Source organism: Rana temporaria, chromosome 11 (assembly GCF_905171775.1).
Source record: "Rana temporaria chromosome 11, aRanTem1.1, whole genome shotgun sequence".
In the NCBI taxonomy this organism is placed as follows: domain Eukaryota; kingdom Metazoa; phylum Chordata; class Amphibia; order Anura; family Ranidae; genus Rana; species Rana temporaria.
The window spans coordinates 27,345,163-27,409,149 of record NC_053499.1 but is presented as its reverse complement, the minus strand read 5'-3'; the positions used below and the strand labels follow the sequence as shown (position 1 = coordinate 27,409,149).

The following is a 63,987-nucleotide window of genomic DNA, read 5'->3' as shown; positions in this document are numbered from 1 at the left end:
AAATAGCTAAAATAAATTAAAGAAAACCTGTAGCAAGAGAATTATTGCTGAAAATTTCAGTTCTCTGTCCTTAATATTTTGCATCACAGATATGAAATAAGCATGCAGAATTGTGAAGAAAATAGGTAACTACAGTTTTAGCTTTGTTTATAAAGCAGATAAAATAATTTGTTTATAAAGCAGATAAAACAATTTATTATAGTGAGGCATACCAAGCCAATTTTGTAGTCGTTGGTGGGAGGAACCACAGAGCACAGCAAAGGACCTAGTTAGCTAGATTCAGAGAGAGTTAGGCCAGCGTATCAGTAGATACGCCGACCTAACTCGGAATCTGCGCCGTCCTAAGTTTAAGTGTATGCTCAAACTGAGATACACTTAAACCTAGCTAAGATACGACGGCCTGCGCCGTCGTATCTTAGGGTGCAATTTTTCCTTTGGCTGCTAGGTGGCGCTTCCGTTGAGTTTGGCGTAGAATATGTAAATGCCTAGATACGCCGATTTACGAACGTACGTGCGCCTGTCGCATGTAAAGATACGCTGTTTACGTAAGGCATTTTCCGGCGTAAAGTTATTCCATCAAATAGCTGGCCTAGTCAATGTGACAGTATTGGTATGATATCCCCGTCAACGTTCCCTTCTTCCCATAACGAAAATCACCCCAATATTCCACGAGAAGGAATATCCCTGGAGTCGCCCAGAAAGCCACACATGCCAAGCTTACTGCTGGAACAACACAGAGTTTAATGTTATAACACACACAGCTTATATGTCATTTCCAAAACTGTTACAATGACAAATCTCCGCCCCCCTCTTACACAGTGGGGGGTCTTCAATACAGCTCCTTTGAAATAAAGATATTTCTTTGAACTAATCAGTATCTAGCCGGTTCGGCACCGCATATAGAGAGATAATTACCACAATGAAGCAATCAGCATAATTAACACAAGCCACTTAAACACAGATCTCCTTCACACAACACAATAGATCAATTAACCTTTAGAAATAGTGAGGGGACATTAGCACTTCAATAACCGGATGGTAATCACAATGTCAAGCAGGGAGAATTAAACTGAGACATATAGGCAAATGTATCACAGTCAATGTTAAGTATGGCCGTCGTTCCCGCGTCGAAATTTGAAAATTTTACGTCGTTTGCTGAAGTCGTACGTGAATGGGGCTGGACGTAATTTACGTTCACGTCGAAACCAATACGTCCTTGCGGCGTACTTTGGAGCAATGCACACTGGGATATATACACGGACGGCGCATGCCGTCAATCACGTCGGGTCACAAGTAATATACATAAAACATGTAAAAAAATGTAAAGTACAACATAGTGTATAGAGTGTAGTGGTCAGATGTATATTATGTACAACATATCCTATAGAGGGCAATGGTCTGAGGTATGTAACCTATAACATTGGCGGGAGGGAGAGAGAGAGAGGACCGGGACACAGAAGACGCGTTGGAGCCATGGAGGAGGCGGGAGGGAGAGAGAGGACTGGGACACAGAAGGCGTGGCAGAGCCGCGGAGGTGGCGAGAGGGAGACAGAGAGAGGTCGGGACACAGAAGGCGCGGAGGAGGCTGGGAGGAAGTCAAGGACTGGCACCTAGAAGGCGGGGGTCGGTGGCACAGGAACCTGTTCACGGTCTACCTGTCACTTGCAGGCGGTCGATAGGTGGACCGCGATCGAAGGGTTGCCGACCCCCGATCTAAATGATTCAGAGAAGGATTGGGAGAAAGTGCTGTGGTCAGATGAGACCAAAATTGAGCTCTTTGGCATTAACTTGACTTGAGGGAAAAAAAATTCTGACTATGACCATAAGAACACCATCTCTACAGTCAAGCATGGAGGTGGAAACATTATGCTTTGGGGCTGTGTCTCTGCTAAAGGTACAGGCCTACTTTGAGGGGCCAATGGACAGGGCCATGTTTAGTAAAGTCTTGGATGAGAACCTCCTTCCTTCCAGCCAGAACACTGAAGATGGGTCATGGATGAGTTTTTCAGTATGACAATGACCCAAAACATACCTGCCAAGGCAACAAAGGAGTGGCTCGAGAAGAAGCACTTTAAGCTCATGGCACAGTGGCCTAGCCAGTCTTCAGACCTTAATCCTATAGAAAATGTATGGAGGGAGCTGAAACTTTGAGTTGCCCAGTGACAGCCAAGAAACCTTTTTTCTTTTATCAAGAAACCTTAAGGATTTAAAATAGATCTGTAAAGAAGAATGAACCAAAATCCCTCCTGAGATGTGTGCAAACCTGGTAACCAACTGCAAGAAACATCTTACCTCTGTGCTTGCCAACAAGGGTTTTTCCACCAAGTACTAAGTCATGTTTTGCTTGGGGATCAAATACTTCTTTTACTCACGGAACTGCAACTCAATTTATAACATGAATATCATGTGTTTTTTCTAGATTTTTGGTTGATATTCTGTCTCTAGCATTTAAAATACACCTATGATAAAAATTATAGCCCCGTCTCTTCTTCAGGGGATCGCATACCGTATTTATCGGCGTATACCGCGCACTTTTTTGCCCTGAAAATCAGGGCACAATCGTGGGTGCGCAATATACGCCGATGCCGGCATATACCGAGCGCAGTACACTCAGGTATAGTCGGGCAGGCTCGGCTCCTCTTGCGGTCACGTCCTGTGCATCCTGTATGTCCTTTACGCGAGAGGAGCCAAGCCTGCCCGACTATACCCGAGTCTTGCCTGTCGTCCATCGCGTCCTGCCCGTCGTCCATCGGCGGCCTCGTCCGGTCCGGCGTCCTTCTGCGGCCATCGTGGTGTCCTCCCCACTCGATCCCCGCTTCCCGCGCTGTGTTTGAACCACTGCGCCGGCATATACCGAGCGCAGTGGTTCAAACACAGCGCGGGAAGCGGGGATCGAGTGGGGAGGACACCACGATGGCCGCAGAAGGACGCCGGACCGGACGAGGCCGCCGATGGACGACGGGCAGGACGCGATGGACGACAGGCAAGACACCGACGAGGGGCATCCAAACTGTAAGAATTTTTTTTTTTCAGGAATTTTCCTTCAAGTTCGGGGGTGTGCGCTATACGCCGGGGCGCGTTATAGCCAGATAAAATTATTTTCCCCACTGTAGTGTGTAGAGTTCAAAAGCCAGGAGTATGTAATGTACTGTCCTTTACACTAATGTTCACTTGTGAGGAACAAGGGCAGATACATTGGTGCCAGTTAGAGGAACAATGACAGGTACAATTAAGCAGGTACTCACCTGAAAATAAAATGACATGTTGCCCACTCTTCTTCTGCCTAATGACATTGCTGTTGGAAATTAATAAGCACATGTCCAGAGGAAGAAGTACCCAGGTGTGCCTGAGCCAGGGTACTAGCATCAAGTGCCTGGGCCTAACATGACTCTGCTGGCAATGCAGGGAAGGTAATATGGATCAAGAAGGATTCTGTGGCTGCCTATCCACCCATGTGGCTTCTATTCACAAGGATATGTAAAGGCACTGCTTTCTGAAAATCAGTCTTGTTTGGATCTACCCCTAGTCTACGCTTTTAGGCACAGTTTGATGTGTTTGGCCAGTAACTCTGCCATTGTGTTACCCCTATACTTCACGGTTGGACTATGCATCCATCTACTAATCATCTTCTTCCTTTTTTGCAACAGGGACAGCCTGGCAGTCCATTGGTTTGCCCTTCCAACGATCCCACAGCCTTCTTTATCTATGGAATTGCCAGCAGGGGTGTTGGCTGCAGAGGAAATGCCAAACCTGGATTGTACACAAAAATCTCCTTATTCAATGAATGGATACAGAGCACCATGCAGGCAGGTCAGTGTGACAGCAAGAGCTATAAATTGTAAAAACCAGACGCTAAAATACCTTTTCCCTAACAGACTTTAAAATGACACTAAAAGATATTTATTTTCCAAAATAACCTATACATTAATTCATGGCCCTGCAATATCTTTTTCCTTAAATAGTTTATTACGATTTGCACATTACAAGCCCATTACCTTGTCCACAACCATAGGCGTGCGCACAGGGTGTGCCAGGTGTGCGTGGGCACACCCTATTCACACCCTGTGCTGCACAGATTTCCCCTGCTGCTTGGCTGCTGAAGAAAGGGACTGGGCAATCAAGCGTGAGACATCAGGGGTCGGTTTAGACCCCTGATATTTCACCAAAGCCCCCACCAATGGGGATCGTAAAAGAGTGTTAAAAAAAATAATTGTAAAAATAAATTATTACAAAAAGAAAAATTGTAAAAAGTAAAAAATAAAAATTGTAAAAAAGTAAACATGAAATTGTAAAAAAAAATGATTGCAAATTGTAAAAAGTTAAAAATGTTTTAAAAATAAATTATTGCAATTTTTTTTTTTAAAAAGTTGTAAAAAGTAATAATAAAAAAGTAAATAAAAATAAACTAACACTAATCTCTGCCCTACTGACACCGTCCGCTGCTCTGACACCAACCTCTGCTCTACTGACATTGTCTGCTGCTCTACTGACGCTAGTCATTACACTACTGCTATATATACAAAATATACACACACACAGATATGTGCTTGAGCTGTGGGGTGCACACCCTAATGCAATCGGCTGCGCACACCTATGTCCACAACCATATGAGGTGCTACCTCACCGACAACAACCTTCTCGATCCCCTACAGTCTGACTTCTGCCCACAACATTTCACTAAAACTGCCCTACTAAAATTCACTAATGATCTACTAACTTCTAAAACCAATGGCCAGTACTCCATCCTCATACTCTGAGGCCCCGTACACACGTCCGAGGAACTCGACGGGCAAAACACATCGTTTTGCTCGTCGAGTTCCTTGTGAAGCCGCCGAGGATCTCGGCGGGCCGAAATTTCCCATTGAACAACTAGGAAATAGAGAACATGTTCTCTATTTGGCCCGACGAGATACTCGTCGGTTTCCTCGGGCCGAAAGTGTACACACGGCCGGGTTTCTCGGCAGAATACGGCTCCGATCGAGTTTCTGGCTGAATTCTGCCGAGAAACTCGGTCGTGTGTACGGGGCCTCAGACCTTTCTGCTACCTTTGACACAGTTGACCACTCACTCCTCAATAAAATCCACTCCCTTGGCCTACGTGCTCTTTCCTGGTTCTCCCCTTACCTATCTCAACACCATCTCCTCCATTCCTCTTTCTGTTGGGTACCCCAAGGCCCTGTTCTTGGGCCCCTCCTATTCTCTCTCTACCCTGGGCCAGTTGATAACGTCCCATGGCTTCCAATACCACCTCTATGCTGACGACACCCAGATCTATCTTTCTACTCCCCAACTCACCACTTCAATCTCCTTACATTTCACAAATTTACTGAGAGACATATCATTTTGGGTGTCACACCACTTCCTCAAACTCAATCTTTCTAAATATGAGCTTGTAAGGTAGCAAGGTCCCGGGTCTCCAGAAGCCTGTTGGGTTAACAAACGCTTTAAATCAGGGACTGAAATGCTCCAGGAAAGCTCTTTTCATGCTGAGCTAATCCAAATGATCACAGGTGAATGTCAAATGGCTTTGTGTCCCATTGAGATGGTGATTAGCTACACCTGATATTTCTTTTTTTTTCTTACATGTTGGCGTTATCTTTCACTTGGTTGTTATAAGTTGTAAATACAGCTGGATGAAACAAAAAACGTGTCTGTCTTCATTTCAGGCTGCAAGGCAACAACATTTATTTATTTTTTTAAAGGGGGCAGTTCTATTCTCTACCCACTGTATAACGTTATTCACAGAGTTAAAAAAATATGTCACATCGGTTGTGCTTTCAACCAAACTGTCAAACCATTCAATGGCTGGTGTCATAACTTATGACATGCACAGGACCATGGCAGTTGAGGATTAAACAGAGGCTAATGGCCCGTACACACGATCCGAAAATCAGATGAATAATACCGCTTTCGACGCGATCGTACAATAATCGGATCATTAGTAGAGCTTTCGAGAGCCAATCACAATAGTTCATCCGATATTATCCGATTGGACAAACACGAAAAATTTTCTCGTACGATACCAGATCGTACGATTTTTGTTTAACCGTTTTTGCCGACCAGCCGCCGTCATTGTACTATAGGTTGTCACATTCTCGTGAACTGTCGTAGCTGTACATCGGGATAGGAATAGCAGGCGCCTGCTGCACTGCCGGGTGCTCATGCGTGTGGCCAGCTGTCGCGATGACCGCCGGCCACACGCGATCACGGCACGAGAGCCAGAACAGGGACTAGTGTGTGTGTAAACACACAAATCCCTGTTCTGTGAGGAGAGGAGAGACAGATCGTGTGTTCCTACTAGCTAGGAACAACGAATTGTCATCTCCTCTAGGCAGTCCCATCCCCCTACAGTTAGAACACACAAGGTAACGCAGTTAACCCCTTGATCGCCTCCTAGTGTTATCCCCTTTCCTGCCAGTGACATTTACACAGTAATCAGTGCATTTTTATAGCTGTATAATTGTCAATGGTCCCAAAAATTTGTCAAAAGTGTCTGATCTGTCTGCTATAATGGCGCAGTCCCGATTAAAAATCCCTGATCACCTCCATTACTAGTAAAACAAAATATATATAATAATAAAAATGCCATTTATCTTTCCCCTATTTTGTAGACGCTACAACTTTTGGGCAAACCAATCAATAAACGCTTATTGCAATTTTTTTATTACCAAAAATGTGTAGAAGAATATATATTGGCTTGAACTGAGGAAAATAAAAATATTTTTATTTTTTTAAATTGCAGATATTTATTATAGCAAAAAGTACAAAATATTGTGGTTTTTCTAAATTGATGTTTTTCACCGCAGAGGTGATCAAATGATACCAAGAGAAAGCTCTATTTGTGGGGAAAAAAGGACATCAATTTTGTTTGGGTACAGTGTCGCACGACCGAGCCATGTCGTTCAAAGCGACGCAGTGCCGTATCGCAAAAAAATGCCTGGTCATTGAGCAGTCAAATCTGAAGTGGTAATCAGTACAGTTGTCGTCCTAAGATACAATACAAATACACTACAACACATGACATCACTTCCGTTTTTTTTATTCTGTCGTATGAGAATTTTTGTTACTTTTTAGTAAACTCATCAGATTCGATATACATCTAGCATGCAAAAAAAAAAAAAGCCAGATCTGTCGTCCAATTTTCATATCGAGTGTAGGTGGAATTGGGCGTGAGCCATGCAAATGAGGCGTGACCCCATGCAAATGATGGGCAGAGCGCCAGACAGATACGTATAACGAACTGCGCATGCGCCGGGATGTGGTCGCATCCCCGTGCGCATGCTCACAACCACGTCGAAACAAGTTCCTAAACTACGCTGGATCACTGCCTACAGAGTGAACGTAACCTACGCCCAGCCAGACACACGTCCAACGTAAACAACGTAAAATACGCCGGCTTGAGTTCCCTGGTGCAGACCTTTGCATGTCTGCTGCTGGGTTACATCTCCTTTATGGGGCTTAACTTTACGCCGAACGTACAACTTACGCGCACATCGCGTAGCCTGCGTCGGGCGCACGTACGTTCGTGAATCGCCGTATTTTCCTCATTTGCATATTTGAATGGCAAATCAATGGGAGCGCCACATGCGTCCAGCCTAAATGTGTGCCCATGCTACGCCGGCGTAGGCAAGTTACGTCGGTGGGATTAAGCCTATTTTTAGGCGCATCTTGGTTTGTGGGTCCGGCGCACAGATACGACGGCGCACATTTGCATTTACGTGGCGTATCTTGAGATACGTTGGCGCAAGTGCTTTGTGAATCTGGGCCTACATTTTAGTTTTTTTCTCTTTTTCGGTTGTACTGGATTGTATATTTAGCACTACAATAAACTTTATTACTGATTTAAAAAACAAAAAAAAGCTTTGTCAATTAGGCCTACTGAATATTGTCTTGGGTCAGACAGTTGATAATGTAGATATAGGGGTCCGGGCTGGTGCAAGGATTTTTGACACCCTAGGTGACACCCCTATTTCCACCCCCTTTGCCCTGCCCATGTGACAGAAGGCACCGCTATACAGGAAGCATTGGCTCTGCTTCCTCTAGTGCTGCAACCCTAAACACACTACAGGTCGGACTGAGTTAGTTACATACTGCATCCTGCAGAGCATGCAGACATGGAGGGAAACCAGCGGCCAGGTGCCCCCAGGCAGCAGTGCGCCCTAGGCGGCTTCCTAGTTTGCCTAGTGATAGCACTGGCCCTGATAGGGGTATCTTACAATTAGACTACTTCACAGCAAAATCATGATACTACGTGCCGTTTTTTATTCCAGTAAGTCTATTTCTAATTCCTTGAATCTGGTTTGGGAATTTAGGGCCAGATTCACAGAGGAAATACGCCGGAGTATCTGCTGATACTCCGGCGTATTTTCAAATTTGCCGCGTCGTATCTTTATTTGTAATTCACAAAAAAGATACGACGGCTTTTGGCTAAAATCCGACAGGCGTACGGCTTCGTACGCCTTCGGATCCTAGGTGTAATTTTCCGGCGGCCGCTGGTTGGAGTTTGCGTCGTTTTCCAGCGTCGAGTATGCAAATTAGCTGATTACGGCGATCCACGAAGATCCGCACGTTCGTCGCAATCTCTTACGTCGTCGCTAGTCGGTTTTTCCCGTCGCAAACTTAGGCCTGCTTTTTCATGGCTTACATTTAGAACAGCCATGTTAAAGTATGGCCGTCGTTCCCGCGTCAAATTTCAATTTTTTTTTTTCCGTAAGACGTCCGGGAATACGAAACGACGTAACGCACGATGCCGTTCAAAAAATACTTTGGGGCGCCGTAATTTCGCGCAAAGCACGTCGGGAAATTTTCACACGGAGCATGCGCAGAACGTTCGTCGCAGGAACGCGCCTAATTTAAATGGTACACGCCCCATTTGAATTAGGTGGGCTTGCTCCGGACGGCTTTACGTTACACCGCCGTAAGTTTACACGCAAGTGCTTGGTGAATCAGGCACTTGCGCTGAAAACTTGCGGCGGTGTAACGTAAAGACGATACGTTACGCCGCCGCAGATATCTGTGAATCTGGCCCTTAAAGCTGAAATCTATCCATACCATTGGTCTCCTCTCTTGTACTGAAATTGCTTTCTCTGATTTATGCCGGACCTGTGATGTCACTAGTTCAGACCAAAGATCGCTGGAAAACAAGGTAAGTACGTTTTTTTTATTTTTTTTATTTAATGGTGCAGAGCTTGCGTTGGGTGCTGGTCGGTAGAGTTGGGCTCTAAATAAAATAAAGCCCTCGGTTAATCTCTTTCTGTGGGTCCTAAAAAAAATGATTTTCTAACCGTCAGATTCCATGTCATGTGGCACTGGTTTATGATTTTATGGGACAGGTTACTAAAATGATTTCATGTCAATTAAAGAGTCAACAGAAATGGGCCACTTTCGGAATGATGTTGCTGAAGAAAGTCCATCGATCAGTACAGAGGATCAGCCTGATCAGATATCCAACTCCCAAGAACAGTCAGGTACAAGCTTACTTACTTTTCCTTTGAAATTATATTATTTGCTTATTTAAAGAATTCTCATTTTGTACATTACATAAATTCAGAAACCCATAGACAACTAGAATCAGAACTAATTCAGATTTTTTTTAGCTGATGACAGACTATTACAAGATGGATTCTAATTGGTTCTCATATGCTATCACATTTAAGTCAGTTGGACTTTCTTTACCTCTCATCCCACCTATATGTGGATACATTGGGCTAGATTCAGAGAGAATTTACGCCAGCGTATCTATTGATACGCCGCGTTAATTCAAATCTGCGCCGGCGTATCTTCTTTCTGTATTCAGAAAGCAAGATACGCCAAAATTTGCCTAAGATCCGACTGCCGTAAGTCTCTTACGCCGTCGTATCTTAGTTGCATATTTACGCTGGCCGCTAGGTGGCGCTTCCGTCTATTTCAGTGTAGAATATGCAAATGAGCTGGATACGCCGATTCAGGAACGTACGTGCGCCCGGCGAAATTTTTTACGTCGTTTGCGTAAGGCTTTTCCGGCGTAACGTTGCTCCTGCTATATGAGGAGCAACCAATGTTAAAGCGGGAGTTCACCCATTTATTAAATTTTTTTTTTCTTCCCCTAGATTCCTGCTCGTTCGGTCTAGGGGAATCGGCTATTTGTATTAAAATATGAGCAGTACTTACCCGTTTTCGAGCTGCATCTTCTTCCGTCGCTTCCGGGTATGGGTCTTCGGGAGCGGGCGTTCCTTCTTGATTGACAGGCTTCCGAGAGGCTTCCGACGGTCGCATCCATCGCGTCAGTCGTAGCCGAAAGAAGCCGAACGTCGGTGCGGCTCTATACTGCGCCTGCGCACCGACGTTCGGCTTCTTTCGGAAAATCGTGACGCGATGGATGCGACCGTCGGAAGCCTCTCGGAAGACTGTCAATCAAGAAGGAACGCCCATTCCCGCAGCCCATACCCGGAAGCGACGGAGAGGATGCATCTCGTAAACGGGTAAGTACGGATCATATTTTAAAACAAATAGCCGATTCCCCTAGAGAAAATGAGCAGGAATCTAAGGGGAAAAAGTGCCCTCTAAGGGTGAACCCCCGCTTTAAGTATGGACGTCGGGCCAGCGTCGAATTTTGCGTCGTTTGCGTAAGTCGTTCGCGAATAGGGCTTTGCGTAAATTATGTCCACGTCGGAAGCATTGACGATTTGTGGCGGAATTTTGAGCAGGCGCACTGGGATTCTTTCACGAACAGCGCATGCGCCGTTTGTTAAAGACGTCATTTACGTGGGGTCATGTTTTATTTACATAAAACACGCCCACCTCTTGCAAATTTGAATTCGGCGCACTTACGCGGGCTGATTTACGCTACGCCGCCGCAACTTACGAAGCAAGTGCTTTGTGAATACTGCACTTGCCCGTCTAAGTTGCGGCGACGTAGCGTAAATAACATATGCTACGCCCGCACAAACTTAAGATGGGCTACGTGAATCTAGCCCTGTGTGTGTGTGTATATTTCATGATCAGTCATAACTTTATGACCACCCACCTAATATTGAGTAGGCACCCCTTCTGCTGCCAAAAAAGCATGGATGCCAATGGACCTCTGAAGGTATGCTGTGTAGGGTGACCACGTGTCCCGGATTGTGCTGTAATGAATCGCAGCACAGTGATTGGACACAAGAGGTGGGATTTATGATTTCTCCAATCACAAGCAGGGGGCGGGATTGTGCTCCTCCAGGCATTCCCGGCCAGGACAAGTAATGTTAGTGAGTAAAGCGGTGATGTGGTGGCCCATTTTTGGGGGCATCAGATTGGGGGTCCCTGTGTCAGTATTATTCCAGGACACTGTATTGTCCTGGAATGAATGTGCCCGGGACAGACCTGCAAAAAGACTCTCATGTAGTCCAAGGGAGGGGGCAAGCACGACACTCCACACCAGAAAGAAAGCCTCGCATTACTGTGTGGAGTTACAGACAGCGGAACAGGAAGTGAGAATTTCTTAGAAGAAATAAGGACATTTAAAAGCAAAATGGAAGGATGAGGTAAGTGAAGGAGGACTGCACTAAGGTAAAGGAAGCTATTTAGGAAATAAAATTGTACCTTTACAACCCCTTTAAGGCAGCCCATATAGACGGTGCAAGAAATTCACACCATTCTCCCATCAACATAGACAGTGCTGACAGGGGAATCCCTCCTGCCAAGCAATTGTCTTCTCCCAGCAGAGAGGCGGAGGAAGCCACCCCCCGCCGGGAGAAGAGCGTGATTATTGCTAGCAGCTATAGCAGCCGTTTGCGATAATCGGAAGCGAATCCGGCAGGTTGGCTTGTACCCAAGTTGATCGCTCAAACCCTTACAACCCATTTTAGATCTAAGAAAACAGCAAAGTTTCTTTCTTACATAACAAACACAACCCCTGGAGCCCCTCGTTGTATGTAGGTGAGAAACCTATATGGCATATATTCACCGTCCACAATCCTGACAACCAGCAACTCATAATAACTACACTGTGTAACTGAAAGCAACTTTCCTCCTATCATGGAAGAGTACAATATAATGCACCTATTGATATTAACCATGCTTATGTATGACTCTATGGTAGGTGCTCTTTCCAATGGCAGCTCTTCACAGTCTATCTACACAGAATGCAAGGATGTGGTGCTACTGCAGTCACCAGGGGAGGTTAAGCTGGTCGTTGACAGTAGGGATCGTCCCAAAGGGTTCAGGTAAGTGTATCTGTATATATGATGCTTGTTTTTTGTCTGTGATTCAAGGAGCATTCAAGTCAGACACAGCCTGGCAACTAACATGATCAAAAAGAGGTCAGCCATGGCAGCCCCATACTTTTATGCTTACTGAGCCACTTTAAATGGAAACAGAGGCCCAGATTCAAGAAGCAATTGCGCCCGTGTAACCATAAGTTACACGGCGCAATTGCTTACTTGCTCCGGTGTAACGAGTGCTCCTGATTCAGGAACCTCGTTACACCGACTGCAGCCTAAAATCTGTGCGGCATAAGGCCCTTATGCCTCGCAGATTTTAGGCTGCATTCTTGCGTGTGCCGCTAGGGGGCGCTACCATTGTGATCAGCGTGTAGTATGCAAATTGCATACTACCACTGATTCACAAACTTGCGCGGGCCCTGCGCAAGCCAGGTACGGAGTTTCCGTACGGCAACTTTAGCGCAAGGCTGCCCCTTCTAATAGTAGGGGCAGCCAATGCTAAAGTATAGCCGCCGCTCCCGCGACGTGAAATTTGAATTTCACATTGTTTGCGTAAGTGATTTGTGAATGGACGCCATTCACGTTCACTTTGAAGCAAATGACGTCCTTGCAACGTCATTTGCCGCAATGCACGTCGGGAAAGTTTCCCGACGGAGCATGCGCTGTACGCTCGGCGTGGGAGCGCGCCTAATTTAAATGATTCCCGCCCCCGGCGGGATCATTTACATTGCGCGCGCTTACGCCAGGCAATTTTGCCGGCGCGCCCTCGCAATTTACGGAGCTACTGCTCCATGAATCGAGGGCAGCGCAAAATATTTGCGGGGGCGCAGGGCAAAATCGTTGCCCTGCTCCCCCGCAAATATCGCTGAATGTACCTGAATCTGGGCCAAAAAAACTAAAGCCAGAATAGAGATAATTAAAGCTAGACTGTGGATCTAGGGGATCTTAGTTTCAGTGACATGTATGGTTGTCACGATATTTGTATTGTTTTTTTATTGTTTTTGTTGTGTGATGTTTTTATATCTTTTTGATACTATGTTAATAAATGTATCCAATTTTTGATATATCTACTCTCTTTGAGTCCATCTACTTACCTTGTACCGGAATAGTCTTTTGCCCGTTTCTCTCCCTTTTGGGTTCTCTTGGGTTTTGGGGTCCCTTGAGCCCTACCTCTATTCAATTAAGTCTAGGATGATGGTACCACTATTAACCCTATAATGTATATTTTATCAAAGAGGCTAACAATTAATTCTTAAAGCTAGACTGTGATGACAGAGTTGAATTTATTGTGATCGCCATTGGTGATTGAAAGTTGGTGTCCCCTCTACTGAATGAGTTCAGGAGCTATTCAGGCTTACTAGAATGGACATGTTGAATGGACATGTAGATTTACTAAAACTGGTGCACACAGAATCTGGTGCAACTGTGCATATTAACCAATCAGCTTCTAACTTCAGCTTGTTCAATTAAAGCGGTTGTAAAGGTACAATTTTTTTTCCCCTAAATAGCTTCCTTTACCTTAGTGCAGTCCTCCTTCACTTACCTCATCCTACGATTTTGCTTTTAAATGTCCTTATTTCTATTGAGAAATCCTCACTTCCTGTTCTTCTGTCTGTAACTCCACACAGTAATGTAAGGCTTTCTCCCTGGTGTGGAGTGTCGTGCTTGCGTGCTCGCTCTTTACGTTGCAGATAGAGAAAGGAGCTATGTGTTGGTGGGTGTCCTGACTCTCCTGTATTCCAAGGGAGGGGGCAAGCACGACACTCCACACCAGGGAGAAAGTCTTGCATTACTGTGTGGAGTTACAGACAGAAGAACAGGAAGTGAGGATTTCTCAGAAGAAATAAGGACATTTAAAAGCAAAATGGAAGGATGAGGTAAGTGAAGGAAGGAGGACTGCACTAAGGTAAAGGAAGCAATTTAGGAAAAGAATTGTACCTTTACAACCCCTTTAAGCTTTGACAATAAAACCTGGAAGCTGATTGGTTACTATGCACAGCTGCACCAGATTGTGTGTTCACCACTTTTAGTAAATCTCACCCTTTGTGTCTTTGAGCAATCTAACTGATTCACAGAAAAAAAAAACATTTTGACATCCCGTATTTTTCCTGTTTCAAGCAAGATTTACAATGTAGTTTCCATTTTGACCAGCAGAGAGCGGAAAAGCTCCCCTTTGGAGTAAAGCAGCAGCAGAGGTCAGAAAAGCATAGGAGATCACCAAAAAGCCTTGAGTTGGAGTTTACATAACCTTGGGCAAAGAGCAGAATCCATAGGAAAGTTGACAACCAGATATTTCTCTTTCTGTGTTTTTAAACTGAACACCCTGGGCCGGATTCAGAAAAGAGATACGCCGGCGTATCTCCTGATAGGCCGTCGTATCTCTGAGTCCGGCCGTCGTATCTATGCGCCTGATTCATAGAATCAGGTTACGCATAGATATGCCTAAGATCCGACAGTTGTAAGTGTCTTACACCGTCGGATCTTAGGCTGCAATTTCACGCTGGCCGCTAGGTGGCGCTTCCGTTTGTTTACGCGAGGAGTATGCAAATAAGTATTTACGTCGATTCAGAAACGAACGACCGCCCGGCGCTTTTTTTTTTACGTCGTTTGCGTTCGGCTTTTTCCGGCGTATAGTTACCCCTGCTATATGAGGGGTATGTGCGGCGTATCCTATGTTAAGTATGGCCGTCGTTCCCACGCCGAGTTTTGAATTTTTTACGTTGTTTGCGTAAGTCGTTCGCAAATACGGCTGGACGTAATTTACGTTCACGACGAAAGCATGACAAGTTGCCGACGTCATTTGGAGCATGCACACTGGGATTCAGTCGCGGCCGGCGCATGCGCAGTTCGTTCGGTGCAGGGACGCACATCATTTAAATGATACACGCCCCCTACCCACCGAATTTGAATTCCCCCGGGTGGATTTACGCTACGCCGCCGCAACTTTACAGGCAAGTGCTTTGTGAATACAGCACTTGCCTGAAAAACTTGCGGCGGCGTAACGTAAATGAGTTACGTTACGCCAGCAGAAAGATCCGCTGATCTTTCTGAATCTGGCCCGCTGTATTTCCCCAATTTATTTAATGTCCTTACTCTGGACAAGTATTGGGATTGGGAATGGCTGGCATAAAGTAAACATTTTTATAGTATATTGGTGTTAAAGGCCGAGTTCATCATTTAGTAAAAAAATAATATACTTGCAGAAAAAAAATTTGCATTTATAATTTATTTCCGCAGAAGCCTGAAAAGTATTGCACCTATGATCAGTGGATCATGGGTGCAATGTCAGGCTTCTGCAGACAAGCCCTCCATCTTTCAGCCTCTGTACAGGCTGTCAGTTTGAAAGCTGCAGGGCTTGTGAAAGAATTACCAGAGCGCTAATCAGTGCCCTTGCAGTTTATTCAGAACTACAAGCTGTCAGCCGCGGTAGATGACAGGACTTGTAGTTTTCTCATTCACAGATTACTTTGAATGAATAATGTGGTTGTGTGGGCAGAGCCCAGCAAGACATGTACTGGAGCATGTTATGTGTAACACGTTACACCCTACATATGGGTGTAATATGTAACATGCTGTACAAAAAAAGTTGCAACCACCCCAGCCTATAACTAGCCTATGCAGTAAGGAGCACAATAAAGCGGAGTTCCACCCAAAAATGGAACTTCCGCTTTGCGGAACCCTCATATTTGACACCTTTCAGGTTGAGGGGGGAGTGTGGAGCAGATTCCTGTGTAATACTGGTATTTGCTCCCACTTCCGGGCATAGATACCCGGGCCACCCGCAGGTATCTACGCCACTTCCTTCGTCGTCCCCCCCGCTGTCTTCTGGGAGACACACAGGTCCCAGAAGACACAGTGACCAGTGGGATCGCGCAGCACGAGTGGCGCATGCGCAGTAGGGAACCAGGAAGTGAAGCCGCTTCGGGTGCCGATATCGCGGGTGCCCTGGACAGGTAAGTGTCCTTATTTTAAAAGTAAGTAGCTCTAGTATTTGTAGCTGCTGACTTTAAAAAAAAGAAAAATGGCGGACCTCCGCTTTAAAGGGCAAGGCACATCACAAACAAATCCAAAATGTCCCAGCAAACTTACCAGCCAGCCTGAAAAATTATTTTGCAGATTGGCTGGTAATTGTGCTGGGAAATCTTTTGTTTGTTTGTGATGTTTAACACGCTACAGATGATGAACTTATCTTAGGAAAGTAGTTTCAGCAACCGAGTCATTGCACCTAAACTTGTTAAATTCCATGTAAAGCCTCTAGTTTTTTTAGGCATGTTCAAGGCAAGTTGGCACGTTAAATGTCATTTATCTGTGGGGAGCTGATTTCGGCTGTACCCTGCTAGCAGGGATAGGGGGGCTTTAACAAAATTTCCCTTAGGTCTTATGGCTAAAGCAATGTGCTGTCAATTTTATAGAGCTGTCAGGTGAGCCAGCCATGGCTAATTACTGACAGGGCTATCAATAGTGCGGGGGAACACAGTTCTGGTACCACCAGCACTTAATGTATGTGATATCAAGGGGTGTGCTGGAGGGTCTATTGTTGCTGGCTGCTTTTCTTGCTCTCATTAACAAACTCCATACAAATTATTTAGCACCACACAATGATATTTGGTTCTGTATTCTATAAAAGGGACTTTGCTCAAAGGTGGGTAGGGGGTGGAGACAAAAGGGTGGCTCAGAAGCGGGTAGTTCCTGCACCTATCCTCTGAGAAAAAAAGCCTGGTCCCAGGCAAATTCTATGTAATAAATGCACCCACAATAAAAACAGTGGCCCAGATTCTCAAAGGGCTTACGACGGCGCAACGCAATGTACGCCGTAGTAAGTCCTAATCTGGGCCGTCGTATCTATGCGACTGATTCTTAGAATCAGTTACGCACAGATATCCATTAGATCCGACAGGCGTAAGGCTCTTACGCTGTCAGATCTTAAATGCAATTTTTTTTTTTTTGCCGCTAGGTGTCGCCTCCGTCGTTTTCCCCGTCGAGTATGCAAATTAGCTAAATACGCGAATTCCCGAACGTACGCGCGGTCGACGCAGTGAAGTTACGACGTTTACGTTAGTTTTGCGCTGCGTTGCCCCTGCTATATGAGGGGCAACCAATGTTAAGTATGGCCGTCGTTCCCGCGTCAAAATTTTAAAATGTACGTTGTTTGCGTAAGTCGTCCTTGCGACATCAAAGGGCGGCAAAGGACGGCAAAACCAATGCCGTCCTTGCGACATCATTTGGAGCAATGCCCCCTTGGATATTTTCCGGACGGCGCATGCGCAGTACGTTCGGCACGGGAACGCGCTTAATTTAAATGCTCCACGCCCCCTACCCGGCTAATTTGAATTAGGCGGGCTTGCGCCGGGTGATTTACGCTACGCCGCCGCAACTTTACAGGCAAGTTCTTTGTGAATAAAGCACTTGCCTGTAAAACTTGCGGCGGCGTAACGTAAATCAGATACGTTACGCCCGCACAGTTTTACGCCCATATACGAGAATCTGGGCCAGTGCACTTATTATATTTTTGCATTGGAGCCTGCAGAGCATTGCAAACATGATCAGTGCATTGTGGGTGCAATGCTCTGGCTCCTGCAGAATCTTTTCATAGCCCCAGATCTCTACTGAGGATTGAACCTTGAGCTACGGGGCTGGAGGAATTAAAAAATGGACTACAAGTGCAGTAACATTACTGCACTGCTCCATTAGGAACTACCCTAGTCCCTCTGCTGTAGTGCGGGTTGTACTTTGTAGTCTCTCCTTTCGCAGAACTCCATGTCAATGGATGATGTGGCTGTGCAACTGAAGAAATGCACAACCACACTGAATTCAAAACTGAACAGACGCCTGTTGAAAGAAGTACCCTATGATTCAAGTAAGTGGGGGAGGAGAAGCCATTTGGTGGGGTGGCTGGGGAATGTTAAGATGTTTCATGTTACATGCTAAATTATAGGTGTAACATGAAACGTGGCCTCACAGGTAGAATTGCCCTTTAAGCAGCTACAGCAGCAGCAACGGGTGACAACCCTGCAGAATGAAAAGCATTGTCATTTAATTAAAAAGTGCCCATTGAATGGTTCTACTGGCAGGATCAACAACTATTTTCAGAATGTTCCCTAGCATATAACTATAGAACCCAATTTTAAAATTCAATGGTAATAGGGTGCTTACGCTTAAAAAAAGGTGTGAAGTTTGGTGATCAAAGAGCATTTTCCACTAAAGCAGCAACTGCTTCATATACAGTGGAAGTAACTAAAGTGTCTTATATTGGACAAATTAACTGGGAGGGGGCCAGATAAACTCATCAATGGGCTGCTTCTCCTTTGACTGTCCAGTCACAAGGTTGGGGATGAGACCTGTAAGTGAAAGTAAAACTGCAGCATAAAAAGAGCAGGTCCTCTCCTCTACTACACAGTACTGTGCTAAGTGGCAGAGCTGTGTAAATCTCAGGTCTGAATGAACAGAAATACAAATCCTTTGGTTAACACAACTCCTTTATGAGTATTTTATCTGTGTATTTAGCTGTTTTCATGGAGTTCAGAAGTTGTTGGGCGTTTGCCAAGCGTTATATAGCTGCATTCAGAAAGCTTTACGCCGGCGTATCAGTAGATACACTGTCGTAACTCTGAATCTGCGCCGTCCTAAATTTAAGCGTATTCTGGAAACCAGATACGCTTAAATTAGGCTAAGATACGAGCGGCGTAAGTCTCCTACGCCGTCGTATCTTAGGGTGCAATATTTACGCTGGCCGCTCGGTGGCGCTTCCGTTGAGTTTGGCGTATAATATGTAAATGACTAGATACGCCAATTCAGAAACGTACGTGCAGCCGACGCATTTTTTTACGTCGTTTACGTATGGCTTTTTCCGGCGTAAAGTTAGTTGAACAAATAGCTGGCCTAGTCGATGTTAAGTATGGCCGTCGTTCCCGCGTCGAAATTTGAAAATTTTACGTTGTTTGCGTAAGTCGTCCGTGAATGGGGCTGGACGTAATTTACGTTGACGTCAAAACCAATACGTCCTTGCGGCGTACTTTGGAGCAATGCACACTGGGATATGTACACGGACGGCGCATGCGCCGTTCGTAAAAAACGTCAATCACGTCGGGTGACCATCCATTTACATAAAACACGCCCCCCTCATCCTCATTTGAATTAGGCGCGCTTACGCCGGCCCCATTTACGCTACGCCGCCGTAACTTAGGAGGCAACTGCTTTGTGAATACAGCACTTGCCTCTCTGACTTACGGCGGCGTAGCGTAAATACGATACGCTACGACGCCTGAAAGATGCGCCACCGTGCCTGAATCTAGCTAATAATCTTTTGATATTTTTTGTTTCAGTTGCCAGCTTAAAGTCCAAGCACCAGCCAACCACTTTATAGAGCTGAATTTTAAAGGCTTGAATACATCTCACAGGCACGATTCCCAGATCACAATCTATGAGGGAACATCTAGCAATAAAACCCTTAAAGGTAGGGACACTCACCGATCACATGAATCAAACGACAGACGTGAACTGTAAACTTGCTGCTGTGTTTGCTTGTGGGTTTGTAAAGGGTTACACAACCGCTGATAAAGACTTTGGCCTTCGGAGATCCAAGGTTAGGCCAAATACCAAATCTCTGCACCACAATTTTTTCCTTTACATGGTCCAGTGAATGAACAGCAAATTATATATGATTCCCACAGGTCACAGCACATCCACTAATGGTTAGCAAATCGGATGAATGTTCTTAAAACAAAACTTTTGACAGAATTTTTTTTGTGTATGGCCAGCATAAGTGACAGCAGGCGCAGGGCTTGTAGCAAGCTACCTGCCTATTACAAGGGAGTCTGTCACGCATAATATTATATTACTCACCTCTGATTAGTAGGGTGTAGATCCTCAGTCTTGCCCTGAGAGTCTTGTCAAGAAACATACATGGCCTTGTGGTCAGGTTCTCCAGCTCTCATGGGGTCTTCCTTAAGGGGAGCCCCACCTAGTACTTGGGTGGACCTTGCCTTAGCAGATCCCCTAAACAATTGGATGCACCTGGTTTCTGCCAAGTGGGTCACGAGCAGGGGCGTCGTTAGGGGTGGGCTGAGGAGGCTGGAGCCCCGAATGGGTGGCCGAAAAACGCCCCGAGTCTCGGGCATGACAACGTTTATTAGTAGCCCTGAGTGTGCCCGACTGCCCGATGACACAGCAGGTCCCGCCTTCTGGAACCTGCAGTGCCTATGATGGACGTCCCACTGCTCCAATCCGGGCCCGCGGGACGTGTGACGTCCATCATAGGCGCCGCAAGCTCAGAAGGCGGAAATTACAATGCCGCCCGGCGCGCCGTGACATCTTCGGCGGCTCGGCTCCTGAGTCTCCTCCTCTGGCTGACTGGCACACCACATCCCTGCTCGGTGGCTCTCCTGAGTCTCTCTCCTCGGCTCCTAAGCCTCCCTGGCTGCATCGCTATGATGGGCACAACACAGCTGAGGTAGGTGACGTCAGTGATAGTGTATGGTAGGTCTGGTCAGTGTGGGTCTGGTCTGGTCAGTGTGGGTCTGGTCTGGTCAGTGTGGGTCTGGTCTGGTCAGTGTGTGGTCTGGTCTGGTCAGTGTGTGGTCAGGTCTGGTCAGTGTAGTGTGGTCTGGTCTGGTCAGTGTAGTGTGGTCTGGTCAGTGTAGTGTGGTCTGGTCTGGTCAGTGTAGTGTAGTGTGGTCTGGTCAGTGTAGTGTAGTGTGGTCTGGTCAGTGTAGTGTAGTGTGGTCTGGTCAGTGTAGTGTAGTGTGGTCTGGTCAGTGTAGTGTGGTCTGGTCAGTGTAGTGTGGTCTGGTCAGTGTAGTGTGGTCTGGTCAGTGTAGTGTAGTGTGGTCTGGTCAGTGTAGTGTGGTCTGGTCTGGTCAGTGTAGTGTAGTGTGGTCTGGTCAGTGTAGTGTAGTGTGGTCTGGTCAGTGTAGTGTAGTGTGGTCTGGTCAGTGTAGTGTAGTGTGGTCTGGTCAGTGTAGTGTAGTGTGGTCTGGTAAGTGTAGTGTGGTCTGGTCAGTGTAGTGTGGTCTGGTCAGTGTATGCAGGTTATGTCAGTGTGTGTGTACTGACACACACTCACGTAGGTCTGGGTGTGTGTGTCAGGTAGGTCACCCTGCGCCACTCCGCCGACGGCAATGTCTCCCCCCCCCCCCGGTGCCAGCTTGGCTTGCGGGCTGAAGCCCCTGGTCTTTTTGGCACCTAGCAACGCCCCTGGTCACGAGTATCCCAGCTCCCATCAGGAGTCTTGAACATCAGTGTATCGGGGCCAGAGATCGCAGACAACAACTGAAATGCCTGGGCAGTGACATCACCCATAGGCTTGCTATGAGACATCCAATGTTGCCTGTTCCACCTCTCCCCTGAAGCCACTGCTGGGAGCCGATCACATGACTGGACCAGAGTGCCCTGAGAATATGTATATACTCGAGTATAAGCCGACCCGAATATAAGCCAAGGCACCTAATTTTACCACAAAAAAATGGGAAAACTTATTGACTCGAGTATAAGCCTAAGGTGTCCATCTGTATGCCTCAATGTGCCTCACTGTGTCCATGCCCATGCCTCACTGTGCCCATGCCTCACTGTGCCCATGACTAGACTGACGTTTAACATGGGAGTCTATGGAAGGGGAGCCCGGCTTTGAAACATCGGTGATCCCCGGCCGTAGGTCCTCCGGACAGCAAACTTTGCACACTTGTAGAGGAATTGGGGGGCTACATGTATGCCATGTTTGGGGTCCACGGGACCTATGGCCAGCCGGTACCGGGCCCCCAAAGTCTGAGAGATCAGGCGCAAAAAGGTGATTTGAGTATAAGCCGAGGGGGGCATTTTCAATACAAAAAAATGTGCTGAAAAACTCTGCTTATATTTGAGTATATACGGTAAGTTTAAGCATCTTCCTTCTACAGGGTAATTATTATAGGATTTAGAAGGTGGTGGGAGTAGGTGTAAGCATTTTTAGGCAATAGCCTGGAATTTCACTTTAAAGCCTGTATACAATTTGAATGGTTGAGGTTTACATCTACTTTAGGACATCTTTTGTGAGAGAGATGGCAACAGCCATTGTTTCTCTTTTTAGCAAATCCTAGTTTTCTGGCTGTCATGTTGATATCTTCTTGCATTAATATTTTACTGTATGTTCCTTTCCCAGCAACGCCTATGTAAAAAGGATGCCTGACTTTAGACATAGTGACCTAAATCTTACTTGCCCACCTCTTATGGCCATTGATGTTGCTCATTATAGTGATAGGCCAATATGTATGTATCAGGGAGGAGCTTAGCTTCCAACTCCGACACTTCAGGAAGTTGGAGTTTTGCCTGTTATTCGGCCATGACAGGAACAGTTTAGGGCAGGGGTGTCCAAACTTTTTTCAAAGAGGGCCAGATTTGATGAAGTGAACATGCGTGAGGGCCGACCATTTTGCCTGACATTCATTGAACCATTAAAATTCGGTCTAAGTGTGTTCGTCCGAGCTCTAATACACTGCCCAACAAGAATTATCTTGCCTTTGTGGCTGTGTGTGGTGAAGAGATGAGCTCAGGTGTGTTATTTGGATTCACTGTATATATCTCTTTTGTAGCCTCAACTATTTCCAGAGCGCTGCTCAGGAATAAGGATGAGCTTGGGTGTGTTATTTGGATATACCGTATTTATTGGCGTATAACACGCACAGGCTTACCATTGCCATGAATGCAGCCTCACCATTGCCATGAATGCAGCCTCACCATTGCCATGAATGCAGCCTCACCATTGCCATGAATGCAGCCTCACATGTGCCATGATTGCAACCTTGCATGTGCCATGAATGCAGCCTCGCATGTGCCATGAATGCAGCCTCACATGTGACATGAATGCAGCCTTACCATTGCCATCAGTGCAGCCTGATTGATACCCATTTGCAGCCTCAGAGGGGACGAAGGGGGGGATGAGTGCCGATAGATTACAAACAGGAGAATCTCTTGTTTACTTGGTTACCTCTTTAATACAAAGTCCTGCCTCCTATGATAGACAGAACGGTCATTCAATGGCATCCCAGGAGACTGGACTTCCTATTGCAGACGCCGCTGAGAAAACAGGAGATTCTGATGGAGTAATCTGATGGCACTTGTCCAGCCCCCTCTCTGTCCTCTCTGAGGCAGCGCCGATAAATACGGTATATATATTTTGTGGCCCTGGGGGCCACAAACAATATATATATCCAAATCCCCAGGGGGGCTGTATTAAATCACCAGGGGGGCCGCAACTGGCCCACGGGCCAGACTTTGGTTTAGGGGCTGCTGCTCCAAATATGGGCCTCTAGGTGCACTTCATATATGGAGCATCTTTTTATTTTTTTCTTATTCTTTTTATTAAAAAAAATGTCACTGTGGAGGTACAAAAACAAGGCCATTGGGGCATACCCTGGCCAATTGGTGCAAATAGCCATGTGCATAACCGTGTATCTGTGTATCTCAAAACTAAACATATCTAACTATAGTTAAAACTAAGGGCCAGATTCACAGAGCAGATACGACGGCGTATCTCCTGATACGCCGTCGTATCTGTTGTTCTATCTATGCGACTGATTCATAGAATCAGTTACGCATAGATAGCCATAAGATCCGACAGGTGTAATTGTTTTACACTGTCGGATCTTCAGATGCAATACCGTGGCCGCCGCTGGGGGGAGTTTGCGTCGTAATCCAGCGTCGGATATGCAAATTAGGAGTTACGGCGATCCACGACGGTTTTTCGCGTTCGCTACGTCGCCGCTAGTCTAGTTTCCCGTCGCAAAGTTAGTCGTTTTCTTTGGTGCCTTAACTTTACACAGCAATCGTATTGCTGTATAAAGTATGGGCGTCGTTCCCGCGTCAAAATTTAAAAAATAACATCATTTGCGTAAGCTGTCCGGGAATACGGAATTACGCTACGCGCGTCGCCGTTCGAAAAAATGACATCACTTTGCGCAAAGCACGGCGGGAGTTCGGAAATGGAGCATGCGCGGTAGGTCCGGCGCGGGAGCGCGCCTAATTTAAATGGCACACGCCCATTTGAATTGGCCCGCCTTGCGCCGGAGGCCGCCGGCGTAATTTTTCATCGCAAGTGCTTGGTGAATCAGGCACTTGCGATGAAAAATTGCGGCGTTGTAACGTATCTACGATATGTTACGCCGCCGCAATTCTACCTGAATCTGGCCCTAAATAACCACATATCTAGTAATATATGGAGCATCTTCACCTTACCCACCCAGTGACAGAGTCTCTTTAAAATTCTATGTGCCATTTGTGGTGTGTAAGTGTTTGTTCCTGGACTATGTCCTCTAGATAAACAATGAGTGTAACCTTCGCTCTGCTTTCTAAGGGCTATGACATCAAGTTATGTGTTTTCTAATATAACTCTCCAGCTTTCTCTCTGTTACAGCCCAGATGACAGTAGACACCATTCCTCAGACCATAAACTCAACAGGCTCAGCGCTCCTTATAGAAGTCAACAGCGGTATCATCAATGCCCAGCTACAGTTGTGGCTGGCTTACACTTTCCATAGCCACAATTAACCCATAAAGAAGGGTACAACAAAGAAGATTCTTTTTTACATACAAAATGTGAATATTTCAGAAATGTGCATTTTAGGCATGTACTGCTTTTGTTTAAAGGGGAAGCACCTTTGTGTTCTACTTCATGCCTCTTTAGAATGTTTGACTATGCAATCTTCTATTGAAGATGCAAATGTATATTTCATAGTTTGTGAAGTAGTGGTTCACTTGAGAAAGCACTATGGCAGACAAGTGCCACGAGTAAAATATAAGCCACACTCCAAAACATGGTTCTTCTTTCTTTTTTTTCCTTTTTTCTATATCCTGTATTTCTTGATGCGTTTAACCACTGCTGGCTTGCTCACAAGGATGGGAGAAATCAGCAGTGGTGAAATGCATCAAGGAAGGCGGTTGCGGGTGAAGATGTGTAGGTATGCTTTTGACAGATTTAATATATAAAGAAGAGCTATGTTTACTTTTGATTGAGAGTGGAGACATGGCTGTGGTAGTCAGCACCTGGGTTTTCCATGTGGGTTGAAAGGAGCAAGTCTGGAGCAGAGACATGGGCTTGAGTATGTTCCTAAAAGAGGTGCCACAGTTATGAGCCCATGTAATACTAGCAATCCATCTCTGAATGAACCTTGATGTTACTATGCAAGCCCTGGTACCCCATTATCCCCAATAATGAAGTCTCCAGAATGGACTCTTTTCCTTCAAACTGATTCGTAAAGAATCCTTATGGGGTCCTCACCAGACCATCTTTCCATCATAATAGCTTCCCTCCATCTGTGAAGCCTCGTACACATGACCGAGAAACTCGACAGAATCCATCAAGAAACTTGGTGGCAGAGCTTTTTTGCCGAGGAAAACGGTCGTGTGTACGTTTTTCATCGAGGAAACTGTCGAGGAACTCGACGAGAAAAAAACAGAACAAGTTCTCTTTTTCCTCGTCGGGAGTCTCAATTTCCTCGTCGTGTTCCTCGTCGGGCTGGTTTTCGACGAGAAACTCGAACGTGTGTATGCTAAGAAACCCGCGCATGCTCAGAATAAAGTATGAGACGGGAGTAAAAGTAGCATTTGTAATGGAGATAACACATTTGTCACGCTGTAACAGACTGAAAAGTGCAAATCGTCTCTTACCAAACTTTTACTTAAAGGGTCACTAAAGGAATTTTTTTTTTTAGCTAAATAGCTTCCTTTACCTTGCTGCAGTCCTGGTTTCATGTGCTCATTGTTCGTTTTTGCTTTGATGTTGCTGTAAATCCTCTCTGTTCTGGACACTTCCTGGTTGCCTTTTTCCTGATAACCACAGTACTGGGAGATTTCTCACGGTGGTCACTAATCAAGGAGCTGTGTGTAAAACGAAACTGGATTGGTGCTGAGGAGTTTTAGACAAAGTATCACTGCTCTCTATTGGCTGACTGCCCTCTAGTGGCTCTCTGTACATCAGAGAACCAGCAAACAACAGCAAAAACGAAACTACACTGCAGGCACATTATATGATTGTTTTTTTATCTATTTTTAATCATTTTTAAAAGGAATCAGTTAACTATTATGTCTCTATGCCCTGTAAACAGTCATTTCAGCTAAAAAAAATTTTTCCTTTAGTGACCCTTTAACACGCAGTAACATGAGATTAGCAAAAGCAGCCCCAAGGGTTGTGCCAGTGGAATCGAACTTCCCCAGCCATTGTATGTGTTGTGCGTCACAGCGCTTGAGAACGAGGAGATTTTGTCTTGACAGTGTGTACGCAAAGCAAGCTTGTCGAGTTCCTCGACAAGCCTAACAAGGAACTCGTCGAGGAAAACGATGTGTCTTTTCCGACGAGTTCCTCGGTCGTGTGTACGAGGCCTGAGCCTTGCCTTGGAAAAAGAAAATATGGACAGCCTCACTCCAAAAAACCTTGATGGTTGTCTTTATTTAAAAAAAGGAAAAATGCACTACAAGTCACAGCACACTACACGGGAGTAAAACAGCTGACGCGTTTCACACTATAAATTAGTGATTAAGCCAGCCAGCACCCTTGATCTCCTGAGACCATACTGTTCATCCTAACACAATCCACCTGGAACCGTAACTTTCTTTCTTGTGAGTCTTCCCTATTATAATTTGCATCCATCAGATCACAACGTTTGCTCTTCAACTTTCCTTACCATTGATGTGCCTCATCAGTATGCCTCTTCCCCATCTGCCATGTTAGCAGACCATGATCTTAGAGCTGCTGCCTCATTAACCTCTTTTCTATGTGACTATGCTGAGCTAACATCCATTAGTCTCATATCCCTTCCACAACTGCCATGCCATCCTGGCCTCACCAACATCTCTCTCTTGCAGCCTCACCGCTTTATACTACTGTCTGTCCTGTCATTTCATCTGAGCAGCCACTTGCCTTACCAGAACTCTTTCAGGGCCTATCTTAATCTGTCATGATGGCGAACCGTCATCTGGGACCAACCTTGCCCTTCATCATAGCTTGTCAGCATAGGTGTGCGCAGCATATTGCATTAGGGTGTGCACCCCAAAGCTCAAGCACACACTACTGATCACTCACGATGTTCATTGAGAAAGGAAAGGGGATGGTCAATTACATATTTACCAGCCCCTTCCTCCACTCATCCTAAAACATCCCTGCAGCAACAGCTGGCGGGAGAGGAGGGAAGCTGGTAGCACTGCAGAGAGAAGGGGGGAGCCAGGGCAGTAGGGGGATCTGTGCTGTAAAGGGTGATTAGGGTGTGCCTGGGCACACCTGGCACACCCTGTGCGCACGCCTATGCTTGTCAGCTTATCTGTATGGTACTAATGGCCTTTATCTTCACCACTAGTCCAATTACCTATCCCCATGGGACCTCTCAACACATGAGAATCAGTTTTTTCAGGCTTGTAATCAACTATAGAAGGGTCACAATGCCCCATGGTGACAGACCCTAATCCCAAAGCAATTGTTATTACTCTAGCTCCCTGCAACCAACTGCACCGTGACCACACGGCCTCTCAGACCTAAAATCATGACATTGGAGTTGATTTACTAAAACTGCAGCGTGCAAAAACCGACGCAGTTCTGCATAGAATCAAAACGGCTTCCATTTTCTTTTTTTTTTTTTGTCAAAGCTTTATTGAACAAGCTGAAGTTAGAAGCTGATTGGCTACCATGCACATCTGCACCAGATTTTGCACTCTCCAGTTTTAGTAAATCAACCCCCTTGTGTTTGTAAAACGTAAACTTTACCCACTGAGCCACAGCCACAGTTGCTTGTGGTGTCTGGCAAAATATAGGGCCTTATCAAGCATAGAAACCAAGCACCCAACTTACAGCAGGTTTCAAACACACATAGATACACTCACACTTAGTCTTGTTTACTGTTTTATATATTGATTTAAATTTAGTTTTTCTGTACTATCTCAAATCATCCAACAGCATACCTCCCAACTGTCCCTGATTTCGAGGGACTGTCCCTGATTTTGGAACAATGTCCCTCATTCCTCCTCATTTGTCCCTCATTTTGGTCTGATCTATATAGTTGTATATAAAATGCACTATTTAGCTTTCAAAAAGTGTTTTCTGGGCTAAATCTTTCACTCAATTACTAAATTGCTGCATTTGTAAATTTCCAAAGTGAATATAAAGAGATAGTAGTGGTAAAAAATAAAGCACTTGTGGGTTTATCCAATAATTCTTTGCATAATTCTCCTTTAAGGTGGTACGGCATGGGGTGTGTCCTATGCCTACATACATTTGCTATTAGGTGTCCCTCACTCCCATATCAGAAGGTTGGGAGGTATGTAACAGGCTTCACAATGTGATAAAGACTGTAGGTGGTAATGTCTGCTCATGCAACTGGTTGTCATTGCTAGTATTTTCATTGAATTAGAATGTCACTGTGAGTAAAAGTCATATAGTTATGCAGTATTACAATGTGCAGATTTTAATAAATTAAAAAGTGACATAATAAATCAAAACTGTTAACAAAATTTTTGTGTCTGTGAATTTTTCCAGTGAAAAAACTAAGGGCCAGATCCACAAAGAGCCGCCGTAACTTAAATATTCTGATTTAAGTTACACTGCCGCAAAATTTCTACCTAAGTGCCCGATCCACAAAGCACTTACCCTTAGGGCCAGATCCTCAAAAGGGATACGCCGGCGTATCTACTGATACCCCATCGTATCCCTATTTCTATCTTTGGAACTGATCCACAGAATCAGTTTCCAAAAGATAGGCAGAAGATCCGACATGTGTAAGGGACTTACACTGCCGGATCTTAGGATGCAGTACCGCAGCCGCCGCTGGGGGCATTTCTCGTCGAAATGCCGCTTCGGGTATGCAAATTAGCACTTACGGAGATCCACAAAGCTTTTCAGCTTCGTTTTTTCTCCGTAAGTATTAAGTTGCATGTGTAAAATTAGGGCTGCTTTTACAAAGTGTAAACTGTTTACACCTTGTAAAAGTAGACCCCTCTATCCCGCGACGCTGTTATATAGGGAGCAGAGAGTGAACCTCTAGCTTCTACCCAATTAAAACCACTTCTACTTCCAAGACATCTGAGATGCTGTATGTACAGGTGTCTGCGGGGCCGCCATCAGGGGGGGTACAGGCATTACACCTGTAAGGGGCCCGATGGTCCCCAGGGGCCCAGCTGGCCCCCCTCCCATTTTTTTTATTTATTTGTATTCTTTTGCATTACACCTGTGAGGGGCCCGATGGTCCCCAGGGCCCCCCCCCCCTCCTGTTTAAAAACAAAAAATATTTAATTTATTTTCTGCATTACACCTGTAAGGGGCCCAATGGTCCCCAGGGCCCCTTACAGGCCCGGCCGGCCCCTCTCCCATTTTTTTTATTACATTTTTTTTTGCATTATGTTTGTCAGCCCCCCCCCCCCCCCCCTTGGTTCTCTGCTCCAGGGGGGCCCTGCCTAAAGCTGTGTAAGGGGCCCCAAAATTTGTGATGGCTGCCCTGGGTGTCTGCATAGCTAAAGGAACAAAATAACTGCATGTCTAAAATAAAAAGGTATAAGCAGCAATGGATTCACTATTAGGATCCAGTGTTTGAACCAGTCCTTGTGCAAGTGGTACATGCACACAAAACTTAAAGTGGGTGTAAGCCTTAAACATGACATTTGAAAAAAGCATATCCCTGTATAATGTGTATTTGTCTCAATTAAGAGCACTCAGGCCTCGTACACGCGACCGAGTTTCTCGGCAAAAACCAGCAAGAAACTTGCTGGGAGTTTTTTTTTTGCCGAGGAAACCGGTTGTGTGTACATTTTCGTCGAGGAAACTGTCGAGAATTTTCGACGAGCCAAAAAGAGAGCAAGTTCTCTATTTCCTTGACGGGAATGGAGAAAATTGGCTTGTCGAGTTCCCCGACAGCCTGACAAGGAACTCGACGAGGAAAACGATGTGTTTCGTCCGTTGAGTTCCTCGGTCGTATGTACGAGGCTTAAGTGTCATTTCTCTCTGCTGCTGCTTCAATCTCCTGCTACCAGCATGAATCACTTTTTACAGGTTTTCCTGACACCAAGAGAAAAATGGTGACAGGGGAGGGACCTCCAGCAAATTGACAGCCTCAGCTCTGTTCCTATGAGCTGTATGAAGGGGGGTGTATCACTTCCCTCCAATCATTTCTCAGAGCTCTCCTTGCTCCTCACTTTCAGCACTCCGACCACTTTTTTTCTGAACCCTCAGACAAGTTTTGTTAATTCAGCACTTTGAACGGATGTAGAGAAGAGACGACTGCCGATAAACAGGTACAACTTATGTAGGAGGATTTGTTTAATCTCTGTGTATCACCTGAGGCCAGTCACTTCACTTGCTATATGTAAGGGTTTACAACTACTTTAACGCAAATCAAAGACCTGGTCAAGTCTCAGGACACAACATCCACCTTGTAGTCAATGCTGTATCCTGGCCTAGGCCAACAAGGCCCAGGCCTAGGGCAGCACTTTGCAGGGGGGCAGCACGGACAGTGTCTCCGCCGGCTTGCGCTACACTGTTAGGCAAATTCGTTTAGCGCCCCCATAAATCGGCCGCACTGCTTTCAGTATGTGGGCGGTTGGCATTCTGCAACTGTGGGGGGGGGGGGGGGCGTTGCTTATTTTTTTTTACCATCCCTGCCCCATTGCAGAGATTTCCCTTAACTTCCTGTCCCATAGCCAAACAGGAAGTGAGAGGAAATCTATGCAAATTAAGGAAATCCATTGCCCCCCTCCCCCCCAGGCCATCAGAACTAGTGTCCCCACTTGAAAATTTCAGGGTGGGTCTTAAACCGCAAGGGGTGTGGCCTTGACAGGAAGGGGTGGGTCATATTTAAATTAGGGGGTGCACAAGTTTAGTCAGGCCTAGGGCAGCACAAAACCTAAATACATCCCTGCTTGTAGTTCCCCAAGGGTGGAGGCGTCCTCTGCACCAGTCATTTTCATCTACTGAGCTTAGTTTTATGAGCTCTTCCTCTACAGATCAAAACCGCAAACAATGGGGGATAAAGACAAACCTTTTAGACCGGTCAGCAACTGCACTAAAGCAGAACCAAACCCGATGAAGCTATATATATATATAGATATAGCAAGATCGTGAAAGGAAGTGTCAGTCTGACTACACAAGGCTGAGATACCTTGTACAATAGCTGGTGCATCCTTTTTAAAGCATGTACAGTACAAGCATCGTGCCAAACTCCAACTGGATCTTAAGGCCCCTTTCACACTGGGGCGGGGGCGGCGTCGGCAGTAAAGTGCCGCTATTTTTAGCTGCGATTTACCGTCAATTTCACGACGCTGTTCGGCCGCTGGGGGCGGGGGGAACTGTAAAGCATTGCACCCATGAACAGCGTATGACCCTCTGCATTTACCTCCTTACGGGCTTTCAGTTACAGGTCTACAGGAAGAATCAATCAACAATAAGTGTGCTGATTACTGCACTTGTAGTCCATTGAGGACTACACACCTGTCTGCTGTAGTGGAAGATGGGACTTGTAGTTCATTAATTCACAGATCTATGTGAATGAATAACACATTTGTGCATGCAGAGCCTAATGCCGCGTACACACGGTCGGCATTTCCGACAAAACATGTTCGATGTGAGCTTGTGTAGGCTCCATCGGACATTTCCAACAACAAAAATTTGAGAGCTGGTTCTCAAATTTTCCGACAACAAAAGTTGTTGTCGGAAATTCCGACCGTGTGTACACAATTCAACGCACAAAAATGCTACGCATGCTCTGAATCATTTCGACGTATGCTCGAAATCATAGCTTGGAATTTCTCGGCTCATCGTAGTGTTGTACGTCACCGCGTTCTTGACGTTCGCAATTTCCGCCAACATTTGTGTGACCGTGTGTATGCAAGACAAGTTTGAGTGAACATCTGTCTGAAAAAAATCCACGGTTTTGTTGTTGGAATGTCTGATCGTGTGTACGCGGCATTAGTGTAACAGCAGCTGCTGGAGAGAAGATTCCCCACTAGCTGTCATGGGGGGGGGGGGCATTTAACCACTTTAGGACCGCCTCCTGCACATATACGTCGGCAGAATGGCACCGCTGGGCACATCAACATATATGTACGTTGATCTTTAGGCCCAGCTGTGGGTCGCGGGCACGCTCCCGCGACCCGGTTCGTAGCTCCGTGACCGGGACCCGCGAACCCGATTGCCGCTGGAGTCCCGCGATCGCCCCCGGAGGTGAAGAACGGGGAGAGATGTGTGTAAACACAGCTTCCCTGTTCTTCACTGTGGCGCTGTCATCGATCGTGTGATCCCTTTTATAGGGGGGACACAATCGATGATGTCACACCTACAGCCACACCCCTTTACAGTTGTAAACACACATTAGGTGACACATAACCCCTTCAGCGCCCCCTGTGGTTAACTCCCAAACTGCAACTGTCAATTCCACAGTAAACAATGCATTTTAAATGCATTTTTTGCTGTGAAAATGACAATGGTGCCAAAAATGTGTCAACATTTTCCGAAGTGTCCGCCATAATGTCGCAGTCACGAAAAAAAATCGCTGATCGCCGCCATTAGTAATAAAAAAAAAAAAATAATAAAAATGCAATAAAACTATCCCCTATTTTGTAAACGCTATAAATTTTGCGCAAACCAACCGATTTTTTACCAAAAATAGGTAGAAGAATACGTATCGGCCTAAACTGAGGAAAAAATTATTTTTTTTATATATTTTTGGGGGATATTTATTACAGCAAAAAGTAAAAAATATTGCATTTTTTTCAAAATTGTCGCTCTATTTTTGTTTATAGCGCAAAAAATAAAAACCGCAGAGTTGATCAAATACCACCAAAAGAAAGCTCTATTTGTGGGAAATAAAGGAAGCCAATTTTGTTTGGGAGCCACGTCGCACAACCGCGCAATTGTCTGTTAAAGCGACGCAGTGCCGAATCGCAAAACCTGGCCTGGTCCTTTAGCTGCATTTTGGTCCGGGTCTTAAGTGGTTAAAGATGGAGGGAAGGTTTCCGCACTATGCAGCACTTCACCCTAAACACCACATGTGCTTGAATTACTTGATTCAACATACAGTATGTCTGAGGCTAGCTCTGCTATAGCTAGAGAGGGAGCCTTAAGCTGCACTGAAATTCCAAGCAGTGTTGTCAGGACAGCCCAGGTTCTGCTCTGCACGACAGAACACCTCCCCCTCTCCTCATCTCTATGCCATAGTACTGAGCATATAAGCATCCATGTCTTTAAAGAATTGTTGTCAATAGAGCCCAAATCTACAAGTTTTTTCTCCAGATACGCCGTCGCAAGTCCGAATGGCCGCCGTCGTATCTATGCGCCTGATTCATAGAATCAGTTACGCATAGATTTGGCCAAGATATGAGCGGCGTAAGTCTCCTACGCCGTCGTATCTTGGGGTGCATATTTACGCTGGCCGCTAGGTGACGCTTCCGTTGATTTCCGCATCGAATATGTAAATGAGCAAGATACGCCGATTCACGAACGTACGTACGCCCGTCGCAATTAGTTACGCCGTTTACGTAAGACATACGCCGGCGTAAAGATAAAGCAGGTCTCTAGGTGGCGCAGCCCATGCAAGGTATGGACGTCGGAACAAGCGTATCTTTTTATGTTGTTTACGTAAGTCGTACGTGAATGGGGCTGTGCGTAGGTTACTTTCACGTCACAGGCATTGAGCCGGGGTATCTTTGGGCGTAAATGCGACGTGATACCGAGCATGCGCCGTTCGTTCGGCCATACATCCACATGGGGTCACGCTTAATTTAAATACAACACGCCCACGACCTGCCTACTTTGACTTACGCGCGCTTACGCCGGCCGATTTACGCTACGCCGCCATAACTTAGGACGCAAGTGCTTTGTGAATACTGTACTTGCCTCTCTAAGTAGCGGCGGCGTAGCGTAAATAAGATACGCTACGCCTGCACAACATAAAGCAGCCCTATGTGAATCTAGGCCTAAGGGGTTGGAATCCTCTCTGGCTGACACAACCTGAATATAAACAGCAGAGATCAGTATATTAGTCCAATGAGATACCTCCAGGTAATAAATCGAGTGCTGGTACTTGTAGTTCCATAGCAAACAGAAATACAACAAGTCTGTTCCATCACACTTTTTATTATTATTACTATTATTATTAATGATAGGAAGATATAGCATTATTATTGTTGTTATTTAGAAGTGATACTAATATATTAATATTACTTTTATTGTTAGGAATAAATATTATTATTATTATTAATAATGGGAAGAGATGGCATTATTATTGATTCTGTTATCATTGTTAGGAAGAATTATTATTACTAATATTAATTATAGGAAAATTATATTATTATTATTATTATTATTATTATTATTATTATTATTATTATTATTATTATTATTATTACTAATATTAATTATAGGAAAATTATAGTATTATTATTATTATTATTATTATTATTATTATTATTATTATTATTATTATTATTACTAATAATAATTATAGGAAAATTATAGTATTATTATTATTATTATTATTATTATTACTAATATTAATTATAGGAAAATTATAGTATTATTATTATTATCATTATTATGATTATTATTACTGCTACTATTTTTTTAGGAAGAACAAATATTATTATTATTACTAATATTATTAATGATAGGAAGAAATATTATTATTAGTATTAATATTTATTATTATTACTATGTGATATTATTAATTCTATTATTGCTATTATTATTGTTGGTAAGAAGTATTATTATTCTTACTAATGATAGGAAGATATATCATTATTATTATTGTTATTAGAAAGTGATATTATCAATTATTATTTATATCATCCTTATTAATAGGAAGAGAAAACATTCTCATTGGTATTGTTACTATTAGAAAGTAATAATATTATTATTTTCTATTAATAATAGGAGAAGGTTGTGTTATTATTATTTGAAAGTTATAGTGTCGTTTTATTTACTAGTATTGTTATTAATAGGAAGGGATAGCAGCAGATCTATTCCTCCCTGCTATCCACAAGCTGTCAGCTTAGCTCCTCCCACCTGTCACTCTCCAGCACATAGACTACTATCAGAGCTCCCTTTCCCCTGTGCAGGGGGCGGTGCTTGTAGTAAATGGGCGGGGCAGACAGAGGACTATAATCATGAGCCTCTTGTAGGATGTGCCTGGTGTCTTGATGTGAGAAGCACCCCCATCTGACTGTGCAGGAATACACAATGGTGAGTTACTTATTTAGAGATTCATTTAATTCAATCCTGATTTGTTGTTTTAATACTTGTGATTTAACCCTTCAACTTCTAATATACTGCAGATATCTCAGATCTCTGCAGTTCCATGCTGTACACCTGTATATACTGTGCCTGCTGTGTTTCATGTCTGCAGATTGCATGGTATTTGCATGCTTGTTGCAATAATCTTTTTGAACACAGTAGAAATAATGACTATGGCCCGGATTCAGAAAGAATCGCGTAAGTTTGGGCGGGCGTAGCGTATCTCATATACACTACACCGTCGTAACTTAGAGAGGGAAGTACTGTATTCAAAAACAACTTGCGTCCTAAGTTACGGCAGCATAGCGTATATGGGCCGGCGTAAGCCCGCGTAATTCAAAGTAGGTTGGTAGTGGGCGTGTTTTATTAAAATGAACCGTGACCCCATGCAAATGAGGGGCCGAACGAACGGCGCATGCGCCGTCCGTGGACGTATGCCAGTGCGCATGTGCAGAATCATGTCGCAAATACTCAATGCTTTCGACGTGAACGCAAACTACGCCCAGCCCCATTCACGTACGAATTACGCAAACGACGTAAACCACGTAAAATTCGACGCTGTTCCGACGTCCATACTTAACATTGGCTGCGCCTCATATAGCAGGGGTAACTATACGCCGGTCATAAGCCTTACGTAAGCGACGTATATTGATACGCCGGGCGCAAGTACGTTTCTGAATCAGCGTATCTAGCTCATTTGCATTATCTACGCGTAAATCTTCGGAAGCGCCCCTAGCAGCCAGCGTAAATATGCACCCAAGACACGACGGCGTAAGAGACTTGCGTCAGTCGTATCTTGGACAAATTGTAACGTAAATGCCTTTCTGAATAGGCGTATAGATGCGACGGCGCAGATTTGGACTTACGACGGCGTATCTGGAGATACGCCGTCGTAAATCCTTTCTAAATCCGGGCCATTGTTCTTTGTAGCTTCTGCAGGTTGCATCATATGTACATAGTGCAATTCTAATTGTATTGCTATATTAATGATTATTGCATGGTCATTTTTTTTATTTTATTTTTTTTGTGATTGCAATGCATGTTTATTTGGTTGCTGCCTGCAGGTGAATGGTAATTTTTGATCATTGCAATATACATGGTTACAGTTATCATCACCATAATAGAATTAGAACTGTTACAGTAATGTAGATCTTTAATGTGATCAGATTGATACAATGAAACAAAATGAGTGCAGACAGTGATACACATAGGAAGAGTGAGATCTGTGCATCCAGCAGGCGGTCAGAGGAAGCGTGTGTCCCCATCAATGTATAAACATGTTCATTGTGAATGCAGCACGTCATGTGTGAGCGAGGGGGCGTGTCTGGTGTGATGTATAGGAAGAGAAGGGTGAGCTTCTATTGGCCGCTGTCAGGTTATGAGGTGGTGTCAGGCCATGGGATGGAACTGGGGGAGGATTCTGGGACATTCCATAGATATAGATATAGAGCAGCATAAAATAGTATAATATGGATTTCTCTCTCTCTGTATAATCATTACAGAGGATTGTATTAAACTCAATCACCTAGCCAGGGCTGGCGGATTAGCAGGAACACCTTTTTAATTCTCAAATACACAAATACCTCTCAGATTACTAAAAAGCAGGTTTTGTACCAGATTTTACCAGTGCAAAGAGTACCTGTCACCTATTCCCCACTGATTTTTATTATTTAGTATTTATCTACAGAGAGCGTTTAGCATGCAGCACAGTATTTTTCATGATTGAAATCAGTTCCCAAAACAAGTGCTTGCCATAGATGCACTTGGAGGCTGCGATCACGCCTTTGAAGAAGACAGCAAGGTGTGTGTTACACTTGAGGTGCCATTATTTGTTTATGGTACCTCAAACGTGGGAAGCAGTCATGCGACAAAACGCACATTGCAAAAATGTGTGAGGCTCACTTCCAAAAAGGATGCAGCAGCAAAAACACACAAAAATCTGCAAAACAAAAAAAAACACGCACATGAACTTTAATGGCATCCAAGTCTTATGCCGCATACAGAGGGTCGTTTTTTGTGATAGAAAAAAACGACGTTTTATGTAATGGAAAAAAAACAACGTTTTTCAAACTTCATTTTCAAAAACGATGGAGCATACACACCTTCGTTTTTTCCAAAAGCTCTAGCAAAGCGCGGTTACGTTCAGCAAGTACGACGGCACTCTGTTCCATTCAAACTCGCGTTCTAACTTGCTTCTGAGCATGCGCAGGTTTAAAAACATTGTTTTAAACATCGTTTTAGCCTACACACGGTCATTTTTTATGACACAAAAAACGACGTTTAGAAAAACGACACAAAAAATTGAAGCATGCTTCAAATTTTTTTTTGTCGTTTTTCAGAAGACATAAAACAACGTTTTCCCCACACACGGTCATTTAAAATGACGTTTTTAAAAACGTTGTTTTTTTACATCACATAAAGTGACAGTGTGTACGGGGCATCAGTCCGTAGGCAGAGGCGGCTCTAGGCTTTGCGAGGCCTTAGGCAAAACTTGACATGGGGCCCCACTCTCGCCCGTGATGGGAAAAATAATTCAAGGACAAGAGCCTCATCCCCACAACCCTGGCCGGTGGTTGTGGGGGTCTACGGGCAGGGGGCTTATCAGAATCTGGAAGCCCCCCAGATCCTGCTCTTTAATAGCGAAGGGGCAGGAGCCACCCGGTGATGTCACCTGGTGAACCCGCCCCCTTGTGATATCATTGACTGAGGGCATGGTGGGTCATTGACGTCACAAGGGGTGGTATCACAGATATTCACTGGTTGTTAGGGATGCTGGCGGCCCCCCAGATCCTGCTCTTTAATAGCTAAGGGGCAGGAGCCACCCGGTGATGTCACCTGGTGAACCCGCCCCCTTGTGACATCATTGACTGAGGGCATGGTGGGTCATTGACGTCACAAGGGGTGGTATCACAGATATTCACTGGTTGTTAGGGATGCTGGCGGCCCCGCTCCTGAGTCAGGGCTCTTAACGCTGGCTGAGCACAGCAGCGTTAAGGTCCCCAGTCCCTCAAAACTGGGGTAATGCATTGGGTAAGTTAGGCGGCCGCGAGGCCCCTGTAAGTTTCCAGGTCTTAGGCGACCGCCTAATTTGCCTAATTAAAGAGCCGCCTCTGTCTGTAGGGTTCAATATTGAGTTGGCCCACACTATGCAGCTGGAAGAGAAGGCCTGGCTCGCATTCTCCACTCTAATTCATCCCAAAAGTGTTCTATCAGATTGAGGTCAGGACTTTGTGCATGCCAGTCAAGTTCCTCTCCCCCAAACTCGCTCATCCATGTCTTTATGGACCTTGGATAAAGGACATTGCTTTGTGCACTGGTCAGCAGTAATGTTGGAATAGGAAGGGGCCATCCCCAAACTGTTCCCACAATTCTGGAAGCATGAAATTGTCCACACGTCCCCGTGTGGAAGGGGCCTTATGCTGCATTCACACTTCAGCATTTTGAATGGTATGCAGATTTTCTGCGATTCTAACCACCATTTGAAAGCGCTGATGCGTGAATAACAAATCGCAGGACTCACATTTAAGATGCCATAAAATCACGGTGCAGGTCTGCCGCGATAAATCGCCCTGCAATCGTGGCAACCTGCATCGTGTGAAGCATGTCACCCAAAAGTAGCTCCTGAACTTTTTTTGGGGCTATATGCTTCGTGCGATGCGGGTTGCCGCGATTGCAGCACGATTTCCCTCGCAACAATCGTGGCAGACCCGCACCGCCATTTTAGGTGTCATTTTTTTTTTTAAATCCACCTGCAAGAGAAAGTCATAATGAGCTAGTATGCACAGCATAATAGCTCATTATGTGTCACTTACCTGAGAACGAAGCCCATGAAGTCCGCCTCGGTCCCGTCCACCGCCGCCGCCATGTCCCCTGGAGCTTCTTCCTGGTTTTCGCTGCTCCGGCGCTGTGATTGGCCGGAGCGGCGATGACGACACTCCCAGTTAATGCCATTCACAAAAACGGCACTGCTCAGTGCGCCTGCGCCGTTGTCTACGGCGCGCATGCCGTTTCTGTGGCTTAAGGAGATATTTCTTGCACCTACAGGTAAGCCTTAATCTAGGCTTACCTGTAGGTGCAAGTTGCAAGAGTGGGTTTACAACCACTTTGAGCAAAACACCCATCGCTTAAAAAAGTACGAGCTTGTTTTTTAGCAGATTACAGACATTTTACTGCTTTTCATTGGTCACTTGTCAACTCCAAATGCCTGTACAAAAACGCCATAAAAGCGCCTGTAAAAATAGCAACTCCTAGGTGTGAATGGAGCCTAAACGCTATACTGTATGTTCATATTTTATAAAAGCATTGATAATGGGAAAAAATCTCAGTAAGGCCCCATACACACGAGAGGATTTATCCGCAGATACGGTCCAGCGGACCGTTTCCACGGATAAATCCTCTCAAAGATTTCCGCAGATTTCTATGCGATGGAGTGTACACACCATCGCATTGAAATCCCCGCGGAAATCCTCTGCCGATGACGTGTCGCGCCGTCGCCGCGATTATGACGCGGCGACGGGCGCGACGCTGTCATATAAGGAATTCCACGCATGCGTCAAATCATTACGACGCGTGCGGGGAATCCCTTTGGACGAATGGATCCGGTAAGTCTGTACAGACGAGCGGATCCATCCGTTGGAATGGATTCCAGCAGATGGATTTGTTGTGCAGCACAGCAAATATTCGATCTGCTGAAATCCATCCCAGAGGAGATTTCTCCGCGGAAAAAGATCCGCTGGCGTGTACACACCATAGGATCTATCCGCAGAAACCCATTTGCTGGGATTTATCTGCGGATGGATTCTATCGTGTGTATGGGGCCTTAGAGTTATGTATATTTTTATATCTGCATTTTCCCCCATGTCACAATCTCTCTTTCTTATCAGGACGCCATGGTGATAATAGCACTGGCTGTGGTCATAGTGAGCACTTTATTATTCATGATTAAATCAATGGGAACACAAGAAAAGAAGGAACCGGTCACCCTCCTGGATCCTAACACCAAGTATCCTCTTCCTCTTATTGAAAAACAGGTACAAAGCTTACAAACTTCCCTTTACTCTTTATTGTAGTGCAATCAATAGAAACTAAATGTGATCACATAAGCGCAGTGAAATTTGTAAGTATATGCATGAAGTAGAGAATTAAAAAATGCGGAGGATAGGGTAAAGCTAGATACGCACTGCTGCAATATGATTTTGATCTGACTTTCAGAGCGATTATGTAGTTCTAATTGGATGCAGCTTGGATGCAGATTTTAGGTTTTAATATTCTATTGGGCCAAGATCGCACTGAAATAGCATCAAAGTAGTACGGGAACCTTTTAAAAAATTGATTCATGCTGAATTTTCTAATCAAAAAGATACATTGAGTCTGGTAAGCACATTCCCCATCTGTGCACTTTGGGTGTCGTATCCTAGATTGTGGTGAAGGAACGAGTTTGCACTTCCCGGCTAATTAATTACATTACAGCAAGAATCTTCATTTTTTGTTGGTGAATGGACTTTGGAATTTAATCACTTCATTTGGGATTTTTTCTACCATTGGGACTATGGCCCGGATTCACGTAGAGCGGCATATCTTTAGACCGGCGTAGCGCATCTCTTAGGCCCCGTACTCACGACCAAACATGTCTGCTGAAACTGGTCCGCAGACCTGTACAGACCTACCGTACATGTCCTGCCGCCCGCCATCCCTCGCATGCGTCGAATGACTTTGGCGCATGCGTGGAAGCATTTTAAAGGCAGGCCGCCCACGTCGCCGCGTCATTGTCGCGGCGACACCGCGTCATCGACGCGGCGACACCGCGGACACGCCCCGCGGACCTCTGTTCGATGGTGTGTACAGCCATCGAACAGAAGTCCCCGGGCAGACATATCCGATAAAAACGGTCCGCGGACCGGTTTCATCGGACATGTCTGCTCGTGAGTACAAGGCCTTAGGGGAGCAGCTTAGATTTATATAGATACATTTTTTGAAATAATCAATTTGTCACGTGGCGCGGATTTCACTATATCCACCAGCAGTGATCATTGTATTTTGCTGGTGGGGAAGGCTCCATCACACTCCCTGCTGTCAGAACACAATAGCGCTGCTGCTGATTCCCCCATCAGCATTGACGGTATTGATGGGGGGAATCAAGCAACTTTTTTTTCCTCAACCCATGGTTGAAGGCAAGAAAATTGTGTAATGTATGGCCTGCCTATGTATTTACTAATAGTTATTGGGCACTACAAGTTTAGCTACAATAGCCTTAGGCCTCTAGTATTAATTATTATAAACCAGTCTTTTAAAAATCATGGCATCATCTATAGCTATGTGACTTGGGTCCCATATGGGATCCTGGGCACTGTAATCTACTTCTTATTACTCTCAGTAATATATTTTATTGGGGGGGTTGAATTGTTTTGTTGACACATTAATATTGCTTTCTTGCAGGAAATCAGTCATGACACCAAGAAATTCCGATTTGGTCTACCATCATCGGAGCACATTTTGGGACTTCCTATAGGTAAAGATGATGAGATTGATGCCTTTGAAAGGAGAAAACAACATCAAGATACATGCCACAGCAAATTATTATCAATATTAACCTGGGGTCTTCATATTTATTATGACCATTATGAGGGGTCCTCAATCTCCCTGTTGGATTTTTTTTTTATATATATATATGTAAATAGGAGGAGTTAATAATTAGTGGCAAAGTTCACACTTAGGCCCAGATTCTCGTAGATCGGCGTATCTTTGTGCGGGCGTAACGTATCCTAATTACGTTACGCCTCGGCAACTTAGATGGGCAAGTACAGTATTCTCAAAGCACTTGCTCTGTAAGTTGCGGCGGCGTAGCATAAATAGGCCGGTGTAAGCCCGCCTAATTCAAATTTGGAAGATGTGGGCGTGTGTTATGTAAATGTTATGTGACCCCACGTAAATGATGTTTTTTACGAACGGCGCATGTGCCGTCCGTGGACATATCCCAGTGTGCATTGCTCCAAAGTACGCCGCAAGGACGTATTGGTTTCCAGGTGAACGTAAATGACGTCCAGCCCCATTCGCGAACGACTTACGCAAACGACGTAAATTTTTCAAAATTCAATGCGGGAACGACGTCCATACTTAACATTGTTACGCCGCATGTACGCCTCATATAGCAGGGGTAACTTTACGACGGGAAAAGCCTAACGTAAACAGGGTATCTGTACTGCGTCGGCCGGGCGTACGTTCGTGAATTTGCGTATCTAGCTGATTTACATATTTCTAGGCGTAAATCGGCGTACACGCCCCTAGCGGCCAGCGTAAATATGCAGTTAAGATCTGACGGCGTAAGAGACTTACGCCGGTCGGATCTAATAGAAATCTATGCGTAACTGATTCTAAGAATCAGGCGCATAGATACGACGGCTCAGACTCAGAGATACGACGGCGTATCTGGAGATACGCCGGCGTATCTCCTTTGAGAATCTGGGCCTTACTTTATACCATGATGTCTGTCTATTAGCTATAGACCACAGAATGTTCACATAAACATAGGGCTTGATTTACTAAAACTGGAAAGTACAAAATCTAGTGCAGCTTTGTGGTAGCCAATCAGCTTCTAACTTCAGCTTGTTTAAATAAGCTTTGACAATAAAATCTGGAAGCTGATTGGTTTCTAAGCAGAGCTGCACCAGATTTTGCACGCTCCAGTTTTAGTAAATCAACTGAATTTCTAGATATCTACAATTCTCTAGCAAAATCTAAAAAGTTTGCATTTTTTTTTTTTATTGAATATAACACTTTTATTACATATAATTTTTTAAAGGACAGCACATCTACCTCTCAGCTAAAGTCAATGGCAGCTTGGTGGTTCGGGCGTACACCCCGGTGTCCAGTGATGAGGTGAAAGGTCACGTTGATCTGGTTGTAAAGGTAAAATTTCTTTATGTAGATACGAGTAAAGCTACAGGTAGTACCAGGGGCGGACTGACAACTCATGGGGCCCCCGGGCAATAGGAGATTATGGGGCCCCGGGGAAATAGGAGATTATGGGGCTCCGGGGAAATAGGAGATTATGGGGTCCGCAGGCAATAGATTATAGGGCCACACAGTATACACACACACAGACAGTATACATACACAGTATACACACACAGTATACACATACATACGCAGTATACACACACTATACACACACTATACACACACACACACACACACACACAGACAGTATACATACACAGTATACACACACTATACACACACAGTATACACATACACACACAGACAGTATACATACACTATACACACACACTATACACACACAGTATACACATACACACACAGACAGTATACATACACACTATACACACACTATACACACACAGTATACACACACAGTATACACACACACACACACTGAAAAGGTACCGGAGAGGCGGGGCAGCTATAATCTTGGGATTTTTTAAAAAACACACATTTTTCCATACTGTCCCTGGTTTTACTGAGGCTGGCAACCCTGATGAGGCCTCCTAGTAGCATGGTGCCCTCAGGCAGTGCCCGATTTATCAGCCGCCCCTGGGTAGTACTGAACAAGAGAGTACTGGGTTGGGAGGCGGGGAGAATTTGTCCTCTTCGTTGGTGTAAACCAGTGTTTCCTAATCTTTTCTCACAAGATCCTATAAAAATATGCAAAATCTTGTGTCTCCCTAATCTGAAATCAGAAGCCCCTTCCTCCTTTGACAGGAGTTTCCGAAATCCCACCATTCCACATCAGAGTCCTTGATCCTATTCTTTTATGTCAAAGTCCTTCACAATGGAGTCCTCAGCCCCCCCCCCCCCCCACTTTCACATCAGGGTTTTACCCTATGGGCTCTTTCACACGGAGTGCCCGTTCAGGCCTGCCTGCCAGTTTTTTTTGCGGACCTGTACGGGCGCTCCGTGCTCCTCTATGGAGCCGCGGATGTCAGCGGTGACATGCCCGCTGACATCCGACCCGCTCCGCCAAAGTGTGACAGGGGAAAAACCTACTTTTCCATCCGTCAATTGGATCGGGTGAACACGGACAGACGGTTCGTGTTCATCCGATCCCCCTATAGGGAGGAGTGGAGAAAAGACACGTCGGTCCCTGCATAGTGTCATTCGCCGGCTCAGCGGGGATCAACGGAGCGATCCCCGCTGAGCAAGCGGAGGTGCACGGGGCGGATCATTACTGATCCGCCCCGTGTGAAAGAGGCCTTTGGCTGTGGTTGCATGCCAGTTGGCAGGAGGCAGAGGATGCGCTGCCCTGAATTATTGCCCACATCTTTATGATGCTTGCTATTGGCCTGCCTGCACCATGGAAAAGCATAACACTGTGCAAAAATAATAAGGAACACAGCAGGGCACCTCTGATGAGCCCAGATGGCAGCCAAGGGTGCCACAACATCCTAACTGATAAATGCTAGTGTAAATAATATCTAGTGTAATGCTGGTGTCTCTGAATAGTGATCCATCCCTAATATAACCTCATTCAGAGCAGGACTTGCCGTCAGCAATGGGTGGTGAGCTTTATATATCCATCTGCTCCCTGGTCAGACCTGTGATCACAGAGCATGGCAGAGGAAAGGAAGTTGTCGGTATTACTTCCTTTAAGATGTTATTCTCCCAAAAAATAAAAAATAAAAGGTTGCGCACTTAGATTTGTTTACTATGATTGCTTTTGCAGTACATTTGGCTAGGACAGGGTTTGACAAATTTGCTTGGAATCTAGGAGCCAGCTAAAAAAGTTAGGAGCCAGAAAACGCGCCCGTCCCGGCGAGCTTGTGCGCAGAAGCGAACACATACGTGAGCAGCGCCCGCATATGTAAACGGTGTTCAAACCACACATGTGAGGTATCACCGCAATTGGTAGAGCGAGAGCAATAATTCTAGCCCTAGACCTCCTCTGTAACTCAAAACATGCAACCTGTAGATTTTTTTAAACGTCGCCTATGAAGATTTTAAAGGGTAAAAGTTTGTCGGTATTCCAGGAGCGGACGCAATTTTGAAGCGTGACATGTTGGGTATGAATTTACTCGGCGTAACATTATCTTTCATAATATTAAAAAAAATGGGGATAACTTTACTGTTGTCTTATTTTTTAATTTTAAAAAGTGTAATTTTTTCCCAAAAAAGTTTGCTTGTAAGACCGCTGTGCAAATACGGCGTGACAGAAAGTATTGCAACGATCGCCATTTTATTCTCTAGGGTGTTAGGATAAAAAATATATATAATGTTTGGGGGTTCTAATTGGAGGGAAGAAGATGGCAGTGAAAAATAGTGAAAAATGACATTAGAATTGCTGTTTAACTTGTAATACCAACGGCTCACCACCAGATGGCGCCAGCTCACAAGCCAAGTCGCCAGGACTCCATTTCTAGTCGCCATTGCGACCTGGCGCCCGGGATTTGTCGAGCCCTGGGCTAGGAAGTCAAGTTTGCCTTTGCATTAAATTACTCAGTTACAAATTATATGACGCAATAAAAGAGACATGTATCCCCTTTAAATTTTCCTGTAAACTGTCCATAGACCAGGATGCACCTTCCTGTGAATGTCACCATTTGGAATCTGGTGTTTGAATCCGGATCTTATTGGTATCTACTGCAGGTTTTTGAGAAATTCTAACAATAGTTGGTTCTGTCTTTCAGGTTTATTACAAAAACGTGAACCCCAAATTTCCAGATGGAGGAAAAATGTCCCAGTACTTGGACAACTTAAAAATAGGGGACACTATTGACTTCCGGGGGCCTAATGGTCTTCTAGTCTACAAAGGAAAAGGTATGTAAAAGGGAAAACTTTCCTAAGTGATACATGGGGGGGGGGGGGGATAGAACCTGCTCTATTTTTTCCTGTTGTGTTTCCCGTCAGTCTTTTTCTCGTCGCGAAAACCGCTCGTGTGTATGCTTTTCCGAGGGGAAACAAGTATGAGAATGGAGCGCTCGTTCTGGTAAAACTAGCGTTCGTAATGGAGATAGCACATTTGTCACGCTGTAACGGACTGAAAAGCACAAGGCTAAAATGCGCAAATCGTCTCTCACCAAACTTTTACTAACACGAGGATAAGCAAAAGCAGACCAAAGGGTGGCGCCTTTTGAATGGATCGTCCCCTTTATAGTGCCGTCGTACGTGTTGGACGTCACCGCGCTTTGGTCGAGAGTTTTTTTGACTGAACGTGTGTATGCAAGACAGGCTTGAGAGGAATCACGTTGGTAAAAAAAGTCGGGTTTTGGCATGTCGGGAAAACCGATCGTGTGTACCGTGTCAAAGCTTAATTGAACAAGCTGAAGTTAGAAGCCGATTGGCTACCATGCACAGCTGCACCAAATTCTAATGCTCCAGTTTTTGGAAATCTCCCCCATATATTCTGTTGTTGGTTTATTCTCATTATGCAAATGGTAGTTACTTGGTTGTCATGTTGACCCTCTGGCTTTAATACTTTGAGTTGATGACCCAGAAAAAGTATAGAGATAATGGGCCAGATTCTCATACATTTACGTTGCTCCTGGGCAGCGTAATGTATGTGCTGTACGCTACACCGCCGCAGGTTTACATCCTGATTCTCAGAACACTTACCTGTAAACTTGCGGCGGTGTATCGTCAAATCGCTCGGCGCAAGCCCGCCCAATTCAAATGGGGCGGGCACCATTTAAATTAGGCGCGCTCCCGCCCCGAGCGTACTGCGCATGCTCCGTCGGGTAAATTACCCGACGTGCATTGCGCTAAATGACGTCGCCCCGACGTCATTTGCTTAGACGTTTACGTAAATGGCGTCCAGCGCCATTCACGGACGTCTTACGCAAACAACGTAATTTTTTTTAAATTCGACGCGGGAACGACAGCCGTACTTAACACTGGTTGCCCCTCATAATAGCTGGGGCAACCTTACGCGTCGCATTCGCTACGGAAACGACGTAAATTCTCAGCGTCGACCGCGCGTATGTTCGGGAATCTTGCGTACTTACCTCATTTGCATAGACGACGGGGAAAACGACGATGCGACACCTAGCGGCGGGAAAAAAAATTGCTTTTAAGTAGGGCTGTGCGTTAAACGCGATATTAACGGCGTTAACGCAAACCCATGTTAACGCAGTCAATATTTTTATCGCGCGATTAACGCAGAAGACCTCGGGGTGGACGTGCAGAGTGTGCAGCGGCGCGGCGTGGCTTACCTTCTCGCTGGATTCACAGGCAAGTTACTCACCTTGTCCCTGGATCCAGCGATGCCACCGCTGTGTGATCGAGCGGGTCCTCCTTGCTTGGCGGGTCCTCCTTGCTTGGCGGGTCCTCCTCGCTTGGCGGGTCCTCCTCGCTTGGCGGGTCCTCCTCGCTCGGCGGGTCCTCCTCGCTCGGCGGGTCCTCCTCGCTCGGCGGGACCTCCTCGCTCGATTCACAGTGCCTGTGTGCCGCCGAGCTCCGTTCCCTGCGACGTTACGACGCACGGGAGCGGAGAACGGCGCCAAATTCAAAAAAGTAAACAAACACAATACACACAGTATACTGTAATCTTATAGATTACAGTACTGTATGTAAAAAATACACACCCCCCTTGTCCCTAGTGGTCTGCCCAGTGTCCTACATGTTCTTTTATAAAATAAAAACTATTCTTTCTGCCTGAAAAACTGTAGATTGTCCAAAAGTGTCCCTTTATGTCAAAAATGGTTTTAGATCAGCTAGAAAACAGCGATCATAAATTATAATCACTTGCAGAATTGTGCGATATTTGTGGGGAAATTCGTCATAAATTAGATAGATTAATCGTGAGTTAACTATGACATTAATGCGATTAATCGCGATTAAAAATTTTAATCGTTTGACAGCACTACTTTTAAGATCTGACAGCGTAAGAGCCTTACGCCTGTCAGATCTAATGGGTATCTATGCGTAACTGATTCTAAGAATCAGTCGCATTGATACCCGGGGCCAGATGAGGAGTTACGACGGCGCAAATGGTGTTGCGCCGTCGTAACGCCTTTGAGGATCTGGGCCAATGACTTCTGACTTTACTCTGAGTATCCATAACAGCATACTTGTTCCAGGGCAATGACTTGGAGTACTGAAGGCAGAGGATCAGTGGAAGGAGTGATTTTCCCTTTACATACTTTGGCTCATCTCTCTGCTTTTATACAGTGGTAGTGTTTTTTTTTGCTCCTTCTTGGACTTTTTGCACACAGGGACATTTAACTGTTGTGGGTCCCTCCCCGTGTTTTAGTACACCTAGGAGGGATAGGCGCAGCATCCAGTCCCACAGCCTATGAAAAGTCAGTGGAAAGTGGTGGCTTGGTGGGGCTGAACGCTGTACCAAGTGATACCCATGTTTAGGGCTGGACAAAAACAGTATATAAACTGTACGCAACTGCACGAAAAAAAGCCTTCCCCTTACATCAGAGTCCCTAGAGAGCCCCTCCCCCCCTACATCAGGGTCCCCAGAGAGCCCCTCCTTACCTCAGAGTCCCCAGAGAGTCGCTCCTTACATCAGGGTCACAAGAGAGAGGGCGGGTAGTGAGAGATAATGTAATCTCTCTGCTGCCCGCGGCGGAACAGTGAGGCCTGAACAGTGGTGATGTAGGGTGGGTGGTGAGAGATGATGTAATCTCTCTGCTCTCACACCTGCCCAGCTCTTCCATGCTGCCTGCCCGCTCTCCGGCTCTCCCGTGCTGCCTCGCCGCACAGCTGTAGAGAGGCCACGGCCTGGTATTGGGCCGCAGCCCTGTGGTTGGGGGCCTCTGGGCTATGGGCCCCAGATTCAGGGGCTAAAGCACCAAAAGCCCCCCCCCCCCAGTGACTCCATTGGCTGTCACTGAAACCGGCCCTGTATACAAAGCTTTCTGTAATCACTGGTTTTCTTGCAGGTAAATTTGCCATCCGACCGGACAAAAAGTCTGAACCTCAACTAAAGACCACAAAACACATTGGGATGTTGGCTGGGGGGACTGGTAAGTGCTGAGATGACCTCTTACCTGATCCATGCCTTGATATGACCAGTTTAGTGACATTTATTTCTGATAATGAAGCACAACTTCACCTGCATATCTGCATTCCAAAAGCATGTATAACGTTTAGGCCCCTTTCAGACTGGGGCGGGAGCCGCGGTGGCGGTATAACGCCGCTAAAAATAGCGGCGCTATACTGCCGGAATTGCCGCGGGTATCAGCCGCTAGCGGTGCGGTATTAACCCCCGCTAGCGGCCGATAAAGAGTTAATACCGCCCGCAATGCGCCTCTATAGAGGCGCATTGCGGGCGGTATTGCCGCGGTTCCCATTGTTTTCAATGGGAAGGAGCGGTGAAGGAGCGGTATACATGCCGCTCCTCTCACCGCTCCAAAGATGCTGCTGACAGGAGATTTTTTTGTCTCCCGCCAGCGCATCGCCTCAGTGTGAAAGCCCTCGGGCTTTCACAGTGAGTCTGCAGTGAAGGAGTTTTTCAGGCGCGATAGCAGCGCTATTTTTAGCGCTGTACCGCCTGAAAAACTCCTCAATGTGAAAGGGGCCTTACCCGCACTGGTAAAAATGGTTATAATAGGAGAGGTGGGGGTTCCCTTATCTCCCCCTTTTCTTGCCAGCTGCACTGCATGCACAGATAAGGGTCTTTTATGGATTTTGGGGGTCCCCCAAACCATTTTTTAGCGTAGAGTCGGGCCTTGTATACATTTTGGGGGGGCCCCACACCAAAAACAAAACAAAAGATGTGGGGACCCCCCAAAATGTATACAAGGCTCTAAGGTCTGGAATGGAGTTTAAAGGGAACCCTATGCTAAAAAATTGTGTGGGGCCCCCCCAAAATACATAAGAGACCCTTATCTGTGCATGCAGCGCAGCTGGCAAGAAAAGGCGGAGATAAGGGAACCCCCACCCTACTGAGCCATACCAGGCCACATGCCCTCAACATGGAGGGGACACTTGCCAGGGAGGGACACCTCCTGGCAAAGCACAATGTCCCTATGTTTATGAGGACAAGGGCCACTTCCCCACAACCCTGGCCCAGGTGTTCTGGGGGTGCGGGGGAGGTAGCTTATCGGCATCTAGAAGCCCCCTTTAAGCAGTGTTAATTTAGTTTACTAAAATGACTCAAACATTTTAGTCGACTAAATGAATACTATTTTAGTCGACTAAAATACGACTAAAATTAAAACAATTGAGAAGACTAAAATACGATTAAAACTAAAATGCCATTTTAGTCAAAAGACTAAAACTAAATTGAAATTTGACTTTAACACTGGTCTGTAGTGCATGTTCATACCTCAATAACCTTAAATAATAACATGATGAATGATAAATGGTTTTCAATATTTTTTTACAAATATGTGAAAAGTGTGGCGTGCATTTGTATTCAGCCCCCTTTACTCTGCTACCCCAAACTAAAATCTAGTGGAACCAATTGCCTTCAGATGTCACCTAATTAGTAAATAGAGTCCACCTGTGTGTAATTTAATCTCAGTATAAATACAGCTGTTCTGTGAAGCCCTCAGAGGTTTGTTAGAGAATCTTAGTGAACAAACAGCAAATTTCAAGGGGTATGAATACTTTTTCAAGGCACTGTATCAGGATCTAGCAGCGGAGACACAAGGTAGTTAAAGAAAGCAAATAGGTGTATGCTGAGGTAATTATGATTTTATTTATGATGCTTATTAAAATGTGGCACTTTAATGAACTTTATTCACAATAAACTAAAAATATGTAAGCTGCCTTTAATTGTACTGTAACTCCTTACCCTATTCTAATCCCTAACCTAATTCCTAATTCCAAACGAACCTTTTCTGCAGCATGCTAGCTGTATGCTGTGCCCAAACCAGTGGTGCAGAAAACAGTCTGGTGATAAACATTGGCAGTGCCAATTCATTGCCACTTAAAACGAATGATCCGTAGACATTTTGATAAATTGAGTCTATTGTGTATAAGATTGATGGATTAAACTGTAATTGCCCGTATTTACCATTGGGCAACAAGGCATTCAATTTCAGTGAGAACTTTCTGGGTGATCGGTTTACAAACATTTGGTTTCAAAGGAAGAAAAAAAGAAATAAAAAGGTTAAAAAACAAAAAAAAACTGTAGATGAAGCCCTGGTTCACACCAGTGCGGCTTTGAAATCACGCTACTTCAGCACGCTTTCAAAGACGCACATCAGTGCAATTTGGACCTGTAAATTTGTTGCGGCTTGCCACTTCAGTTAACAGAAGTCAATGCAAGTCCAAATTAAATCTTAAAAAAGTAGTGTAGGAACCTTTTTCGGAGTCGCAATGATTTGAACGGTTCCATTGCCGGTGTCCTGTCGGTATGGGTCCCCTGTAGGATAATGCCCGGGCAGCCAACGAAAATCTCTAAGGATGAACAGCTGTTCTGTACTAAGGATGAGCTCCGGCGTGTTCGCATAGAACACGTGCGGAGCCCGCCAGGAAGTCGGCACCCGCGCTGCGCTAATCACAGCCAGGCAGACATTTCCCGATGCTCGGCTGCAGAGATCGGGAAATGTCTGCCTGGCTGTGATTAGCGCAGCGCCGTGCACACTTCCTGGCGGGCTCCGCACGTGTTCAATGCGAACACGCCGGAGCTCATCCTTATTCTGTACCTGTATACGGCGCATGCGCAATCGACACGCCGCTCGCTCCCGATGCTCGGGGCGAGTTATTCATTGCATACAACAAGGGACGGAATACAACAAGGGACGGAATACAACAAGGGGCGGATGCTTTTCTCAAAGGGGGCGGATGTATTCTTGTGCAGTGCTCTTTTGGGGAATGGTTTTCTCAATAAGTTACACGTCTTTACGGGGCGTATAATAGTGTACTTACAAAAGTGTGCAAATAAGAGGGTCCGTCAATGAATCTGCAACAAAACATCAAAAGTCCCACTAATACTGTGGGAAATAGCTTGTGTTATGTAGTTAAATAGGTCCTGCAAACCCGCCCTTCAGTTGTGTAAACACACCCCGCAAAGACGTGTAGTTTATTGAGAAAACCATTTCCCAAAAGAGCATTGCACAAGAATACATCCGCCCCTTTGAGAAAAGCATCCGCCCCTTGTTGTATTCCATCCCTTGTTGTATGCAATGAATGACCCGCCCCGAGCATCGGGAGCGAGCGGCGTGTTGATTGCGCATACGCCGTCTACATACCTCCCAACTTTCTGAGATGGGAATGAGGGACACCTATCAGCAAAAGTATGCAGGCATAGGACACACCCCTTGCCACGCCCCCTTAAAGCAGAATTGTACAAAAAAAAAAGATTGGTTAAACCCACAAGTGCTTTTTTTTCCACTACTATTTCTTTATATTGGCTTTTGGAATTTACAAATGCAGCAATTTAGAAATCAGATGAAAGGTTTAGCTCTGGGAAACACTTTTTGATAGATAAAAAGTGCATTTTATATACATCTATATAGATCAGACCAAAATGAGGGACAAATGAGGAGAATGAGGGACAGAGGGACATTGCTCCAAATCAGGGTCAGTCCCTCGAAATCAGGGACAGTTGGGAGGTATGCGTCTACAGGTACAGAACAGCTGTTCATCCCCAGATTTTCGGCGGCTCCGTTTGCGCATGCGCTGCGCCTGCGCAGTCCAGCCTGGGCATTATCCGATGGGGAACCCATACCGACAGAACACCGGCAATGGGGTGCATCTTTGGCAGTTCAAATTCTGGATGGACCCTCTGCACACTACTATACATCATTTCCAGCAAACTATGCAATGAAAAACAGGGATATTTAGTTCACACCTATTGCAATACATGTTTGAGCTGGCCAACTGCGTCAAAGTAATCCCCCTTCTGGCCAGTCCTACACTGCTCTGCCACTTCAAATTCTACAGTGGACACCATGCCAACACGGGCATAAAGCCCCAAGATGGGGAACCTAGTCACTGTCCCCCACCTTGGGTCTTTATGCCCCGTGTTGGCATGGTGTCCACTGTAGAATTTGAAGTGGCAGAGCAGTGTAGGACTGGCCATACGAGGGATTACTTTGACGCAGTTGGCCGGTTTAAACAAGTATTGAAATGTGTGTGAACTAAATATCCCTGTTTTTCATTGCATAGTTTGCTGGAAAGAGTGTATAGCAGTGTGCAGAGGGTCCATCCAGAATTTGTAGTGTGAATATGTGGTCACACACCTTTAGCACCTGATTAAATACATGTACAAGCTATTGGGATTTGAGCACAGGTATATCTTTTCTCTTTGACAATTCAAAATCGCACGATAAATCGCAACTGTGTGAGCCAGCTAAATCCCATGCGAAGTCAAAGGAACACTTGTACTAACAACCTCCATTGTTATGGTCACCACACTCCTGTTACAGGTCATTAGGCAACAGAGTAATGCTGGCCATACACAGTTGGAATTTTGTTCAAAATTGATTGTCTTTTAAATGTTTGTTCAATTTAAGGTGCTCCAGACCATATGATTTTCAACCATAAATCAATGATGGGTCGATGGGAAAGGATGCAAGTACTTATAGAGCGCTGTCAGCAGGGCTGGACTGGGACAAAAACTTGGCCCTGGACTTCATCCAGACTGGCCCACTTTGACAGGTTTCTCCCATGGCGGCCGGACAACTCCCGCACCCCCCCCCCCCCCCGGGCCACCCAAGCCCCCTCTCCCCCTTCACCTGCCACTAGCCGTTCTACTTTATTAGCGCTCTCAGTAATCAGCACTCTGTAACAGAACTGTCCTGAACGTCCCACTCTATGATCTGACACCCCCCTCGCTTTCGTTTCAGTACAAGTCTGTGCAAGGACATGTGACCAGGGGTGTGACTGCTACTCAGCTATGCCAGCACAGAGCACTGGAGTGGGAGGCCAGGAAGCAGCATTTTAGGGCATTTTCTAGCAAAAATCAGTCACATATCATGACAAGCAGGGTTTCAGGGCTGTAAGGAGATAAAAAGGTGTGAGGCCTCGTACACACGACCGAGAAACACATTGTTTTGCTCGTCGAGTTCCTTGTGAAGCCGTCGAGAAACTCGACGAGCCAATTTTCTCCATTCCCGTCAAGGAAATAGAGAACATGTTTTCTTTTTGGCTCGTCGAGTTTCTCGACAGTTTCCTCGATGAAAATGTACACACTGTCTCCTCGGCAAAAAAATATCTCCCAGCAAGTTTCTTGCTGTTTTTTGCCAAGAAACTCGGTCGTGTGTACGAGGCCTCAGGCTTCAATTGAGCTTTTATTGATTTCAGATCACATTGACTAGAGGCTGTATATGTCCATATCTGACATCTTACTATTAGTAAGCCCTATTAGTATTAGAGACTGATGCTATTAGATTGTAAGCTCTTCTAAGCAGGGCCCTCTTACACGGGCGGATCAGTAATGATCCGCTCCGTGTGTCCACAAAGCTCAGCGGGGATCCTCCGTGAAATCCCCGCTGAGCTGGCAGCTGACAGGGCGGTCCCCTATGGGGTATCGGATGAACACGGACCGTATGTCTGTGTTCATCCGATCCGGCAGACGGAAGAAAAATAGGATTTTCTTCCGTCCGCAAATGCGGATCTTTGCGGAGGCGGACAATTACGGGTGTCAGCAGATGGTCATCCGCTGACACCCGCAATCACATAGGGACCCATGTATGTCCCGTTTTCATCCGCAACGGACGGATGAAAATGCGGACATACGGTCCGTACGTGTGAAAGGGCCCTAAATCCTCTTGTATTGTAACTGTGTTGTCTCCCTTTTATATTGTAAAGTGCTGCGTAAACTGTTGGCACTATATAAATCCTGTATAATAATGTGCACAGTTCGAGGTACTCTGTAAAATGCTTTGCAATATGTGGATGTTGTATGTACAGAAAATTTCATAAATTATATATTTTTTGAGGGGTGATTAGTAAATGTTTTTAGCGTAGGCTTTAAGCTGATTTATAAAAGGTAGTCTATGATTCTCAGTAGCACATAGTGAATAGTTTAGGCCAGAAATGCTTTCATGTTTGCACAAGGCCAAAGGTCTTACTCAGCAGGTTCCTGGTTCATGTGAGGCGGCACGTAGTCCCTGTGATCATGGAAGGGCAGAGACAGACACATTCCTTTTTTTTCTATAACAAACATGTCATACTTACCTCCGCTGTGCAGTTCGTTTTGCACAGAGTGGCCCCCGATCCTCGTCTTCTGGGATCCCTCGGCGGCTGTCTCGGCTCCTCCCCGCAAGAGCTAACCCCCTTCTGGGAAGCGCTCTCCCAAGGGGGTTAGCTTTCGGGCACGCCGTAGCCGCCGACTGTATCACTTGGCCCCGCCCCCGGCTGTTGTAATATATGTTGTAATATGTTGCCCCATTTGTGTGGGATGTTATATATATGTTATATATATATATATATATATTATAAGTCTAAAATTGACCAGGCCAGATTTCAAACCGGTAATTACATGTTACACTTCAAAAGACGCTTGTCACAGGATAAGTCTAGTTTGCACATCAAACCTGTAATTACATGTTACACATCAAAAGAGGCTTGTCTAATGCCACTCTTAGGCCGGGTACACACGAGCAAACATGTACGATGAAACCGGTCCGTCGGACCGTTTTCACCGTACATGCCTGCCAGAGGGCTTCTGTACGATGGTTGTACTAACCATCGTACAGAAGTCCGCGCGTAAACAATACGCGGGGCGTGTCCGCGCCGTCGCCGCGACGATGACGCGGAGACGTGGGCGGGCCTGCCATTTAAAGGCTTCCACGCATGCGTCGAAGTCATTCGACGCATGCGAGGGACGGCGGGCGCTCGGACATGTACGGTAGGTCTGTACTGACGACCGTACATGTCCGAGCGGGCAGGATTCCAGCGGACGGTTTTATATAAAACACGTCCAGGAATATTTGCCCGCTGGGAAAAGGCCCGGCGGGCAAATGTTTGCTGGAATTCGGCCCGCTCGCGCCTACACACGACCGAACATGTATGCTGAAACTGGCCCGCGGACCAGTTTCAGCATACATGTTTGGTCGTGTGTACGGGGCCTTAAAGACAGGATGGGTCAGTTTTTACACATCAAACCAATCAAACAATTACTCAGGTCACATGCAATCTAATTATTTATTAGAGGGAGCTTATTAGTATGCAAGAATGCATACTAATTAGTGACTCCGGCTGGGAGTGACAATTACCATATTTATCGGGGTATTGCGCGCTCCGGCGTATAGCGCGCACCCCCAAAGTGTACCCGACATTCCTGTAAAAAAAGATTTTAGTACTTACAGTTTTGATTTCTTGCGCGGCGTCCATCGGCGGCCTCGTCGGGTCCGGCGTCCTTCTGCGGCGTCCTCCCCGCTCGATCCCCGCTTTCCCGCGCCCAGTTTGAATACTGCGCCGGCATATACTGAGCGCAGTACTCTCGTGTATAGTCGGGCAGGCTCGGCTACTCTCGCGCTCACGTCCTGTACGTCCAGGACGTGAGCGCGAGAGGAGCCAAGCCTGCCCGACTATACACGAGTGTACTGCGCTCGGTATATGCCGGCGCAGTATTCAAACTCGGCGCAGGTATCGGCGTATATCGCGCACCCTTGATTTTGCCCTGATTTTCAGGGCATAAAAGTGCGCGGTATACGCCGATAAATACGGTATATAATGTTTGGGGGGTCTGATTAATTTTCTAGCAAAAAAAATGTGATTTTTACATGAAGGAGAGAAGTGCCAAAATAGGCCCGGTTGTCAAGTGGTTAAAATGTTTTTTGCTTTTTTTGCCTCACAGTGTGTTGGATTTATTGTGTGCATTTCCGTGCATTTAAACACGTGGCATTGTGCTGAAAAAAAAGTAGTGAATGCTGTACTTTTTTTTAGTGCGGAGCAAACGCACTGGTGTGAACTGCTTGAATAGGAAACCATTATTTTTGCTTGCCATGCATTGGGAATGCGCTCATAAACACACCCAGGGCATCTGATATGAATGAACCCTAAACAGGGCTGGACTAGGACAAAAATTTGTCCCTGGACTTCATTCAGACTGGCCCACTTTGACAGGTCTCTCCCATGGGGGCGGGACAACTCCTGCACCCCCGCCACCCAAGCCCCCTCTCCCCCTTCACTAGCCGTTCTACTTTATTAGAGTAGAATGGCTGGTACTGGTACTTTTATAGGCAGTACCAGTGGGGAAGCTAGAGGGAGAGGAGGTGAGTGCTGCGGGAAGGGAGAGACAGAGGAGCGGAGGGGGGCGGTGGTCCGCTGTCACTGAAGCCGGCCCACTGAGCCATCGGCCCACCGGGAAACTCCCTGTAGTCCCAATGGCCAGTCCATCCCTGACCCTAAATTAAAGTTTTGGTGCCTGGAGATCTGCTTCAAATGTTTATTTGTACACCAAAGAATTGATAGTATAAATGAGTAGATTTCCTTTAATTGTTAGGAAGGTGGACAGATATATTTAACCCTTTCTTTTCTGTTTTACACTAGGTATCACTCCAATGCTGCAGCTGATCCGTCACATTACTCAGGATCCTAACGATGACACAAAATGTTATCTTATCTTTGCTAATCAGGTAATAGAAAACTTCTTCCATCCTAAAACTTGCCAATACAGCTATATAGAATATTTTAAGGAAAAGGCCCTTCTCCACCTTCTCTGTGGTCATTATTGACCTTGTGAGGCCCCGTACACACGTCCGAGGATCGAGTTCGAGTTCCTTGTGAAGCCGCCGAGGATCTCGGCGAGCCAAGTTTCCCCATTGACTAACGAGGAAATAGAGAACATGTTCTCTATTTGGCCCGACGAGATCCTCGTCGGTTTCCTCGGCCGAAAGTGTACACACGGCCGGGTTTCTCGGCAGAATCCAGCTCCGATCGAGTTTCTGGCTGAATTCTGCCGAGAAACTCGGTCGTGTGTACGGGGCCTGACCGTTCGAGGCTCTGTCACAGGGATGTAAATATGGCACAGGATTCTCCAAATTTCGTGTTTTGTAGACCTAGATTGGGGCCTGGAATTTGAAGGTCCCAAAATTTCCGAGGTGGGACCGAACCTTCAATCCTGCGTCCTTCCTGGCTGGGTGCCTGCAGCCAGGAAGGGTGACAACTTGAGAGACAAGACCCTATGTTGGGGGCACTTCTTGGCCATAGGACTGGCCAAGTCAGGACAGCTATGCGCGTCCAGAGAGTCTGAGAAAGCTGAGCTGACTATTGAGTCCACAGAGGGGGCTGAAGGGAGTCTGAGTTCCTGAGACGTGTAAGGCCTTGTACATACAATGGGCCAGATTCTCAAAGGCGTTACGACGGCGCAACACCATTAGCGCCGTCGTAACTCCTCATCTGGCCCCGGGTATCTATGCGACTGATTCTTAGAATCAGTTGCGCATAGATAACCATTAGATCTGACATGCGTAAGGCTGTTACGCTGTCAGATCTTAAAAGTAATTTTTTTTCCCGCCGCTAGGTGTCGCATCGTCGTTTTCCCCGTCGTCTATGCAAATGAGGTAAGTACGCGAGATTCCCGAACCTACGCGCGTCCGACGCTGAGAATTTACGTTGTTTCCGTAGCGTACGCGACGCGTAAGGTTGCCCCTGCTATTAGCAGGGGCAACCAATGTTAACTATGGCCGTCGTTCCCGCGTCGAAGTTTAAAAAAAAATACGTTGTTTGCGTAAGACGTCCGTGAATGGCGCTGGACGCCATTTACGAAACCGTCTAAGCAAATGACGTCGGGGCGACGTCATTTAGCGCAATGCACGTCGGGTAATTTACCCGACGGAGCATGCGCAGTACGCTTGGCGCGGGAGCGCGCCTAATTTAAATGGTGCCCGCCCCATTTGAATTGGGCGGGCTTGCGCCGAGCGAATTAACGATACACCGCCGCAAGTTTACAGGTAAGTGTTCTGAGAATCAGGATGTAAACCTGTAAACCTGCGGCGGTGTAGCGTACAGCACATACATTACGCTGCCCAGGAGCAACGTTAATGTATGAGAATCTGGCCCAATCAGTCCAAACCGATGGAAACGGACTATAGTTCAGTTTCATCGGTCCAAACCGACCGTGTGTACGCCCCATCGGTCTGTTGTCCTTCGATCCAAAAAAAGAGAACTTGCTTTAAAATTGAACCGATGGACGCCTGACCGATAGGTCAAAACCGATGGTTGGTACGCAAAAGCATCGGTTCCAAACCCACGCATGCTCAGAATCAAGTCGACGCATGCTTGGAAGCATTGAACTTAATTTTTCTCTGCACGTCGTTGTGTTTTACGTCACCGCGTTGGACTGTGGCTTCTTGTGATGGTGTGACAACAATGCTGCACTGCTTCTGAATACAGAGCAGAGTTGCCACTCTCATGTAGGCTGTGCCTGCTTGTACTACAGCGTGATGGAAAAATGTTGCATGAGATGTGGCTATCAACATTCTCATTGTTGATTCTCAAGCATGTAGCTTGTCAATCAGCACCTGGCCACACCTAGACCTGCCCACTGCTTTCTGGATTGACAGCACTGCCTCTGTTACTGTGACATCCCACTGTGAGCTGCAGTGTCTGGGAGGGGGAGCATATGAGATTTAAATGAAGGAGGATTAGCTGTCAGGAAAGGTAAAAAAAAAAAAATTATTTTATGAGGATTGTGTATAATTTGGTACGTCCCGAGGCTGGAGCCTTTAGTTGTACTTTTAAATTTTTTCCTGAAATAAACCTAATTTTCATAAAAAAATAGGGTTCCAGGAGTATCATATTATGTTAGTTACCCATTTACATCCCATGACGTCGCCCTGATTTTTTATAAGAGCTGAACTCTAGCTGTATTCTTTAATTGTCATCCACTTGGCTGTGCAGTGTGTGGGGCTGTGTAAATCACATGATTGGATGGGAAGAAGTAAAAAAATTTGGGCAGGTAAAATAGATCACACAAATGTATATTATCCTTGTATTTAGCCGTTTGCCTACCTGTTATTGTCCTTATGTCATTTCCCCGTGTTTACCTGTAGACTGAAGAGGACATTCTGTTGCGTGCAGAACTGGAGGCTGCAGCCAAGAGTCACCCGGATCAGTTTAAGCTGTGGTACACTCTGGACCGGACTCCTCAAGGTAAGACCAAGCAGGGTTATTTAACCACTTCCATACCAGGCACTTACGCACCTTCCCGCCCAAGCCAATTTTGAGCTTTCAGCACTGTCGCACTTTGAATGACAATTGCGCGGTCCTGCGACGTGGCTCCCAAACAAAATTGGCGTCCTTTTTCCCAACAAATAGAGCTTTCTTTTGGTGGTATTTGATCACCTCTGCGATTTTTTTTGCGCAACAATAAAAAAAGACTGAAAATTTTGAAAGAAAAATACGTTTTTATTTTTTTCTGTAAATTTTTTTGTAAATAAGTACGTTTTCTCTTTCAATTACGGGCACCGATATGGCGGCACTGATGGGCACCGATGAGATGGCACTGATGGACATCGATGAGGTAGTACTGACGGGCACACATAGGCGGCACTGATGGGCACACATAGGCGGCACTGATGGGCACACATAGGCGGCACTGATGGGCACACATAGGCGGCACTGATGGGCACACATAGGCGGCACTGATGGGCACACATAGGCGGCACTGATGGGCGCACACAGGCGGCACTGATGGGCACTCATGGGCGGCACAGATGGGCACTCATGGGCGGCACTTATGGGTGGCACTGATGGATACTTATGGGTGGCACAGATGGGCACTGGGCATGGATGGGCACTGATGGGGTGGCACTGATGGACACTGTGGGGTGGCACTGATGGACACTGTGGGGTGGCACTGATGGACATTGTGGGGCAGCACTGATCTACCCATGTTGCCAGTCAGTGCCCATTTGTGGGCACTGATTGGCATCTTTTTTTTTTAAAAAAAAGCTTTTCTTTTTTTTTTTTTAAGACTTTTTTTTTTTTGTGCATGCTTTTTTTTTTGTTTGGCCCACCCTGGTGGTCCAGGGTGGGCATCCCTGGTGGTCCAGTGTGGCGATCTGAGGGGGGGCTGCGCTGATAAACAATCAGCGCGAACCCCCCCTGTCAGGAGAGCCGCCGATCGGCTCTCCTCTACTCGCGTCTGTCAGACGCGAGTGAGGAAGAGCCGATCAACGACTCTTCCTGTTTACATCGGGATCAGTCGTGGTTGGACACGGCTGATCACGTGGTAAAGAGTCTCCGCCGGAGGCTCTTTACCGAGATCGGAGATGCAGGGTGTCAGACTGACACCCCGCATCACCGATCGCCGCGCTGCGCGCCCCCACGGGCGCGCGTGGCATGAAATCCTGCAGGACGTCCATGGACGTCCCGTCAGGATTTCAGAACCACTTCCCGGACGTAAATCGGCTATAGGCCGGGCGGGAAGTGGTTAATCAAAAATTGGCATGCTGTGTTGATTTTAAAGGTGTTGTAACCTAAAATCAAGTGGCACCCCAAGTGGATCTTTTGAAGCACTAGTCTACATGTCTTGTAACCATCCTGGTCCATTGCACCCCCTAGTTCTTCTCTCCTCTTGTGATGGTGGCAAGGGTTGCAGGTAGGCCACAGAAATACATTGGGGGCTTGTCTGATTTTTTTTTGATTGTGGCAGATAAAAGTAATTAGGCTTGTCAAACAAACTAGTGGCACTCCCATCCTCCAATGTCATGCATCAGTTTAATGGGGAGATATGCAATTAGCGGACCTCCAGCTGTTGCAGAACTACAAATCCCATGAGGCATAGCAAGGCTCTGACAGCCACGAGCATGACACCCAGAGGCAGAGGCATGATGGGATTTGTAGTTTTGCAACATCTGGAGGTCCGCTAATTGCATATCCCTGTGAGAGCTGCCCTGCTGTTTGAACCTTTGAATTACTCTTCAATAGAGTCCAGCTCTGTATGAATACCTTATTTCTTTGGGCCGAATATACACGGTATGGTAGTTGACAAACTATGTTCATGTTCAAAGAGTTTTATATACGATTTTTCTTTTTTCAGGCTGGAAGTACGGCTCTGGCTTTGTCACGGCAGATATGATTAAGAAGCACTTGCCTTCTCCTTCTGATAACCCACTTGTGCTAATGTGTGGACCCCCTCCCATGATCCAGTTTGCCTGTCAGGACAACCTGACCAAGCTTGGCTACCCTGAAGACAGAAGGTTCGCCTACTAAAAACTCAACAAACCACTGGTGCTACTGTGCCAAACAACCCGAATGCTGGCAACTGAGAATATTAATGATACCTCAAATTTGGCAGATAGCCACGTGTTGATCTAAGGCCAACTCCATCCAAAGCTGATAGTTTCCCCTCACAACAAGCCAGATTAAAGAGGTCGCCTTGTCATGTTGGAGTGACCCAGTTATTTATTGAATGTTACAGAATTTTCAGGAAATTGTTAGCTTTGTAACAGCTGCAAAAGTTGGGTGAAACTGGCAATTCTTGTGGTGGTATCTCACCAACAACATCTTAAAAAAAGGTGGTATGTAATTCAACTTGCCAGTAACCACGCAAAACAAAAAAAAGGTTGTCCTCTAAAACATATGTAGTAAACTCCACTGGTACTGTAATGTAGGCTTGCATTGTTGCAATAGATCAGGGGTCTCCAAACTTTTTATTTCGAGGGCCACATCGTAAATTTTACACATACTCGCGGGCCGAGAAAAAAAAAAGGTTTCTTATTAAATCCGTAGCAGCGGAATAGAATAAAATGTTCCACAACTGTGTCCCCTTCACTGCCATACCCTTCCACAACTGTGTCCCCTTCACTGCCATACCCTTCCACAACTGTGTCCCCTTCACTGCCATACCCTTCCACAACTGTGTCCCCTTCACTGCCATACCCTTCCACAACTGTGTCCCCTTCACTGCCATACCCTTCCACAACTGTGTCCCCTTCACTGCCATACCCTTCCACAACTGTGTCCCCTTCACTGCCGTACCCTTCCACAACTGTGTCCCCTTCACTGCCATACCCTTCCACAACTGTGTCCCCTTCACTGCCATACCCTTCCACAACTGTGTCCCCTTCACTGCCGTACCCTTCCACAACTGTGTCCCCTTCACTGCCGTACCCTTCCACAACTGTGTCCCCTTCACTGCCATACCCTTCCACAACTGTGTCCCCTTCACTGCCATACCCTTCCACAACTGTGTCCCCTTCACTGCCATACCCTTCCACAACTGTGTCCCCTTCACTGCCATACCCTTCCACAACTGTGTCCCCTTCACTGCACTGCCATACCCTTCCACAACTGTGTCCCCTTCACTGCCATACCCTTCCACAACTGTGTCCCCTTCACTGCCATACCCTTCCACAACTGTGTCCCCTTCGCTGCCATACCCTTCCACAACTGTGTCCCCTTCACTGCCATACCCTTCCACAACTGTGTCCCCTTCGCTGCCATACCCTTCCACAACTGTGTCCCCTTCACTACCGTACCCTTCCACAACTGTGTCCCCTTCACTGCCGTACCCTTCCACAACTGTGTCCCCTTCACTACCGTACCCTTCCACAACTGTGTCCCCTTCACTACCGTACCCTTCCACAACTGTGTCCCCTTCCACAACTGTGTCCCCTTCAGAGCAATCAACTCCACACCCCCCGCCACACTAACAACTGTGCCCCCAACATAGCCAATTCATCCCCATTCTGCACATTTGTTTCCTCCTCATCAGTCTCGCCGTACTTTACCACTGTGCCTTATGCACTTCCCCATCTTGGCTCCCGCCCC

The 63,987-nt window shown here is 45.8% G+C and overlaps 1 protein-coding gene across 1 annotated transcript; it reads left to right on the top strand.

Moving 5' to 3' along the window:
• Positions 1 to 35,247: 35,247 nt before the first annotated feature.
• On the top strand, positions 35,248 to 62,599 carry LOC120917177 (NADH-cytochrome b5 reductase 2). The gene is made up of 9 exons (XM_040328279.1): positions 35,248 to 35,355; positions 40,290 to 40,436; positions 41,842 to 41,914; positions 43,205 to 43,311; positions 46,047 to 46,176; positions 49,248 to 49,331; positions 57,760 to 57,845; positions 60,264 to 60,363; positions 62,255 to 62,599. Exons 1-9 carry the CDS (start codon positions 35,353 to 35,355, stop codon positions 62,425 to 62,427), a joined length of 903 nt encoding a protein of 300 aa, XP_040184213.1. The 5' UTR covers positions 35,248 to 35,352; the 3' UTR covers positions 62,428 to 62,599.
• The last annotated feature ends 1,388 nt before the right edge of the window (positions 62,600 to 63,987 follow it).

What these genes read in the sequence shown, in the direction of transcription:
- LOC120917177 (XM_040328279.1), top strand. An exon ending in GATGTTGGCTGGGGGGACTG is followed by an intron (nt 49,332 to 57,759) that starts GTAAGTGCTGAG and finishes GTTTTACACTAG; the next exon opens with GTATCACTCCAATGCTGCAG. An exon ending in TCTGGACCGGACTCCTCAAG is followed by an intron (nt 60,364 to 62,254) that starts GTAAGACCAAGC and finishes TTCTTTTTTCAG; the next exon opens with GCTGGAAGTACGGCTCTGGC.